This window comes from Acanthochromis polyacanthus, chromosome 18 (genome assembly GCF_021347895.1).
Source record: "Acanthochromis polyacanthus isolate Apoly-LR-REF ecotype Palm Island chromosome 18, KAUST_Apoly_ChrSc, whole genome shotgun sequence".
NCBI lineage: Eukaryota > Metazoa > Chordata > Actinopteri > Pomacentridae > Acanthochromis > Acanthochromis polyacanthus.
In genome coordinates this window covers 18,825,508-18,886,455 of record NC_067130.1, presented here as the reverse complement: position 1 = coordinate 18,886,455, position 60,948 = coordinate 18,825,508, and the positions used below count along the sequence as shown (strand labels likewise).

The following is a 60,948-nucleotide window of genomic DNA, read 5'->3' as shown; positions in this document are numbered from 1 at the left end:
AGAGAACTGTGATTGCAACTGACTCCAGCAGTGCAGCAATAAGTGTTAAAAATTTGAAATCTGAGGCTAGACAAGATATTATATGTGAAATTGGTCAAGTTAGTTATAGGCTAGGGAGACAAGGCAAGCAAGTTATTATTTTGTGGGTTCCGGCACACATAGGAGTGGATGGAAATGAGTTTGCAGACAAATATGCAAAAAGAGGGGCTGCTAAAAGTGTAATTGACTTTCCCATGAAGTATAGTAGATCTGAAGTTAAAACAATAGTTAAAGAACAAATGAAGAAGAAATGGCAAAGACAATGGGATACCTGCTTGAAAGGTCGCTTTTATTACTCCATTCAAAGAAGTGTAGAGAGGAATTTAGTAGAACAGGGCTGTTTAGGCCGGAAAGAGGAGGATGTCTTGTCACGATTAAGACTCGGGCACACAGGGCTGAATAGCACTCTGAGAATTATTGGTAAGCATAATACAGGGGAATGTGAATGCTGTAGAGTGGAGGAGAATGTTGAACATGTATTGATTTATTGCCCCAAGTTTCAGCAGCAGAGAAGAGTATTCAAGAGGAAAGTCTGTGATAGTAAAATTAAATTCGAGGTCAGGGAAATTTTGAGTAATTTATCTTTGAAACATGTTGCTAGAGCATTGCTTTTATTTATGGAAAGAACAGGTTTAAGAGAGAGGGTTTAAGGGCTGCTGGGGCCTTCCTGCCCCACACTCCATTCCAGAAGGTGGCGGTAATGCACCTAAAGTTGCGTGCCAACTGCCATTAAACAAAAAGAAGAAGAAGAAGAAGACAAGTCAGATATCGATGCCTCGAACGGAAGTACCGTAACCGCGAAGGACCACACGGAAATCTGCAGCAATGGCGGCGTCTGAAAACAATGTGGATCTGAAGCGCAAAGCTGATGATAGACAGGATGGAGACGGAGATGAAGAAGAGGCAGAATGGGTCGGACCCATGCCGAGCGAAGCCACAAAGACCAAGAAAAGAAAAGGTGGGTTTTCTTGCTGTGAATTCGCCAAACTGTCGGTCATCTACAACTACTGCTAATACATGCTAATAGGCGCCAACCGCAGTCTTGCCAACTTCTGTGTGTTTATGATGTGTTTTTCTTCAGTACTCGAGTACGAGCGTGTTTATCTGGACAACCTCCCATCGGCTGCAATGTATGAACGGAGCTACATGCACAGAGACGTTATCACACATTTAGTCTGTTCCAAGTAAGTGTTGAGGCGCAACACACTTGACTTGCACACGTTATGGTAGCCTCCTGCTGGGTAATAGGGATCTAACTTATGTGTCATGTTCAGGTACAGTTAAAACGGCGTAAATATGTTATCAGCCTTCTGTAGCCTTCTTGATCTGTACGAGAAAATATATAAACATCTAGATTGAAGACAGAGGCATACTGTAGTCTTACTTTCTGTGCAATATTTTGTGTGATACACAATTAAATGCAATGTGCAGACAGGTGAGGAAATAAAGAAAAAACTTGAAACTTCCACCCTATGTGAGAAAATCAAATCCACAGCCAGATGGTGTCATACTCTTTACCACACAAATTCATTGGAATCAATCATTAATTAACTAACCACATGCTGTGATTAAAATAAACAGCAGGGTCTCAGTGAAGTCTGCTATTCCTCCGCCTGCACTACAAATGCTTCATGTAAAGCCCATGTCTAACTATTTGTAGACTAATTCAAATCTGCGGTCAATTGTCAAAACTTTCTCACAGTAGCACACTTAAAGATAGGAAAAAAAGTTGAGTCACTGCTATTCATTTAACACAAAACATCCCTCTGTTTCAGGACAGACTTCATAATCACAGCCAGCCAGGATGGTCATGTCAAGTTTTGGAAGAAGAAGGAGGAGGAGGGAATAGAGTTTGTGAAACACTTTCGAAGTCATCTCGGTATGAACCACGTTTATCACAAATTCTTTTCAGTCACCTCCATGACAGCGGGTCAGGAGGAAAATGCCGGAAACTCTGTTTTGTTTTAATGCACAATGCCTTATTTACTGATTATAACTTGTATTTTGGGGGATGAGTGAGGACTATAAATGTTGTCGTTGTGTTTTTGTCCAGGTGTGGTAGAAAGCATTGCGGTCAGTGCTGAAGGAGCCCTTTTCTGTTCCGTTGGTGATGATCAGGCCATGAAAGTCTTTGATGTGGTCAACTTTGACATGATTAATATGCTCAAGTTGGGGTGAGTCTATATTCTTAGATAGATATAAAATTTTTATTTATTTACAAACGAGAAGTGACTTTTCGCTTTTGATGTAATCTATTGTATTTTTTGTGCTTGGGTTTGTCTCTCTGCAGCTTTCATCCAGGCCAGTGTGAATGGATCTATAATCCAGGTGATGCCATTTCCACAGTGGCCTGTTCAGAGAAGTCTACAGGGAAGATCTTTGTCTACGATGGAAGGGGAAGCAACGAACCCTTCCATGTCTTTGACAAGATGCACACCTCGCCGCTGTCCCAAATCCGCTTGAATCCCAAATTTAGAGTCATTGTGTCTGCAGACAAAGCAGGAATGCTGGAGTACTGGACAGGCCTTCCAAATGAATTCAAATTCCCCAAACATGTGGAATGGGAATACAAAACGGACACGGACTTGTATGAATTTGCCAAACACAAAACCTACCCCACCAGCCTCGCCTTTTCCCCCGACGGGAAGAAGATGGCAACCATTGCTTCTGACCGGAAAGTCAGGATCTTCCGTTTCCTCACAGGAAAACTGATGAGAGTGTTTGATGAATCACTAACGGTAATCTGTCACACATCTTTCAGGTTGGATCTTAACTGATGTTTTAAAGTCATATTGACTATCACACCTGCTTCACGTGTTAGATGTTCACAGAGCTTCAGCAAATGAGGCAGCAGCTGCCCGACATGGAGTTTGGGAGGAGAATGGCTGTGGAGAGAGAACTGGAGAAGGTGGATGGTATTCGACTGACCAATATCATCTTTGATGAGACTGGCCACTTTGTTCTGTATGGGACCATGCTGGGCATCAAGGTCATCAATGTGGAAACCAACAGGTAGGTTCAAATCAGCATAGAGAAAGTGATTTCACCAGGAAGTTGTTTAAAGGAGGTGGTGAGCCACTGTGTCCGAAATCGCATACTAACGTACTACTCATACTAAATGTGACTTCAAAATAAGTATGTAGTGCGTTCACATTAGATAGTATGAAAAGATTGAGTACGCGAGAAATACCCGGATGTATACTATTTCCGGAAAATTTTTAAGTATGCGCGGTGACCACACTAGTCATACTCAACCGCCCCATAATGCTTTGCGAGCTATCCACCGAAATGCAAGCCTACGCGGGATATGTGGCTGGACCGGGGCGATTTTTATTTTATTTTATGTGGTTAAGTAGTCATCCTAATCACCCCACAGATTTGAGAAATAGGTGTTTTCTGACCAACGTTTTAAATTTGTCAGACGCCTCACAACGTGCTACTGAATGCTAGCAGCTAGTTGCAGCAGCTTGCTTTGCATACAGAACAAGTAGCAGCTACCTCCAGTAGCCTGCAGCTACAATTGAAACGATTCGCATAATCTGGCTAATAACTGCATGAGGAGTGCCGGCTTGAAATTGCCACATTAATTATGCGACTGTTTGTTAGCGTAAAATCGACCTGAAGCCGGCATTCAGCCGAGATATTTGATAGCCGTACTTCCGATTTTTGTTGTTGGAGGTTTGAAATGCATTATGGGAAACGTAGTAGTATACTACAGTGTGAGCGGTTGGCATTCTAATCATACTTATAGTAGGTAGTATACAGTATATACTCATTGAGAATGTAGTATGTAGTACGTTAGTATGCCATTTCGGACACAGCCTCGGACACATCTTGGCTAGTGATCAGTTTAGTGAGGAAATGTTGCGATTATTTTTGCTAAATTTTGTGAGTTACAATTTCAGTGCAAAAGGTCATTATCTTTTTATTTAAAAAAACAGTTTGTTTGTTTTTCTGTGGTCTGCACCAAACAAACAAGTGTCCATTAATTACTCTGCCAAGAAATGCAGCGGAGTTATGCCATGATTGCTGTTGGTCTGTCTGTGTGTGTCTGCAACATTCAAAGACGGACAAACAGATTTGGATGAAATTTTCAAGGAAGGTCAGAAATGACACAAGGACCAACTGATTAGATTTTGGCAGCGATGCCACAGATTTGTTAAAGATTTCTGTATTATTGCGAGGTAGTGGCACGGCATCACTGTAGCTATGACAAGTGAACACATGTCAGCTACCCTTCTAACGATCACGATTGTGATCCTTCTACAAATCGACCACTGCGGACTTATCAGGACTTTCTCGTCGGAAATGATACAAGGAACAACTGATTAAATTGTGGGGGTGTTTCTGAGTCCAATCAATTCCCGCTGCTTCATATTTAGGTGATATGATTCGCTGTCTGTACATAACATACACGTGCATAACACATGCCAGTGCTCAGCGCTAGATCATTTTGTTGGGTTGTCATTTTGTTGGCTGCATTCTATATTACTGTGATTTCTGATCATCAATAAATAACAAACAAATGCTGCATTTGTGACAGTGCAATATGAGGGAATGAACAGCTTTGGCGGAGTGCTGCGCTCTCTGCGTGCTCTTCTAGTTCTGGACAATATGATTTGTAGACAGGGTTGTCTCTGCAGCACCACAGTGCTTCATTATGGTGGGATGTTTTGACACATTAAATATTTACATTATATTTAGAAAAATTACAGCTACTAGGATTTGGATGTTGCACTCGACAATGTTGTGATTTTGATCATCTTTTAATTGTTCAGTCCCAGCCTAAAAGTCCAGATCTCCGTCTGTATCTGTATCAAACAGTAGGTCAGTCAGAACACAGCCCAGATCTCATGTTAGAAATACGATGCTTTATAAAGTGTTACGTTTTCTATTTTGAGACAGATTTTCTATTAATCCGTAAATTGTTGAATATATACTGTAGTTTCAGTGATCTTGTCATCAGATGAAAGTGTTTTTAATGTGGCTTACATCTCTGTCTTTGACATTATTGGGAGGATGTTGACTGGTCAAGAGAGTGCTTTGTGCTGTTGCTTCCGAGTGCAAAGTGATAAGTTCTAGTTTCTAAAATGAAGGTAAAATATTGAACGTTTTGTTGTGGGTGTTCTTCACCAGATGTGTGCGGATCCTCGGGAAGCTTGAGAACATCCGTGTGGTCCAGCTGAGCCTATTCCAGGGGGTGGCCAAGGCCATGCATGTGGCGCCCACCGTGGAGATGAAAGCGTCCGAGAACCCGGCCTTGGAGAACGTAGAGCCTGACCCGACCATCTTCTGCACCGCATTTAAGAAGAACCGCTTCTACATGGTGAGATTACGTGACAGTTATTTCAAGGAGACACGGTTGCGTTTCGTTTTTTTCATCTTCATGCAATTTTTTTTTTTCTTTTGTCAGTTCTCAAAGAGAGAACCAGAGGACACAAAGAGTGCAGATTCAGACAGAGACATCTTCAATGAGAAGCCCTCGAAGGAGGAGGTGATGGCCGCCACGCAGGCCGAGGGCCCCAAGAGAGTGTCTGACAGTGCCATCATCCACACCACCATGGGAGACATCCACATTAAGCTTTTCCCCGTGGAGTAAGTGTCTAGCATGCACGCTGTGGCTACGTTCAGTAGCCTCTTCACATCTTCTTCACAGAACTTTGCTCTTTTTGCTTTTAGATGCCCAAAAACTGTGGAGAACTTCTGCGTGCACAGCAGGAACGGCTACTACAACGGTCACATATTCCACAGAGTGATTAAGGTAAGTTTTCTTTTCTGTTAGTGAAGAAACAAACAGTTATGTGAGTCTGTAATCTTTAATCTCGGTGTCTCTGGTGTGCAGGGTTTTATGATTCAGACAGGCGACCCCACAGGCACAGGCATGGGAGGAGAGAGCATCTGGGGAGGGGAGTTTGAGGACGAGTTTCACGCCACACTGAGACACGACCGCCCGTACACACTCAGCATGGCCAACGCAGGCGCCGGCACCAACGGCTCGCAGTTTTTCGTAACTGTTGTGCCCACTGTAAGTTGCGTTTTTGTTTAAACCCTCGCCCTCTTTTCTATGAAATTCATTGCAGCTTCATCAAAGCTAATTACATTTCTGTAACATTTCAAACATGGTTCAATAATGAATTAGTTGCAATCACTTTAATATACAGTAAAGGTTACAGCAACACAGAGTTGAAGCTGCTGTAATCAGTGTTTTTAATATGTGAAGACGGGCTCTAGCAATGTAGAAGAGGCTCCTCATAGGCCTCTTTCAGATCTGCACTCCTTTCCATAAATCAGACGGCATCTGAACGTGTCAGCCTCACGTCTAGATGAGAACTGTGCTCACTTCTCTGTGAGAGCTGTGATGTTAATCTTACCAGATCAGACCTGCTAACATTGTAATTTCAACTTGGATTTAAGTCTGTACTCCATACAGTCACATTAACAGAGAAGCATCAGTATGACGCGATTTGGGGAAGAATTTTTCTGCGTTTTAGCACCAGTACTGCTCCAGAAACATCACAGAGAGCAAAAGACACAGTTTCACTGTTAGTTCACAAAATACCTCATTTTCTGTGATGTACAATTTCACTTCTATAACAAGCTAAAATGTTCAGAAACATCAAACTTTACAACAGGAGCAGAAATTTATTTTCTTGTTGCTTCCAGCTGTTTGTAGGAGTGTTTGGTTTGAGTTTATTAAATACCTGCAGCATCAGCATCATTAACAGACCTTCAAATCATATGGAACTGTCATTGGTTTTGGGTGAAATGAAGCAAAATTCTTTCTGTCGATTCGGCCATCCATTTTTGCAAAGTTTCATGCTTTGATGAAGCAGTGGACGTATCTCCTCAAATCTGGCTCAAATCACCTGGACTGTAATGTGTGATTTTCATTGCTTCGTGCGTTTCTGTTTTCCTGCAGCCTTGGCTCGATAACAAGCACACTGTGTTTGGACGATGTACAAAAGGGATGGAGGCAGTGCAGAGGATCTCCAATGTCAAAGTGAACCCCAAGACTGACAAACCGTACGAAGACATCAGCATTATCAACATCACTATAAAGTGATTGGATGTCTCCATCACATCCTGTACAGTGCTTTTTTTTAAACTGAGTTATTAAATAATACTGAGTGTTAATCTAAGAATGTTAATTGTAGCCAAAAGAAGAAGCTTACAGCCAGAGAAATGAGGTCAATTAGTTTATTTTACAGCATCACATTACGTATAATTTACAAAAGCCATTATCAAGTCCACTGGTAACAAAGGTTTCAATGCGCATTGTGCTTCTACGTTTCAAAAAACAAATGGAAATGTCCTCACAAACTATGTGGAAAGGCTGTTAACACGTGCATTTTTTAAATTTGTATTTTTATACATAGATACAAATAGTAAACATTACATAGCAATGAATAAAGATCAACGCAAATGATGGTTCCTCGATAACAAGACGGGTGTCAGCGTTAGGTTTCATGTTTCACTACGTTTCACATTACATTATTACTGAAGGCTGTTTAAAGGTGTACCATCTCGTAAGCACTTCAAACAGGACTCGTGTGAGAAGTTTATATAGGAATATTTTCACAAGACATGTTCTGCAGTGAGGTTAATACACAGAGTCTACTAAGAAACAGCAGATAGTTCATTTGCGTCCAAATGAAAACTGGTAGTGAGGCAGCAGACGAGTGCATTCTGCGTGCAAGACACTCCACAAAACGGAGGCAGAATCGGTGCATAAAAACTCTGATTTTTTTCTCCCGACGGCCTCGTATCAAAGTAACGCTCCCGCTCATAAATAAATTCAGTAAACATTTCTGTAACAGAAAACACGACATTCAAACCAAAACTCAACTGGTGCACCATTCCAAGACCAGCTGCAGTATTAAATACACTTTTTAAAAAAAACTTGCGCACATAACTTAAAGTCCCAACAAAACATCAGCTGCTATTGCTTACATTAGATGGCAAGGCAAAGTCTGAACGTTTGGCCATCAGTGTGAAGCCGCTGGGTCCGTTAGATCAATGTTTCTGTCCCATCTCACTTCCCTGCAAATGCACTGGATTGTAGTGACGTCTCAGGATTATCTGAAGCTTACTGAAACAACTAAAAAGGTACATAAAAGATACTATCATTACAACATGGACCACTGCGTTTAGTTGAGATTACTGTCACATATGGAGCTGGTTATGATGAGTAAGATGAGAGAAACTACAGATACAGGCCACTCTGTCAGGGTACAAGGAGCGTTTCTAACATTTAACTGGACCTAAGTCTACTAGTTATAGATGCCAGATAAACGGCTCGTCTCCTCGGAGGGTTAGAATAAAAAGTGGAGTAAGCATTGTGTTAGACTGTAAGCTGCCTTAGACATGAAGCAGGGTGAGCGTTTGTAGTCTTAACTCTGGTTTTAGGACCAGTGAGTTTATTAGAAGTTGGAAGGGACAGACCTAGAAGATGTTTTCCGGTGCAGCGTGTAGCTGGAGAATGCATTTACATCTTTGTTTCCTTTGTCCACAATGGTGCACAAAGAAGGAAAGATGAGGTCAGGCTTAGAGCCGCAGCCTTGTCATGAAGTTGTTCAGAAGTGATGAACCGGGCTCAGAGGCTGGGATATGGGTTCATTTTATTGGGGGGAGAGTCAGTATGTGAGGGGACATTTAGGCGACGTCCAGGACCCCGGCGGCCACCAGCTGTCTGGAGAGCCAGTCCAGCCCCTCGTGGAGGCCCATCCCGCTGCGGGCGTCGCAGCCCTGAATGTGCCAGCTCCTCCCGCAGCACAGCTTGTGTAGGCTCAGCAGCTCCGTCATCTCCTCCACAGACACGGCACCGGGAACGTCCTGCAGAACCAGCAGCAAACTTACAATCAGCTGGGTTCCGTTTTGTAGAAACTCACAGTGAGACCAGACGGTGTGTTTACAGTACCTGCTTGTTCGCAAAGATGAGCAGCAAGGCGTCTCGCAGCTCCTTCTCCGTCAGTAGTTTGGCCAGCTCGCTGTGGGCCTCCATGAGCCGGTCCCTGTGGCAGCTGTCGATCACAAACACCACGGCTGCACACACACACACAAGAGTCCGGGAGGATTAACTGGAGTTAAATGGAACTTGGGCTGAGCGATTTGGAGAAAACATCTAACTGCGATCTCTCCAACAGATAAGCAACTAGAGTCGAGCTTAAGTTCAATATTCCCTGTGTAATGATTCAAAACAACATAACACTACAACGTGTTATTCATTCATTACTATGTGGAATATCATCAAGAGCATGACTGTGACACAAGGACGACAACATTTTTAATTCAGTGATTTTTTTCCTTTTTAGGGTTGACTTATAAAATATTAGAAAATGGCAAAAGAAAAGTCGCAAGATTCGGTCGTTTTGAGCAGCCTTGGTGGAGTATTGCACTCTAAGTGCTTTTCTTGTTCCTAAATGATTTCTTTCCAGACAGGCAACTGGGAAACAACTAATTATTTTGAAACTAAAAGATGAAATAAAATATTCTTGAACCTTAAGATTTTTAAATTAACCATCTGAACCCCAAAACCTACTGGTGGGTTTGAAAGTTGTGTTGAATTAATGGAAAAAAAAATAATCACATAAATTTGATCATTTCTCAGAGCAAGAAACGGTAAAAACAGAAGGAATCGTCTTTGAACAAGTCGTGTGACTTGCAGTTCTGTTGGAAAAATCAACCAAATCTAAGCTTAAAATCATGATATTTAAAAAAAAAAAAAACACTAAAGTGTACATGACTCACTTAAAAATGACAAAGAGAAACAAACAAAAAATATTGTAGCATATCTTGTGACCAAAAATAACAAAATAAGAGTGAAAAGTATGAAACTAATTCTTTGGGTCTAGTTCAAGTCACATATTGCAGTTTCATGCACAGTCATCTTTTTTCCATGTCTGCTACGGCTACATCTTGCTAATTCAGCCTCCTTGGGACCGAGTGACTCTAGTGTTCGTCCACCACATCTTCAGTATCTGACATTCAATGTGACAGCTGTATCTTCAGCTATATCACAGGCTGTTATGTCTGTACATGAACATTTGTAGTACTCACTCAGTGTCATTTCTATACTGCAGACAAATATTACCTCTGGGTGCAAACTCAAGAATTATATCGTGTGTCGATCAATAAGTTTCCTTGTTAGCTTGCATCATGCGGTGTGGTCTCACAGCTCCATTCATAACAGTAAATCAGCCTGTTCCTCCCCACTGGAGGAACCACGCCTAAACACACACTCCATTTGCAACTTTTCCTCATTAGAACCTTTGGATTATTTGTGGTTTGATCGGCTACTTCAGCTGCGACCCTCCCAGAGAGGCCACTGTCAGCCGTTCCCCTTCTTTCAGATTTTAATTGTTCCCAGAGGATGAAACCAAGTGACTTTGGTGAGCCTGTGACTTTTCCTCTGACACCACAAACAGGTTGACATTTATGGTTCAGAGTGAGCCATAAATGTCAACTATCTGATGGATTGCTGTGACATTTGCTCGACATATTTAAGGTCTGTGGAGGATTCACTCTACATAACAATACCGCTGATTCCATCAGTTTGCCAAACGCTTTCATTTCTAAGTAGATACCCGCAAAAGTGGTGACACGAGAACACATCTTCCAGCAGGATCTTAAAGCGTGTACACAGTGATAGAGGTGATTTAATGTACTTAAAGCTGCAACAATTCAGTAACATGACACAGATGATATTTACCTGGTCTGCTTCAAGTCTTTTCTTGTCATTTCAGTATAAAATAACCCAATTCAAATACTTTAACAGGCTGCAAATACTAGCTTTTTATGTTGTTTTGGAATTTATCTACACTCAGTGCACTGTGGAACATTTACTACAGATAACAAACCAAGCCCTAGTGATTCATCAATTGAATGGACAAAAGAAAATCTTTTTTGTTCACTACAGTCTAAAGCCTAATTCAAGCAAAGTATTATTCAACTATACTTTTCAACAACATGCCATGCACAGTGAGCTGACCATGTCATTCTAACATGCAGACAAATAAAGAACAAGACATTCAAAGCGTGTAAAGCACAGATCATACCTTGAGTGTTCAGATAATAGTGTTTCCAGAGAGGCCTGAGCTTATGCTTCCCTCCCACGTCCCAGATAGTGAATTTCAGGTTCTTGTATTCAACCGTTTCCACATTGAAACCTTGAAGAAAAGATTAAAAACAAGAATTAATCAAGAGACTTGAAATGTTGACATGAAGAGCCTATAGTATGCTTTTTGCCATTCCTTTAGTGTGACAGCTGCTTTTTTGTGCAACTTTGCAAAGTCCACGCCAAAGGCACATATTTTCTCTTACAAAGCAGTAAGTGTTACTTCATTTTCATCAGGACAGCTGACCAATCAGAGCAGAGTAGTGTAAAATAGTGTGTTGAGGATAAAAGGTGCTGCAGCAATAAGAAAAAAAAGAGTAGTGAACACTAAAGCATGCTGTAGTAGACACCCAAAATACAAATCTGAGCATGTAAATGTGCAGAATATTGGCTCTTTAAAAGTCCCGCAGCATTTCTAGATTGGTGAGCTGATTTTCATCATACTCCAAATGCCGTTACCAATGGTTGGGATGGGCTGCATGAACTCATCCTGTTTCAGCTTGAAGAGGATGGTGGTTTTTCCAGCTCCATCGAGCCCAAGAGTCACAACACGGATCTCCATTTTTGGACCAATGTGGACCCGGTTGTCCTGAAAACATATTTTCAACATCATTGTTACACATTGGAGGACGCCACTACCCTGAACATTTTATGACAGATTTCATCAACACTGGAGATGTCCTGATCAGGGTCTTTTTCCTATCCGAATCATTTAATACTTAGCATCTGCCTGTACTAATTCACAACCCAACACCATTTCCTGAGATAATACAGATGTCAAGTACACTAAAGGCATTACAATCAATACAGTGTATATGTTTGACAACTGAACAACTCTGCAATGCATTTAGAAGAAAAAAAAAAGGATTTCTGCATCAAAGCTGTTTGTTAATATCCTGTAGGTAGTCTTGAACCTTCATGTAAAGCTTTGGTAGGACACTGTCTGAAATGTAGTGTGGAGATGGTAGAGTATACTGTGACTCCACAAGCTCCAAAAACACAGAGAACCTGTATTCTCTAAATGCATGTCAGAACATGTATTGTTGATAAGCTGTAGTACCTCTCTGTTCCACCAGGTGGAGCCTATAACTGGTAAATAATGCAGGCATTCAGGCTACAGAACGCTCAGTGGTAACAGGACAAAGCATTGTTCAAGACTTCTGTGACGTTTCATATCCTCCAGCCAGAGCTCATGATTAAACAAGCCGGCACTGACTAGGACACAACCACAAAGCATGCGCTTAATTTGTGATATCAATTATTGTGTTATTGATTGATAATGCTGCTGATTGTTGATTATGAAATGATTCAAAATTTGCATCCCTATAATCATGTCACAAACTGTGCTCTCCTTTTACAACACCTACGTGACAGCCGATACTGACTTGCAAAAACCGATCTTTGAGATCAGAAAAGGACGTCCCTTGTTGACGTGCAGATTTCCAGGACTGACTATGAACAGTGTACCTTAGTGAAGGTGACAGGGATGCCAGCATCTAGCTGAATGTGATCTGCCAGCTCAGTGAACTGATGCTGCTGCTTCTGAAGGGTCTCCAGCAAACAGTTGATCTCCTGCTTTGCCAGCACAACTCTGCAGTCATCCTACAGCAGGACAGAAGCAACACGCACTCAGTACTGGAAAAGCACTCAGAGAAGGCAGTACTCCGCCAAAGCTGTTCATTCCCCCATATGGCATTTTCTGAAATGCAGCATTTTTTATTCTTTTGTTTTTTAGAAATGCTGCATTTATTTAATAGTTATTTATGATAAGAAATCATAGCAACCTTAGCATAGCACAGAATGTGGCCATTTAATACAAATGTACGCTCAAACGAAACGACCTTGCGCTGAGCACGGACATGTGTTATGCATGTGTATGTGATGTACGGATACCTAATTGTGTGATCTAAACATGTAGTGGGTGGCGGAAATTTATGGGACTTGGAAACACCCTCACAATTTAATCAGTTCCTTGTACCATTTCTAGGGCTGGACTCGAATATCCGAATATGCGATCGTCGTGTTGGTATCCGAATATTAATTTTGAGATCCGAATATTCGCCAGCCCTCCCTCTCCCCTCATATCACGCTGACCTACCAACATTGATGTCATACTGTACTTCGTCCGTTTTAGTAAACAGAAGACAAAAGCCGAAGACGGAGATATGCATGCTAATGCTATGCGAAGCGCATTTTCGAGACGAGCTGAATATTCGGATATTCGTCATTAATTGGGCCTGAATATCCGAAGCCCAGAAATTGCTATTTGGATCAGCCTAATCATTGCCAAAATCTAATCAGATGGTCTCTGTGTCATTTCTGACTTTCCCTGAAAATTTCATCCAAATCTGTTTGTCCGTTTTTGAGTAATGTTGCTAACAGACAGACAAACCAATGCTGATCGTCACATAACTCCGCCGCGTTCCTTGGTGGAGCAATAACACAATATCACTATCACCTGATGCTGTGGCTTTAATCCTTATTTGGAAAAAACGGCCTTTAAATGCAGCCGTTTATTCATTGAGCTCAGCGTTTTCAGGTCTCCTACCTGCTGCAGTGTTTTCTCGCAGTGCAGGCAGGCGGTGGAGACCTGAGACAGCAGGATGGTCATGTCCTCCTGCTGCTGCCTCAGCCAGATAAGCCTCTCCCTGACGTGAGCATCCACCACGCTCAGCGCCATCTCCTCCTGCCGACACAGGGTTTCGTGGAGGTCTGCAAAGTAAGCTCGGACGCAGGAGCGAGCGCTCTCTGCTGTTCCGGGAACCTGACGAATACGTAGACGGACGTTAATACCAGAGTACAGGCACGATTGTTTGTGTTTTACAAAGAAGTCCCATGTTGGATCTTACATGTTCAGTGTGTGCCATGCCGACTCCATCCTCCACTATCTGCTCGCCGCCTTCTATTTGCTGCACGATGCCCACCAGCTTCCTCGAGTACTCGGACACCTCGTCTGTGAAGGTGCGGATGCAGTGGGCCATGTCCAGGATGGACGCACGAATCTGATTCGCTTCAGTCTCAAGAACAGCGTGCTAGAAAAGAAGTTCAATAATGCATTGTTATGTATAGATGTTTTGTGTCTCTTTGCATGACCGTGTATGGATGTTGTCTCTTTGTGTCTGCTTTCTGTCCGTTTGTGGTCACTTTGTGTCTCTTTGACATTGCTCTCGTCTCTCTGTGGTCATTTTTGTCAGTTTGTGTTTTTTGTGACTCGTGGCATGGCCATGCATATGGGGTCACTTGTCTGTTCGGTTGTGTTGTGTCTATTTGTGATCTGTTGTCTATTTGTGGTCATTTTCTGTCTGTACTGGTTCTTTTTGTCCAATTGTGGTTGTTTTTTTAATCAGTGGTAATTTTTGTTTCTAATTATTTTGATTGCTATTTTCCAGCCCCTTGATATATTTTGGTAGTAACATTAAGGAATAGTGGAGTCACATTCTAAAACACATCTTTGATATTACTGCTGCTAATATTCTGGTGTGAAATGGAAAAATCTTCCTACCAGAAAACTTGATATGACAAAAAAAAAAAAAAATCAGATTTCAGCAAACAAATCAGATTTCTACAGTAAAACATCCTCTAGCTGTGATGGGAGTTTAGGACTCAGGACTGATTTACTTGGAGCTCAGTTTGGAGACACCTATGTGGATCCTGCTGCTGTTTGAGGCTGGAGGTGTTACATAAACTTAGAGGAAAGATGCCTACAAACAGACGGAAGCAACACATTAAACTTCAGTTTGTGTTAATAGCGAGGTGTGGGAACCTTCATCAACTATAGATTACAGTCACCGTATGATGCTTTCACTTGCACCTGGACACTGCAGTGACATTCCCACTTTGACATTGGATTGTCAGTGAATGAACACTTGAGTTGGCCACATGGGTGACCGATAAGAGCACGTTATTGGACAGGCAGAGCAGCCCACTTTCCCTGCAGTGTTTCTGCAGAAATTTTAAAAGTGCATATATTAGAGCCAAAGAAGAGCTGCCCTTTTCTAACTTAAAGTCCCAAATCCTTCTAATGAAGATCAAAATAAATGTACAAAGCATTCATCTTTGTGGTAATTTTTGTCTCTTTGTGTTAATATGGTGAACCTTTCCAGCCATTTTCTGTCTCTTTATTATGGCTGTGTGCTAGCTTAGCCGCGCTAGACAACCCACGGCAACGAATTTAATTCTCTGCCAGGGTGGGTCAAGTTACCCTCCATAAGGCTCGAGGCTGGATTCTCCTAAAACTGGCCGGACCAATCACCATGAAGAGTCAGAAGGCGGGCATAACTAAGTGATGATAGAGGCGTGACGATTCTGACAGAAACAACCGGAAACAACTAGCCTAGCCGTGCTAGACAACCCACGGCAATGAATTTAATTCTCTGCCAGGGTCGACAACAAAAACGACAACAATCGTTGAGCTCCATTAGCACCAACTCTGAATAATCTTTCTGTTAACATGTCTGCAATATACTTGCGCTTCACCCATTGACTGTATAAATAAGGCTTCACCGAACTACCGTATCCTCTGATTTCCGGCGCTCTAGGAGCCTATACGTTGCACTGATTAGTTGTATACCTACCATAATTGCTGCAGAGGGATTTGATAGACAACCTTTTAGCCCGCCTCCCTCCCTGTCGAGCGTGTCTAGACCCTTGTGCCTTCAGAACATGGGTCTAGCATGGCTAGGCTAGCTGTGTGCTTCTTTAAAGTAATTTTTGTACATCTGTGGTCATTTTAGTCTCTTGGTGGTTGTTTTTGTGTTCCCCTGTGCTTTTTGTTTTCACCTACCTTATGTCCCTGGTGCTTGCCGTACTCCTTGCACACACAGCACATGAGAGGCCCAGACTGACAGGCCTCCTCCAGACAGACGAACTCGATGGCGTGGACCTGATGCTGCGGGCAGAGCGTCTTCTCATGGGGCTTATCGGCCAGCGGCACCCGACGGTGTTTGGCCAGCGTGCGAGTGGAGTGGGTGAGCTGAGAGCACTCGGCACACAGGTGGGTGGCACACACGGTGCAGTACATGGAGGCCGTGTGGCTCTCGTCCTCGTCACACCGAATTATACACTAGTTGAAAAGAACAATTGCGTGAAGGGCGAAGCAGGTGTGAAAGTGGTGTATGTTACACAGCGGTTGCACAACAGGAAAATGATCGCTGCCTTACTTCTCCCATCCCTTTCAGGGCGTCTTCCGCCATCCCTGACTGGTTGGTCGCTCCATTCTGGAGTCGCTCCAAGAGTTCAAGCAGAGCAAAGTTCTTCTTTAGACCCCAAACGCCAGAGTCCCCTGAGGAGGTGTGAAGAAACAGAAAATACTTTAAAGCAAACTGACAAAGGTGATGAGTTTCACCCTCAGTACAGAGAATATCCTAGACAGAAGAGGGCGACAATCACATCTACAGTCAGCTGGTCACAGTTTTCTGTAACAAGTTTACAATGTTGCAGCTGTCTTCTGAACAAAAAAAAACAACAACTTTCCAGTATGATGCAATCTAACACAAACTATAACATCAGAATAAAGCCTCTGACACAGTCTCACCAAACCAATAATCATAAGCCTCAGCGTTGTTGGGATTACTTGAGATTTCCTTCTGCAGTCCTCTTGTTTAGCAGTCTGGGTTTATGGTCATTTTGTGTCCTCTTTGAACAATTAATCGATTTTAAATCAAAAGCACAATCTGAAACAGTGCAATCAGCAAATCACAAAGGCTACACTGTATGCTGTACACCCCCTGTCAAAAGTTTTGAGACACGTTCTCATTCAAATAAATTAGAACCCGTCTCAAAACTTTTGACAGGGGGTGTACATTTTACGCTGTGTCTGACCCAAGGCGTATTTTGTTTTTTTACTGTTATTACTTCATTTAACTTTCCGAATGTGCTACACTAACACAAAACTGCACCTTTCAGAGTGGCCTTTTATTGTGGGCAGTCTAAGACACACCTGTGCACTAATCATGGTGTCTAATCAGCATCTTGATATGGCACACCTGTGAGGAGGGGTGGATTATCTCAGCAAAGGAGAAGTGTTCACTATCACAGATTTAGACAGATTTGTGAACAATATTTGCGAGAAATGGTGATATTGTGTATGTGGAAAAAGTTTTACATCTTTGAGTTCATCTCATAAAAAATGGGAGCAAAAACAAAAGTGTCGCGTTTATATTTTTCTTGAGTGTATTTAACAAACCATTCGTATTTCCTTGTTACAATATGTCAAGTCTCATTCACCCTGTATATCTCTGTACATTTTGTAAATCTTGCACTTGCTGCATTCTGCACTTCTGTTTTGATGCCAAACTGCATTTCATCACCTGTACTGGTACATGTGCAATGACAATAACATTGAATCTAATCTAATATTTTTATTCAATATTTTGTGTCACAATGATCCATCATATATTATAAATGCATTACACAATAAACACTGAACTGGAGCTTTAAAAAATTAATTGTAAATTGCATCTGTTCAGGATTATTAAGCAGAATGCGAACGCTGTATGTGCTTCTGTTCCTTCACTTTGGAAGTCAAATGAAGTGAAACTTGCAGATACCGGGATGTTGTTTTAAGGTTTTCCATTGGTTCCAGCTTGTTTGTGCCCTGGTTTCAGGTAGGATGGTCAGTCATAGCAAGAAGCAAATCATTCACTATACATGCAAACAAAACCTGCTTTACACTGTCCCAGTCTTAAGTGTATGAACCTCTGGAATTGTCACACTCAACACCCACCACAACATAGAAAATCCCAACCTGATAGAAACACTGATATGATTAAATGGCCCACGGCATACATTCCAGCTGTTGCAAAGAGTGCGGTCAAAGCATGGCTACTTTTACTATACCAGCATCTATGTTACAAATTGAAACACTAAAAAGCACAATGTCTCCAGAAACTCATCCTCTGCTGTGACGCATGTTTTACCAGTAGGGGGCGCCTCCAGAGATGTTTGTGTCTATGATGATATTATTGTATGGCGACTAGTTGAAAACTAGGTCAGTGTAAGACCACATAAATCACATACTGACATACTTTGGTTTCATATTGCACAGAAAATGATCCTGATTATCTGATGTGCACAACACTGTAACACTGTGGTTATTACAGTGATCTCTATTCAAAACAGTCCAGAAGAAGAAATGGTGCAAGGTATTTCTGCTCATGTGTGTGATGAAAACTTATCAAAACACAATCAATTATGGTACAATACATTTGTTTTGATTGCTCCTTGGCAATCCCTTTCCATACTTTGGTAGTTACTTTAAGAATTAAAGGGGTCACATTCTAAAATATGGAATAAGATTACTGTCAAAAGTATTCATCCACGATTCTAACCATTCGTATTCGTAATGTTAAACGTTTGTATGTTAATAAAAAATTTGTACACAAAATTCTGCTGTCATATGCATGAGTTTGATAAATTAAGGGTTAGGATTGTTTTTACGAGTATGAACCTAAAAGTTGTGAGTGCAACTCTAATTTCTACGACTACGAAGTCTTCTCTGTGAGGACGAATTCAAGTTTATGGGTACGAGTAGAAAAATACTGGAATGACGTCACATAGGTCACAGGGGAAGGTAATCGAACACCGATTGCTCCAAACGCGCATGCGCCATTTATAAAGAGTAGATGCCGGGTGGACCCGGTGGACCCATAGATATATACAAACACTAGATGTCTCAAGACGGAGTCGGCGGCGTCGTCACTTGGCGGCCATCTTAGGACAGGGGACTGCTCTGGCGCGCTGTACTGTAGTCAATGGTAAGGTGGATGATTTCCTCACTTAAACACTCATAACTCGCTCAATTCTTGATTGATTTACAAACGGTTTAGTTTATTACAAGCCTTATTAACGTGGCTATGATTCAGGCTCAATTCCGAAATCGCAGCTTTTCGTTTTGAAAAATGCGGCATAGTTGTGTGTCTTTTCTGCCTGGCTACTCACATTGAAGATGGTGTTACTCACAATCTGATTTTCAATTATTAGGTTTTCCTGAGACCAACGTTTTTTGAGAACCTAATCTTTAGGTGAAATTACATTCTTTGTGGTTGTGGTTGTATTTATTTGCGTGTTAAGAGACTTTGATTGAGACCTTAGACTTATTGTTTGTATACATCTATGCCTGGATTAGTTAGCCTGCAGCCGAAATGCATTGTGGGTAATGTAGGCACCAGGTTCATGAAAAGAAAAGACAACATCTCTGTTTGTTGTGCATTGATTTTGGTTGAGCTTTGTTTTTATCTGTGCATTAGAAAGCTGATAGTAATAAAGAAGTGCAATGCTAAATAATAAAATTACATTTACATCCATTTATGCTGAAAAAAGATGATATCTGTGTTCATTATTATATGAATTCAATGGTTTTAATTATTCTTATGTAAGCAGTAAAAGAATTACATCTCTGACGTTTATAACAAACCAAGCTGTTCTAAAATCGGTTGAAAATTGAGCAATCTACAGTGATTTTAAAATCCATGCTCCATTGACTTTAATGTTATGAGTGATCGAGCAGCCCTGTCCCAAGATGGCCGCCATGTGGCGACGTCGCTCCCCATAGGCTGACAGCGCTCATGAGCCATCTAGTGTTTGTATATATCTATGGGTGGACCTACCGGGGCAGGTGACGCCTCACAGGTCAAGTAAATAACACATCCAACTTCTTGTAATTTATTTATTTCATGAAACTGTACTGTTTTAATTGATATACAGTTTATGGACGAAAGACGGTACTGCTTAGCTTGCACGCTAACGAGCCGGGCCGGTGACAGCGAAAAGAGACACTACACATTTATTCAATAACTTTACTCTTGTACCCTGTAGAGCCACTAAAATCACTGGAGCCATGAATCGGCTGCGGCTGGTCATACTACAACTCTTTGTTTGGTGCTAAATGAAAAATTGAATTTTAAGGATTTTTTATGATTATTTTATGAGTATTAAAATTCAGTAACTTCACTCTTACACACTGTACAGTCACCAAAATCACTGGAGCCATCAATTGTCTCCTGCTGGTCATACTACAACTCTTGCTTTGGCGCTAAATGAAAAATCTGAATTTTAAGGAATTTGTATTTTTTATAATTATCATTTTATTAGTAATAAAATTCAATAACTTCACTCTTACTCACTGTACAATCACCAAAATCACTGGAGCCATCAATTGTCTTCTGCTGGTCATACTACAACTCTTTGTTTGGTGCTAAATTAAAAATCTGAATTTTAAGGAATTTTTATGTTTTGTATAATTATTTTATGAGAATTAAAATGGCACTTTTCTTGATGTATGTGGTATATTTTATATAACACACAGGAAAAATGGCATAAGGGCATAATGTACTTGTTTGTCCAAACACATAATTCTGTATAGTAATGGAATTTACAATCCTTACCAAAGAGAGTATCAGATAACACCAATATACCAAACAAACTGTTTAGACTGTCACTTCAAGTACTGATGATTGAGAAGAAAGACGATAAGACACTTTATTGCAAAGTTTCAGTGTCAGTTGATTCATTTATACCATAATGTTAAACTGAGAGTAATATTTTTCTAGTTAAGGACTGTACAGACAATACTTGGAGGTAATAAACCTGACGGTCTGACCAGCACAGGTCACAGCAAGTACACTATGCCCTTATGCCATTTTCCTTGTGTGTTATATAAAATATACCACATACATGAAGAAAAGTGCCATTTTAATACTCATAAAATAATCATACAAAACATAAAAATTCCTTAAAATTCAGATTTTTGATTTAGCGCCAAAGCAAGAGTTGAAGTTTGACCAGCAAGAGCCCATTCATGGTTCCAGTGATTTTGGTGGCTCTACGATGAAGTTATTGAATATATGTGTAGTGTCTCTTTTCGCTGTTGCAGCGGTTTTGCTATTTGCAGACGGTCCCTGTTCACTCGTTGCACCGCCGGCTGCTCATAGACGCCAATGTTATTTCTGTAGCTTGAAATACAGCGACTTTTGATAAAATTGGCCTTGTAGCACATTGTCTACCTTACAACGATTTGAAAGAGGCATCGTTCATGTTTTGACAACATATATCTCATGAGTTATTGATGCCGGAAGTCCGAATCTGTGAATATCTTTCCAACTTTACCGAACTCCGCCAGATTCATTGTAAACTAAACTAATGCACGTGTCTGAGTTTGCAAAGAACTAAAACTGGACTTAATTTACAGCAATTTAGGCTGTACAATGGGCTGATTCATACGCCAATTGCCACGATTCATAATCTCAAATTATGTTTGTTTTGTTGTTAAGCCTCCTTAGCCTCCTCATTAGCCTCCTTGCATTAGAAGGCTAATGTGTCACCGGCCCGGCTCGTTAGCGTGCAAGCTAAGCAGTACCGTCTTTCGTCCATAAACTGTATATCAATTAAAACAGTACAGTTTCATGAAATAAATAAATTACAAGAAGTTGGATGTGTTATTTACTTGACCTGTGAGGCGTCACCTGCCCCGGTAGGTCCACCGGGTCCACCCGGCGTCTACTCTTTATAAATGGCGCATGCGCGTTTGGAGCAATCGGTGTTCGATTACCTTCCCCTGTGACCTATGTGACGTCATTCCAGTATTTTTCTACTCGTACCCTTAAACTTGAATTCGTCCTCACAGGGAAGACTTCGTAGTCGTAGAAATTAGAGTTGCACTCACAACTTTTAGGTTCATACTCGTAAAAACAATCCTAACCCTTAATTTATCAAACTCATGCATATGACAGCAGAATTTTGTGTACAAGTTTTTTATTAACATACAAATGTTTAACATTACGAATACGAATGGTTAGAATTGTGGATGAATACGTTTGACAGTAATCTTATTCCATACTAAAACACGTCTTTAATAATATTGCTGCTAATATTCTGGTGTGAAATGGAAAAATCTCCTTGCTAGAAAACTTGATCTGACAAAAAATATTCTGATTTTATTAAATAAATCAGATTTTTAAAATATCATCTAGCTGTGATGGAGTTTAGGACTCAAGACTGATTTACTTGATTCAAGAATACATAAATGAGATATTAATGCAATATAAAGCCAGTAGAGGCTGCACAGTGGAGTAGTGGTTAGCAGTTTAGCCTTGCAGCAAGAAGGTCCCTGGTTCAAATCCCAGCTCGGGCCTGGGATCTTTCTGCATGGAGTTTGCATGTTCTCCCTGTGCATGCGTGGGTTTTCTCCAGGTACTCCGGCTTCCTCCCACAGTCCAAAAGTATGCTGAGGTTAACTGATTATTCTAAATTGCCCGTAGGTGTGAATGATTGTTTGTCTGTGCATGTAGCCCTGCGACAGACTGGTGACCTGTCCAGGGTGTCCCCTGCCTTCGCCCGAGTCAGCTGGGATAGGCTCCAGCACCCCCGTGACCCTAGTGAGGATAAAGCGGTGTACAGAGAATGGATGGATGGAACGCCAGTAGAGTTTTGAGATCTATGGACTCAGGTCAGATAATAGAGCCCAGATTTCAAACCAAACATGATGAAGCAGCATTTAGGTGTTATGCTGCACACAAATGGAACAAACTACCAAAGTCAGCACCAAACGTTCATATTTTGAAATCCAGGTTAAAAAATGTCCTTTTTTCATGGGTTCATGAGTGACTTTTTTTTTTTAAATCACTGACATTTTAATATTTTTTCTGCTAATCATTTAATGCAAATTATTGTTTTTGCTAAATTCATATTTTCTACGTGCAAATCGACCGCTGCAGACTTATCCATTGGAAACCATACAACAACTGAGCAGCCTTGCCAGAGTGCTGCGCTCTTTGAATGCTTTTCTTGTTAACAAAAAGTGTTAAAGAAAATTAGCTATCTTTATGGAAACTGACTAAGAAAGTAATTTAAGTGTTATTGTGGCAAGAAACATCAATTACACCGATGTGCCTGCAACACCGTATCACTGGAAAACCCAATGAAGTCTGAGTAGTCATTTTCCAGATGAAAGAGGTGCAACAACGACAAATAAATCTGAGTATTTTATGTCTTCCGTGTCAGTGTGTCATCATCGAAACTGTCACTCACCCAGCTCAGTGACCTGTCTGTCAAAAGGGCAGCGGACCGCTCTGCCATGGAGGGGCAACCGGGTGAGACAATCATGGCACACAGTGTGACCACAGAGCAACAGACGAGGGACTTTATCCCCTTGGAGAGAGAAGACGTCCTCACACACTCCACACTCCAGCACCTGTAAACACAAGCACAACTTGATAAACTGCCAAACCACCACTGTGTGTCAGAATCCTGCTGTCAGGGGGAAGAAACATCCCACAGCTGGGAGTGATGTTCACACATTTTGTGACTGAATGCAGAGAGATGCCCTACAGAGAAGAGTCAGTAAACATGTGAGTGTGAGGTGCAGTCATCTAGACGTGCAACTGGTCAGCCTTCCTGATTTCTGTTTCTACATGTGATCTTTAAACAAATGCGATGCAAGCACTAGTTTAAAAGATTATAAGTAAGCAGCGATTTTTAAATCATGTTACTGAGCAGAGCCACCACACAGAGGAGCTGCACAGAAACACAGCTAGGGTAGACAGCTAGCGATGGTTGATCCTCCAGCTTTGTTAGCATGCTGCAGGAACAAATACCAAACATGCGAATGTGCATTGACCCAGCTAAGTTATTTATAACATCAGTAAACAGCACCTTTTATGATTTAATGTTTACACGTATCGAATCTAGCTTAGTGTTTGCCGTCTACTGCCTTCAACGCCAACGCAGCGGCAGCAGCGTTCGCCCAAAATCAGAAGCCACGAAGGCAGAGAGCCTACTGTCGGCGCTTCGTGCAAACTATCCGAACAACACAACCAACACGGAAACAATGTAGATTGAGGAATTCGTGACAAGATTTCAACCTTCACTGTGCTTCCATTAGCTCCCCTCCCGTGTCGGATACAGGGCTCCATCGTCGCTACGGCGCCCTGCTTGTTTATTCCTGCTGCAGCAGCGGCCATTCTTGACGACAGCGCGGAGCACTGCGCAGGCGCAAGAGGTCTATCCCCCAAGCACTTCCGCTTTCGCCCATCAGGTCCTACGAGCGGACGTGTCTGTCGTCTTGTTACTGTCATAAATGTTAATATCATGATGTGAAACCATTATTGCAACATAAATCTGACATCCTCGCTTTTGAACTAACATTTTTACAAACATACATTTTGAAATATTGCTATTTGATCTACTTCCTTCTTTGAAGCGCATGTGCAGTACAACAGAGCTGGTATTTAACTTCATTTTTTCACTCAAAATAGATTTCTAATTTAAAAGGTTTATTCAAGGAGTGTTCCACCCAAAGTACTACTTTATATCCAAGTACCTGGAACATTATTAACATTGTTAATAAAGTATTCCCCCAGACATCATCGCTGCTTAACGTGTAGACAATGGTCTAATAATAATAATATTTAACCACCCTCAACAGTTTGTTGTTGTTCTGATTAAATTCAATGAGGACGGAGGAGTAAACTTTTTTAGAGATCAGTATTTACATCTGCTTGCCAGGTTGGATAGTTCAGTAGACAACACTACCCACCTGGGTGCAGGAGTGGTTTGAATCTCTGTCAGTCCCAGCAACAAAGATCCAAAGGCAAAGGGGAACCAGGATGGCCGGAAAAAATTGCAGGGAGAGATTTTTGTTTGTTTGTTTGCTTGTTTAACAAATTCTAAATTGGGAAATTATTTCACTCATTTTGATTTGATGTGACTGATTAAAACTCTTGGAAGTCTGTGTTCTATTTCTGTATTGCAATCAATGGATTTCTGAGTGGGTTCAGCAGATCCCAGAAAAATAGCAAAAGAGACAAGCAAAAAAAAACCTCATTTGGCTAAATGAGTGCTCGGCCTCAGGTGCTATGCAGGAAAACACAAAGGTCACTGGTATCTAGCAGAACACCGGCAGTCCTTCCTTGGCATCTGTTGGACGTCTGTTGGATGTCCAGTGGGAGTCTAATAGGCGTCTAGTAGGCGTAGGTACAACACACCAGCGGTCCTCCATGGACATCCAGATACACAACATTTTTTGTAAAAAAGGAGCCGTTTGGAAGTTTACCACAATTGGGTCACACCCTGAGATATGGCTATATTCAAACATAATGGTGGCAGAAATGTCCGGATTGGTCTTTTCAAAAAGTATGAGTGGTACTCCAACGGGTACTGCAATTTACTGTATTTATTTTACAAAAGCGAATATTTTCCAGATGTCAGGAAAACTTTACAAAAGAATGATCTGCTGTTAAAAAAAATAAAAATAAATAAATCAGTCACTGAAAGGTAACATATCAGTGTCTTATTTTTAAAGACAGAAATCATAAATGCATGATTTTGAGTTTAATCATACAAAAAAAGTCTAAAGCATAAACAAATTAAATAATTCAAAGAAATTTACAATGAAGGTGTGAATATTAAATTCGCACTTAATGATTCTGTAAGAAGGAGGTCCACATTTGTGAAAATAGTTTTCAAGCAACGCTACCGTAATATCTCTTTAATGCTCATTAAGCTTTTATTTTCTTTTTAAGACCTCTTATTATTAGTATTTTTATGTATGTTTATTAATATTGACATATTGCATTTTACATTTTTGAATCTGTATTTTGGCTTCGGGGTCTCCTTATGGACTGCATCCTGCTTTGCTTTGTCTGCTAAAACACATTATTATTATTATTATTATTATCATTATTATTATTATTATTATTTAGAAGCTGTTCATTTTGTTCTTGTCTGGCATAATAAAGTGTGCGTACCATATTTGAGTTTTTCTCAGTGACTACAAGTCCCATAATACAGTGTGGCACGTCCTATAATTGTGACGTAATTTTGGCGCGTCTCGCCGAGTTGGAGCAGAAGAAACTGTTGTGGTTTACGCTCCTCTGGACGTTCATCGCTGGTCCTTAAACGGTACGCATTTCTTATTTTAGTAATAACAGCTGTTTGGTGTGTTTATTAGTTTAGTGTTCCTCTGTGTGGTAATATTTAAAGAGGAGGTCGAATTACACCATGTTTTGTTTCTGGGCGGGTACCACTCATTTCTTCAGAGGGATCGATTTCGTGTTTTTTTCAAATGTACCTTTTTCGCTGTCATATTTTAACCACTCAGGTGAACGGCAGGGATGTCTCAACAACAACAACAAACTGTCCCCACCGCCCCAGATTCACCTGCGCTGGTGGTCACAACCAACGTGCAGAAATATGCCATAAAGAAGAAGAAGGTCCTCAGTGCTGAAGAGATGGAGTTGTTTGAACTCACTCAGGCTGCAGGCATCACCGTGGATCAGGAGGTCTTTAAGTAAGTGTACCTAATCAGGAGACCGTAGGGTTCATTAAGGGATATGCTGAAGACTTCACTTTTCTCCTCTTCTTGCTCCCAAGGATCATAGTGGACCTGCTGAAGATGAATGTGGCCCCTCAGGCAGTGTTCCAGACTCTGAAGGCCATGTGTGCAGGCCAGAGAGTGGCTGAAAGCTGCGGTGCCGAGTCTTCTACGGTCTCCCACACTACGAGCATGACCACAGCACCTACAGAGGCCAGAGGTTAGTACCTGAACACTGAAAGGTAGCATGAACAATATCCAAAACTCTGTAGGATCGTGACTGGGAACTAACCTCAAACATAAAGGGTCTGCACACACATGGAGGTCTTTGCAATTCCTGTTGCCAATTTGACCATTGTGTAGGTTTAGGTTTGGTGAACCTATGCTGAGAATTGTATTGTCCTGATCCAGGACACACACCGGTCAGCCACAACATTATGACCACTGATGGGTGAAGTAAATCACATCTATCATCTTGTTATAATGCAGTGTTCTGCTGGGAAACCTTGAGTCCTGATGTCCATGTGGATGTTTGACATGTACCACCCACCTAAACATTGCATGTCAAGCAAAACCACAGTCCCCCATGACCACAGCAGTCCTTGATGCCAGTTGCCACCCTTAGCAGGACATTGCACCCCAATACACCACAAAAGCTGCTCAGGAGTGACCCAGGGAACACAACAGAGCTAAACTGTTCACCCAGGTTCCACACTTTCCAGATCCAAATTTTATTGAGCATCTGTGGGATGTACCAGGATAAGCCTGATGCAAGTAGGTCCCACCGTGCAACCTACAAAATGGACTGCCACCATCCCAGTGCCACAGGACGTCCCCAGAGGTCCTCCATGCCCCACTGGGTCAGAGGAGCTTTAGCAGCATAAAGGAGAACAGCAATACATTAGGCAGGTGGTTTTAATGTTATACCTGATCAGTGTGTACACATATCACAGTACTACTTAAAGACCTCTCAAACTTTGGACAAGTCATTCACAGATCTGTTCATTAAAGGGGCTGATTGTTAAAAAAAAAAGCAAACTGCCTGGATTGTGGAAAAATTGTGAAAGAACTACACTACTGTTCAAAACTTTGGGGTCACCCAGACAGTTTCATGTTTTCCATGAAAACTGACACTTTTATTCATGTGCTAACATAACTGCACAAGTGTTTTCTAATCATCAATTAGCTTTTCAACAGCATGAGCTAACCCATTGTACCATTAGAACACAGGAGTGATGGTTGCTGTTGATATTCCATTAAAAATCAGCCTTTTCCAGTTAGAATAGTCATTTACCACACTAACAGTGTCTAGACTGAATTTCTGATTAATTTAATGTTACTTCATTGGGGAAAAAAATGATTTTCTTTCAAAGTAAGAACATTTGTAGGTGACCCCAAACTTTTAAACGGTAGTGTATGTCATACGCAAGACCATTTTCCTAATGATAAAAGAAATTCTGAATGAAAGAATGGATGAATGAATATCACCCATACTTGTAGTGTTGTGGTGTGTCGACACATCTTGCTGAAACATTGTTTTATTTACCATGCAGTGCACTGCATGTATTATCTGGGAATTTATTTCAGTTCAGTTGTGTGTGACTTATTTATAGGCTATATTTAGTGCCTTGATATAGTCCTCTCTCACAATGGAGCAAAAAATTAGCTGTGGTGCTAATCCACACTAGGGCCTGAACATATTGGGGAAAATATGTAAGTGCCAATACCTGGCAAATATTGCATTATAATTTTCCATACAATTTGTCAAAGTTAAACTTTAATATTCAATTTCAGTTTACTTTGTAATGCATTTAAACATGATGGCGCATCACCTTGGGAGTCACCATCAAAAGCGTGACAGTCACACAAGAATGACAGTAATGAATTTGTAAAACCTTTTGACACAACAGTTTAAACTACAGGGTCAGATAAAAAAAATAAAAAAGAATTAGGTTTATGTCAGTGGAACAACAGCATAAATGCATCAACCACAAGGTACACATTAATCATAATCTTTAATCAATGGGCATAAACAACCCCTGAAAATTTCAGTCTGCTCGCATGAAATAAAATAGAATTACAGCATTAATATCATTATTTAATAGCTACATCGCATATATTCGACATTGCAGCATTTGTAATTTGCTAATTGCATTGTTTAAAATTGCAATTTTGATTTGAAATCAATTAAAGGTTTAGCCATAATCCACACTACAAACTAATTCTAAGCAGGCTGATTTTCTGACTCTATAGCAGTGTTGGACAAGTTACTTGAAAATTGTAATCCATCCATCTGTTATCTATACACCGCTTAATCCTCATCAGGGTCGCGGGGGGACTGGAGTCTATCCCAGCTTAGTGTGAAGAGAGGGGACACCCTGGACAGGTTACCAATCTGTCACAGGGCTACATATACAGACAAACAATCACATTCACATCTATGCACAATTTAGAATTGTCAGTTAACTTCAGCATGTTTTTGGCCTTTGGGAGGAAGCCGGAATACCCAAAGAAAAAACACACCTGTACAGGGAGAACATGCAAACTTCACGCAGAAAGATCCTGGGAAGGCGGGGGAATTTCAAGCTGCACGATGGAAGTGCTAACTATCAAGCACTGTGCAGCCTTGAAACTGTAATCAAGTTCCATTTTCATCCTTGAAAATATGCTTTCCTTACAGATTGCAAAATGTTCATTTACAGAAAAATGTTTTACGATTTGGCTCTGTCACAGGTGCTTTTTAAAAACTCCAAATCCCACATGCACATATGCTGCACCTTGTTACTCATTTACTTATTTTAAAGCTTATCATTTCTGGCATTTTGCCTTTATTAAATAGCATCAGTGCGGATCCAAGTTCATGTTTCATTTGCTCTGGTGGAATGCATCTGACTCCTCTCCGGTTCATATCTTCTCCTGGCGTTGCTTCTGCTGCGTCCATTGTTGGAAGTCAACCATTATAAAAACATGGAAAATATTTTGAAGTTTAAAAGGTGTACATTTGGGCGCCTATGTAGCTCATCGGGTTAAGTGGGCGACCCATGTACAGGGGCTGGTCTTCGACGCAGCGGCCCGGGTTCGATTCCTGCCTGCGGCCCTTTGCTGCATGTCTTCCCCCTACTCTTCTCCCGGTTTCCTGTCACTCTTCACTGCTACTGTCAAAATAAAGGCAAAAAGAAAATATTTAAAAAGTGTACATTTAATGATATAGACATAATATAAAGCAAATTGGTTAAATAAGTCTAATTTCTGTTGGGTTTTATGAAGAAGAAAATTCCAATTATTAATGGGTAGTAGGTTTTTGTCTCCCCCTTTTACTTTTTACCCCTTTGGTTGCTTTGATTAATGCGTTAGGAGGCATTTTTGTCTGCTCCTTGAAAATCGACTGTGAACTGAGAAGCTCATCTTCATCATTAATCATCTTTTAAATGGACATTTTACAGTTCAAACATCAATATCACCCTCTGATTCATCGTTCCAGATGAAGCCTAAAATCTAATTAGCATTCGTAGTGCATGGCAGGCTGGAACAACAAAGAAAAACTAAACTGTCAGTAATTTTCTAATGTCACACTTGAACTCATATCACTTTTATCTGTTTGTTTAAAACAGATAAGAGCATTCACTTCTTGTATGATAAGAGTTAAAACATTGTATTGTGCAGATCACTATACTACCTGCTGTATAGAGTTGGTTCGTATGGATGCTGGAGAGAGCGTGCGTTTGTTTTTTTACATCCTTTTCTATAGAGTGAAAGCGTAGATAGCTGCACATATGTTCTGTGAAGCACAGACTCCAAGTGTAAAGAAGGTATTGATTTGTAAATGTATTTTTCTGACTGTCTTTACCTTTCAGCTTGCTCTTGTTCTTCTTTTGCTGCACACTTCTCTTTTCAAGCATGTCAAATATTCACATTCCTGCACTTAAGTTCTGTATATAGCATATAGTATAGTAGAGGTTCTGGTCCTGTGCTGCCTAATCCCTTCACTAACTACATTCCCTCTTCACGTCACCCCACAGTGAGCTTTTCCACTTAAATGGAGGTAAACTGAAGACTAAGGATAGTCACTTTAAAATAAATAAATAAATAAATAAATAAAAACCCGAAGCTGATCTTCGCTGTGTGCACGTCACGGTGGTTTTAATTTCTTTTCTATCCCCCATGAATTCCTTCTTTTTTTCCTGTGCCTCTTGTTTCCTGAAGAAGAGGACTCTTTGGTCTCTGGAAAGAGCCCTAAGCCTCCTGCAGCTCCCCCATCAGCTTCGGGCCCCAGAGCCACAAGGGTCAACACTAAGATTGTGGTCTACGGCCCCCAAGACGCTAGCTCTCCTCACTCTCAAGGTCCCCTCTGCTGCACTGTGTCCTCCACCTCCATCTGTCCACTTGCTTGCCTTTCTTATTAATATAAGTATGTGTTATGATATGGACCAAGGTGCTGTGCTTTGCTCATTTCACGAGTGAAATCTGTGTATATGCATGTATGTGTGTGTAAATGCATGTGTGTGTGTGTGTGGACTAGACAGGTAGAGTTTGCCCTTGGGTGTTTTTTTTATATTCAAGTGGACATGCTCACTGCACAATTGATTTTTTTGGTATGCTGTTGAGTGGCCAAGAAAGAAATTCTAAAGTACTCGGTGATGTTTGGAAATAGATTCTCTTTAGAAAGTGCAAGAAGTAGGAATCTGAACCCATTCAAAAATTCAAAAAGTTGTCCCTTTTGTGTCAGTGTTATGACTTTCCCTCGTCGCACAAGGTGTGGCAACACAACACAGAAAAGTATCTCGACAGAGCTCACACAATACACACAGTCTGGAGAATACTTTCAAGATCTTACAGTGGTGCACTGTTTGCTAAGTTTTAAGGACATTAGTCCATTACACTACCATTCAAAAGTTTGGAGTCACTTAGAAATGTCTGTATTGTTACAAGAAAAGCATTTTTAATGATGATAACATTAAATGAATTAGAAGTACAGTCTAGACATTGCTAATGGGGTAAACGACTGTTCTCACTGGAAACGGCTGATTTTTAATGGAATATCTCCTTCGGGGTACAGAGGAACATTTCCAGCAACCAGCACTCCTGTGTTCTAATGCTACATTGTGTTAGCTCATGGTGTTGAAAAGCTAACTGATGATTAGAAAACCCTTATGCAGTTATGTTAGCACATGAATAAAAGTGTGAGTTTTCATAGAAAACATGAAATTGTCTGGGTGACCTCAAACTTTTGAACGGTAGTGTATATTATTAGGCCTATTTCAAATCTGCTTAAACAAACCTAACTGGCAGTTATGGTAACTGGTCAAAGTTACAGGTTAAAGTCAGTGTTGACTAAAAAATCAAGGAAAAATGGGAGACCACCAATTTTTTTTATTTTGTTTTTTTGTTTTTAACTGAAAGTTACCGACAAAATATTTAAAAAAAGATTTGACTACATTTGACTTGCTGTGACTGCACATTAGGGTTATAACTTTTTGAACTTTTTTTCCAAAATCAAAGTCCTGCATCATGATTGGATGAACTTTTTGGTATAATGAAGAAACCAAACTCCATTTTTAACACTCTTTTAAAAAAGTCCCCCCGAAACAAAAAAGTATTAAATACACATTGTGTTGCCTCTCAGGCATATTTTATGTTTCTGTGTTATATTGCTTTAAAATGAATGGATAAACGTGTGATTTAGTTCTCAATGGAGGTAAAAACATAAAAATGTTGACTTAGAGGATTTAATTTTGAAAGTCGCGCTGTTAACGACATCACTTTCTGTTAGATCGTCGGGTCTTTTCCTGTTTTACGTGAGCGCTGTTTGCTCAGAGAATACGGCAGAGACGCTATGCATACGCTAATGAATTAGCCATCTCCTATGACACATTGTCCAGGCAACGCCGTAAGCTCATATGGAATGATTAAGTTGTTAAAAAGCATAAATAGTAAGATTTAGTTTAAAAATGACATTGTGTTAAAAAAAAAAACACATTAGTGGCATGTAATCTGCGTGTTTAGAAACAGTGTGACAATGATCATTTCTGTTGCTAGTGCCTGTATAGTGACACCAGGTCACAGTTGAAGTTGTCATACGTGTACATATTACTTATATATTTTGTATGTTTTTTGCCACAGTTTTCACCTCGTGTTATTGAAGATTTGGGAGTAAACGGTCAGCGCCACCACGACTCTGTCTTCATTGACCGAAGTTTAGCTTGGTCAGAGTTTTTGCACTTTGCTAAGAACACTACACACATTACAGCCAATAATATGAAATGCGAAACCGTGCTAAGTTATCACAATGGCCATTACAAGTCAATATGACTGATAATGGATCAATGATAAGTTGTACTGCCATCATAATACACTGGAGTATCAGTTTCCATTCTTGCTTTCACTTTATAAGCCATGTCATTGGCTGTAATGTGTATTTATTACTTTTTTGTTTCGGGGGGACTTTTTTAAAAGAGTGTTGAAAATGGAGTTTGGTTTCTTCAATTATACCAAAAAGTTCATCCAATCATGATGCAGGAGTTTGATTTTGGAAAAAAAAGTTATAACCCTACTACACACATTGCTCAATGGTTTTAATATACCAAACCTGCTAGACGACTCCTAATAAATGTAGATGGATGGAGACACATCAAGGTGGATTGTGAAATCTATTGCTGCAACTAACAGTTATTTTCCTCGATGATTAATCTATCGGTTAAAACGTTTCTTTTCAGTTGGGTTTTTTAGTCTTTATATTGCCAGGAAATAGTGGACAGTATCGTTCAGTGTTTTCCAGAGTCCATAATGACAAATGTCTGGTTTTGACTACAACCTAAATATATTTAGTTTACTGTCACAGAGAAGAAAAGTAGCCAGAAATGATTACATTTAGAGAAGCTGCTGTCAGAAAATGTGACTTTTTCTTTCTTAAATTATTCTATAAGATGAATTAATTTAAAAAATAGTTTGAAAAAATGGACTAATTGCTGCACAGTTGGTGAAATATAGTTCAAAAACAGTAGAGGGTCTTGCTTTTGCTGAACACTAGCCACAAATGATACAAGGACTTATTGCAAAAAAAAAAAAAAAAGGATAAAACATGGCTCACGCAAGTACAAAAGATCAAATTGGAAAGTGATAGAAAAATGTCAGTATCTCGAAGCACCAAAACCATTAGCAGATGGTAGCTGCTGGTCACATACGACCAAACCCTGAGAGTGTGATCTGTTATTGAAGGCACAGCTACAGTTTAACAGTAGATGCTAAAACATGCAGCGAGAGCGGCACAAGCAGAGAAGTGCCATAAGCCCCTTTCAGACATGCCCTGCCTTCCATTAATCTGATGGCATCTGAATGTGTCAGCTTCCTGTCTGAATGAGCCCCCTGCTCACTCTTCTGTAGAAGTCACATCAGCAATCTCACCAGGTCAGAATAGCAACATCTTACTTTACAAGTGTGAACTACATACAGCCACATTAATGGATAGCCATGCACAAGTGATATGAAGTGGGTGAGTTTTTTTTTTTCCACATATCAGTCCAACAACATCAGACTAAACCTGGGGGTGGGTGGGGGGAATATTCGGATACCAAAATTAATATCCGGATGGTGCCGTAGCGAACGAATATTCGGATATTCGGGATATTCGGGTCCAGCCCTAGTATTAATGTAATCCAGGTGGTGGCAAAACATTTACAGGAGTTGAAGTTTAATGTGTTGCTTCCAGGTGTTAAATAGGTCTTAAATACCTGCAGCATCAATCAGCAGCAGGATTTATATCTGTCTCCAAAGAGAGAGAGAAGCACATATTTACAGCGCCTTGAAAAACTATTTACCCCATTCTTAAATACTTTTTTTTTTGTTGCACATTTTCCCCACTTTAATGTTTAATATTATCAAACAAATGTAAATATCAGACAAAGATAACCCAAGTAAACACAAAATGCAGTTTATGAATAATGATTTTATTTATTAAGTAAAAAAATAAAAAAAATTCAAACAACCTGGCCCTGTGTGAAAAAGTACTTGTCCCCTAAACCTAATAACTGGTTGAACCAGCAACAACAACTGAAATCAAGCATTTTCTATAACTGGCAATGAGTCCTTCACATCTCTGTGGAGACATTTTAGCCCACTCTCTTTGCAGAATTGTTTTAATTCAGCAACACTGGAGGCTTTTCCAGCATGAATGGCCTTTTTAAGGTCATGCCACATTTCAGTCCGATTCAAGTCTGGACTTTGACTTATCCACTCCAAAAACTTCATTTTGTTCTTTTTTGAGTTGTTCAGAAGTCGACTTGCTGGTGTGTTTTGGATTGTTGTCCTGCTGCAGAACCCAGGTTCAACTTTAACATTTTAAAAGATAGGCCTTTTTTGCTTCTTTTATAAGTAAGATAAGGTAATCTTTTATTGGGGATAGTGCAAAGGAACTATCAATAAAAATTAAAAAAAAACACATATGCACTACTGTTAGGAAGTTTGGGGTCACTTAGAAATGTCCTTATTTTGAAAGGAAAGAAGTTTTTTTTTTCCCAATGAAGGCGACATTAATGAATCAAATTTACCACACGTTAATGTGGTAAATGACTATTCTAGCTGGAAACGGATGATTTTTAATGGAATATCTCCATAGGGGTACAGAGGACCATTTCCAGCAACCATCACTCCTGTGTTCTAATGCTACAGTGTGTTAGCTAATGGTGCTGAAAGGCTAACTGACGATTAGAAAACCCTTGTGCACTTTTGAACAGTAGTGTAAGTACTGTTGATATTGTACAGATTCCTTTACATGTACAAAGTCTAGATATTGCCCAGATACCAGTGAAATAATGAGAATGTGGAAAATAGCGATATTGTGCAGTTATTCTTTAGCTAAGAAAACATTGAAATTGCACCCTCTGTCTGTCTGTCCGTCACATTTTCCAATAATATTTGCTAAAAGTATTTTACTGTCATCAACTGTGCAGTGTGTATGTGCCTTGCTGTTAATTATACTTAAAAGAAGGAAAGAAAAGTTACTCTTTCTCATTTGTAACTTTTATTCTGTCTTTGTCATTTCCACCAGTGCCATGCTGCTTGAAACATGTGAAGCGTGAATCACATGACCTTCACCTCCATCCTCTCTTTTAACTGGTTGTGTTTGCTGGGTTTCAGCGGTGCGCAGTAAAGCAGCAGCGAGTCACAGTGAGAAGAGCAGGGAGGCTTCCAGCCAGCGAGTGCAGCGGCAGCCCAGCGCCACCAGAGGGCAGAAAACCAAGAGCTCCGGCAGCAGCAGCTCCTCCTCACAGATAAACTCTACATAAGACTCAGGTCACAGACACCTGTAAATATGTAGGTTTGTTTACATTTAATTTATGTGTGTTTAACTGTGTTTACTGGTTCACCGAAATGACTAATATGTAAATAAATATATATGTTTTGTCTCTTTAAGAAAATTTTGATTTAATTTCCTTGGGTTTGAGATGATTTGTGCCTCTGATAGAAATTTTGTTGACAGCATGAATGGACAAGTCAAAGATTCAGCAGTCTTCCTAGCAATAATGCCTTTGTTGTAGCAGCTGTTTCCAGCTAGAATAGTGATTGACCACATTAACAATGTCTAGACTGTATTTCTGATTAATTTAATGTCTTCATTGACAAAAGAAAAGCAGTTTTTCTTTCAAAAATAAAGACATTTCTAAGTGACCATGTATTGTATGTGGAGCCACCAATTTTTTCCTTAATAAGTCCAGTGGGCACTTTTTAAAAGTCCATCCATCCATTCTCTATACACCGCTTTATCCTCACTAGGGTCGCGGGGGGTGCTGGAGCCTATCCCAGCTGACTCGGGCGAAGGCAGGGGACACCCTGGACAGGTCACCAGTTTGTCGCAGGGCTACATATACAGACAAACAATCACACTCGCATTCACACCTACGGACAATTTAGAATAACCAATTAACCTCAGCATATTTTTGGACTGTGGGAGGAAGCTGGAGTACCCAGAGAAAACCCACACATGCAAATTCCATGCAGAAAGATCCCAAGGCGAAAGTGCTAACCACTACTCCACTGTGCAGCCCCATTTTTAAAAGTGATTTGTAAAAATAGATCATCATAGTCATCAAACTTTTTTCTTTGAAAAAAAAGATTCATAGCATTAGAACTTTTTCTAACTTTGAGCTCTCTCTATTTGTAGCCGTAGTTGTGCTGTTTCTCCAAAAGTGCAGGGGCAAAAAAACAGCAAAAGAAAACAACAAAAAACCCAGAAACTGCCTGGGGTTCAGAGAGTTAAGTGAGAAAATATGTTTAAAGTTTTGCATATCCTAATTTAGATAAACCAATCTGCTAAAGTTCTAACGATGTAAAAAGTACAGTTTCCCTTTATTCTTGTTGTGTTCAGTGTTGTACAGAATGAGTAAAGCCTTTTGTCTGGTTGCCATAAACCATTTAAATTAATACAAAACTAAACAAAAAATGATTTGAATATTTTCTACTGTATAATGAAAATGCCTGCATTAAATGTGCCCTTTTTTTTGTATCATGATGAATCTTTAATAAATCCAGTAACAATAACCTTACCAGGTTAGTCTCTTTATTAGCAGCAGCCCTACTTTTCCCCCCTCTCTTCCCAATCCGACTCCACTACTTTTCCCTGACCAAAAGATCTCCTCGACACATATAGAACTTCAAGACAGATACATTTTGAATAATTACTTGTATCTCATAATTTTTCCAATAAAAAAGAGCACTTTCCGTGTTTGAAACTCTTTAAACTTCTTCATTGAAAGATTCTGTTCTGAGTTTGTGTGGTGGAGGCTTCAAGTTTCCATACTACTGCTTATACACTCAACAAAAATATAAACGCAGCACTTTTGTTTTTGCTCCCATTTTTTATGAGATGAACTCAAAGAGCTAAAACTTTTTCCACATACACAATATCACCATTTCTCTCAAATATTCTTCACAAATCTGTCTAAATCTGTGATAGGGAGCACTTCTCCTACGCTGAGATAATCCATCCCACCTCACAGGTGTGCCATATCAAGATGCTGATTAGACACCATGATTAGTGCACAGGTGTGCCTTAGACTGCCCACAATAAAAGGCCACTCTGAAAGGTGCAGTTTTATCACACAGCACAATGCCACAGATGTGGCAAGATTTGAGGGAGTGTGCAATTGGCATGCTGACAGCAGGAATGTCAACCAGAGCTGTTGCTCGAATATTGAATGTTCATTTCTCTACCATAAGCCGTCTCCAAAGGCGTTTGAGAGAATTTGGCAGTACATCCAACCAGCCTAACAACCGTTAAGTTAAAATTAAATTCTAATCTCCTTTTTTGGGTATTATTTCTTTTATTGATGTCTCTTGTAATTGTGGGGATTTTTTTTAAATCAACATGTTATTTTTAATAATAATTATTATGCATGGAACACGTGTCCCACAACAACCCTGTTAGCATAACCTTTTTAGCTGATAGAAGAAGAAAACAGTGAATCACATGATATGCTGTTTTCTAAAAGAATGGATAGAATGGTTAAAGCAAAGCTATGTCCGCTCTTCTACTTTTCATATTTTTATAACATTGTCAGCCCTAATTGAATGTCTCACTCTACCTCATGCAACCTTGTGATGCATATTATCAGGATAAGACAAATTTGTTTTACTTTTTTCCATCAATAAGGTTGTCCTCTTGGTCAGCAGTAACAGCTAGCTAAATATCTAGCTTCTACTGCTGAGAAAAAGCTAACATTAGCATTGATTAGCAACCCTCTTACTGTGATTAGAGTAGGGTTAGCAAACAACAAGTAAAACATGGAATAAAAATGGTACCACTGATGTGTAAGCTGAGCCAATAAAGTCTTTGATTGTTTATTACATATTACTGATGAATATGTAGCAAAAAATTGTAACATCCATCCATCCTCTATACACCACTTTATCCTCACTAGGGTCACGGGGTGTGTGTGTGTGTGTGTGTGTGCTGGAGCCTATCCCAGCTGACTCGGGCGAAGGCAGGGGACACCCTGGACAGGTCACCAGTCTGTCACAGGGCTACATATATAGACAGACAATCACACTCACATTCACAGCTACGGGCAATTTAGAATAATCAATTAACCTCAGCATATTTTTGGACTGTGGGAGGAAGCCGGAGTGCCCGGATAAAACCCACGCATGCGCAGGGAGAACATGCAAACTCCATGCAGAAAGATCCCAGGCCCATTCCAGGATTTGAACCGGGGATCTTCTTGCTGCAAGGCGAAAGTGCTAACCACTACTCCACTGTGCAGCCCATAAAATTGTAACAGAGAAGGTTTATTTTTCCAAAATTGTAAAACCCAAATGTCCTCCATTTCTGGAATGACCTATCTACTCTCAGATGTACGTCACTTTGGATAAAAGCGTCTGCTAAATGAAATTGTAAATTGTACTTTTTTCTTCTCACAGTGTAGATTGTCATTGGTAAATGGGATGTATGACCTCAGGGCTGTTCACTTGCGATCAGATCAGCATGTCAACATCAGGTGTGAACCGGGCCTGTAGTTGTGGTTCCTCCGCTGTCCAGAGTGTTTTACTTCCATCACACGGGGGCAGTAGAAGCACACTGCAATTAATCCTGTCACCCGGCGCGCTCAAATTGTTGTCTGCCTTTTCATAAATCGTCCTCATGAATGAAAGTGAGCCTGAATGCACGCATGCATTTTGTATTTTTTCCCCCTCCCCTGTATGTATTTGAAACAAACATCCGCTCATTCACAAGCAGAACGATAGCATGGGAGGTGAAGGTGCACAGAGACACACTGAGAGGAGATGCAGTGTGTCTCTGAGGCAGGCTGCAGGGCTTTATGTAGCTGCGGGTCTTTTATGTGGCCGTTTGTCCTGTTTATGTGTCCCTGCCTCTCCTCTCCTCTGCGCTCTGCATTGATGGCAGCGTGCCTGTAATTGATGGCACCATATTGCTGTGGTGTAGCAGGTTTAATGGGGCTTGACAGAGCAAGGGAAAGCAGCATGCAACCAGGGAGGGAACTTAACCCTTTCGCACACACTCCACCCTCCATCCATGCTTCCCCCCCTCCACCCCTCCGCTCCTCCGCCTGCTTTCTGCTCCCTGCACCCTCCCTCTATCCACCCCCCCCCACACCCCCCCCCCCCCCACACCCCTGCACATCAGTGCATGCAAACACAAATGAGAATACAAATAGGCCCTCGGTGATTAGCTTGTTTACGATTCCTACTGTTATCTGTGGTCATGGTAATGGCAGTTTGGTTCATGATCAAGGAAGCTCAGACACCCCTCTGACTCCACTTCCGAAAATAAATACTCGCCAGCTGTTGGTGCTCTCCCCTGTTTTGCTTGGAGGAACCTAAATGTGTTTGACAAAGGTAAACGGCTGGGAATTTATTTCTTCAAACTTGCTGCCAGACTGCGTTTCTGGATGCGGCCTACAGGGGCCAGTGTGGATCCAAGCAGCCGATCCTCAGATTTCCATAGGCATCTGCGCCAGCGTTTTGGATGTGTTTATTTTGTTATGAGGGAATTTCATAGCCAGCACAGAGTCTTCTATTAAACAGGGAGCGTTATCCTTCACTGTGGATTTGTGCACGTGCATCTACACACTATATGCACCATTAATCAATAGAGAGGATGAAATGATGCCATTGTGTGCGAAGGCAAGGCGAACGGCACGTTGAAGAATGAGCCAGTCAAAGCTGTTGGCAAATCATTAATGTAAGGTGTTGGTCTAAACCAAGTTCTCACACTCTCTCTGTGCAAGCTGTTCCCAGGTGACAAAAAACTGGGGAGAGACACTATTTTAAGAGCCGAGATCACACCTCTCTTTCTCTTTTTTGTTGTAACCCCCGTCACTTATATTCCCTCCTGAATCTCTTTCTCTGTGAGAGCATTTGGGTGGAGTGTGGAGGAGTATCATCCTGTCCCCCCCCCCCCCCTTTCTCTCCATCTTTTCTCTCGGGTATTATCCTTTTCCTCTGAACTCTTGGTCTGCATTTCTCTCTAAATTTATAGGCCACTTTCCCTCACTTGTTGTCTCTCTACATTCAGTCCCCTCTCTAACCCCTTCACTCTCCATCATCCCTCACCTCCCTGCCATCACCCTCCTTGCCAGGCTGGCTGCAGATTGGCTATTTCCTGCACGCGCCCAGTAGAGCCCTTATCAGAGGTAGAGTGCTGATTGTTGGTCTGTCTCTCAGGCTGACTGACAGTTCGGGCTGCGCTGCTGAAATGCCTGATTTGGTCAATGTTTGTCTGTGGGGCCTTATCTCCACACCTTATATTAACTGCCTTGACAGTATGTGCAGGCAGTCTCTCTCCATCTTGTTGCCCCCTCCCACCACCGCCACCACCTCCCTCTATCCTCTGTCTCTATCTCCTCCAGCTCTCTATACTCTCTCCTGACTCTATAGTCTTTGGACCGGCAGCTAAACATTTTCCTGCTGATCCTCCTCTTCCATCATCGGTCCTCTTGTAGCCGGATCAGCACTCCGAGACCATAAATGTCACTTTTATTTCTTGTTTGCTATTTCTTCCAACAGCAGTAACAGTGTTCAGGCTGAACGGCCAGCTCACCCAAATTACAAAACAACACATTTTTCCACTCAATCAAGCCATGCAAGTATATTTGGTTCCATCTTATGAGGTTCTTAAATTTCTGCCACAAAAAGAGGTTTATTGAATTAAATTTTTGCTTTTAAAGAACTGCTTTTGGAAAACTCACCAGGTCTATTCAGAAACACTCACCATGTTTCCATATAATTACTAAGCAGATTTGAAGCTAAAAAAAGAAGAAGAAGAAGTTTGTTTCTATTAATTGCATCAATGCAATTAAGCTCGTAATATTATGTTTCTGCAAGCTGCAGTTTCAGGACCACAACTCCGGGACCTTTGTTTTCTACTCAGTTGGATGATCACAAATCTGTGATTTATGGCTTTAGAGGTTTATTTCGTCCAAATGGTACTTTCTGTCTTACAACTTATGGCTTTTAGAGGTTCATCCAATCTAAATACTGCTTTCTAACCTGCAGTTCTATTCGTGTTTATGAGTTCCATGCTGGGAAATGTGTCTAATCCATATTTGGGTCATTATCAGGTAATGTAATCGTTATATGCTATGGTCTTTGTAGTCACTAAGATCTCAAATAGATGTTGGATATTTGAGCTGCGGACGAAGTAAAAAAGTGCTTTCTTGAATGAATCTCGTTTATCTTTCTGGTTTGGGGATTGGAATCTGAATTCCATCAACTTGATATTACACCGAGTTCCATTAGACTGGTGTTCTAGTTTCGTTAATGTGCAGAAATTAGGTTTCCTCCTTTAGAATTGTGTGTCAGACATGGACATTTTTCTGCTCCAACCCAACTGCTGTTTTCTTTAATTACATAGTATAGAGAGAGCCAGAACAGGTGAAGTGTAATGACAAAATCATGTTTTACATTCTATGTCTGACTAAAGCAAATGCCTCACTGAGAAAAACTGGAAACTTCAAGTTGACTTTCCTTAATGTTAAGTTCCAGCAATGCAATGTGTTCATTTGAAAGGCAATAAATGATTTAAGTACATCTAACTGAAACCACTGCTATTAATATGTGCATTACTCACTACTGGTCAAACGTTTATTGGAAATTATGCATGTTAATGTCTCATTGTGCTCTGAAATGGAAGCATTGAAAAAAATATACAAATGAAGCTAAAAAAAAATCAATTTAGAAACCAAAATGTATTTGGTTTCTAAACTTTTGACTCATCAAAGTAGCCACCTTTGGCAAATGTAACAGCTGAACACACTTGTGGCATTCTTTCCATAATGGAAATCAGATATTCTTCAGAAAGTTCTTCCCAACTCTGTTGCAGAAGTTCCCATAAATGTGTGGAACTTGGAGGTTGCTTTGCTTTCACTCTTCTGTCCAGTTCATCCCGAACCAGCTCCATGGGGTTAAAGTCTGGAGACTGTGCTGCCACTCCATGTTTTCAAGCTTACCTTCTTGTTCTTTTTTCCTAAGGTAGTTCAGACACAGCTTGGACTTATGTTGTGGGTCATTATCTTGCTGTAGGATGAACCTCTGACAATCTAGGAACAAACCAGAGGGTACTACATGGTGCTGCAGAATGCTGTGGTAGCTGTTTTGGTTCAGGGTTAATCTCACTCTATACAAGTCATCATCACACTATCTCCATGTTTGACAGTTTTTGTCAGACACTGATGAACCATCCTTTCTCCAACTCGACGACATACAAAAATCCTGTATGATGAACCAAAGATTTCAAATTTTGATTCATCATTCCATAATACCTTCTTGCAGTCTTCAGTAGTCCATTGGTGGTGTTTCATGGTCCAGGCAAGCCTCTTTTTCTTATTCTGACATCTTAGCAATGGCTTTCTTGCTGCAGCTCCAAGTCTTCTCTTCACAGTTGAAACTGAGACTTCTTCCTACGACCACTATTAAGCTGTTCTTGAAGCTGTTGTCCTGTGAGCCGTCTATCACCAAGCTGTTGACTCTCAGAAACTTGTCTTCTGATTCTGTAGTGGCTTTGGGTCTACCAGACCTCTTTCTGTCAGAGATTTACCCAGTTTCTTTCCCAGTGCCTTTTGATGGTGAAGAAAACTGTACTCACTGACACCTTGACTTTCTTTACAATTTCTTTTTAGGAAAGACCTACATTTTTAAGTGTTATGATGGTCTGTCTCTCTTCTATTGTTAATTGACTTTTCCTCATCATTTTTATAGCAACACACTTCTTTCTGCAGTACAATACTGTTCAAATAATGCTCTGGAGGGTTTGGTGCCACGGTGTGTTCCAACACTACTTTTATGCAGACAGAGGGGGCTGTAAGTAATCAAGAGAAGTTGGGACACCAGTAGGATTTGGTAGCACCAACTTTCAAGTCTTGATCAAACTCCATTGCTGCAGAACAGCTTTAAGTTGTTAACCCATTTCTTGTTCCCTGAAAAAAGCCTTTTTGTAGAATTGTAAAATGTACATTATTTTTCAGTTTTGGGTAACCTTGCCTTTTTTTAATCTCTGGTAGTTCACCACTTAACTTTGTATCATTTCAAGCTATTTATTGAACTTGAACTACTCAAATTTCAATAGAAAATGGAAAAATTAGGGCGTTCTAAAACTTTTGACCGGTAGTATATATGTGGTCAAGAAACTGCAGCTCAGTGAACTCAGCTGTGTAGTGTTATCAAAAAGTACCGGCTACATTAGTTGCAGCAAATAGAGTAGAAGGCACTGGAAACAACACTAGTTAAATTGAAGAAGAAATAAACTTATTCTGAAAAGGTGTTTCCATTCCCAATCAAGCACAAGAACTATTCCATTTAAAAAGTCTAAAACAAACATTTTTTGCTTAACTTTATTCCCCTAAAATGACTGTTTTGTAATGTGCATAAAAATAGTCGACGAGTATCTCAGTTACTCCGCAAACCTTGCTCATAACAGATGCATTGTAACTGTAGCTTCCTTGTCACCTGGACAGTTTTGTAGAAATAGATGGTGCTCTTTTCTCTCTTTCTCACCGGTTTTGGCGCGAACTCTCGCACGATTTCGGAACGAGATTTGCTTTCTAGCGTCCTGAGATTTGGATACAGACCACAACAAAGAGCGATCGCCAGGTAATGTGGAGGTTTTCGTTCACTTCTCATCTCTAGTATGTTGTGAAACACTCATTGAGACTATCTGAGCCGGTCAGTGTGGGGCAAAAAGCACATTAGGGCGGACTTTGACGCGGGGGGGCCAGCTGCCCCATACTTTTCGCTAGCCGAGCTGCTAGCTGAGCTGCTAAGCTGCCTGCCTGGCTAAATACTGGAGCTATGTCAAAAATTCATTTCTCCATCACTCACATGTATGAAATTACATATGGAAACAGACCCCAGGTTGAAAAAAACTGAAGTTCCCCTTTAAACTACACAATAACCAGCATAAAGAGGAAACAGCTCTGGTTGGTGTATTTGCACTATCTGCCACTGTATCATTTTTGCAATGCTCTGTTCTTTTCTTTGGTTACACGCTGCTACTTGCACATTTTTTTAAAACTATTTTTTGTAAAGATTACTATTTACGTCTTTTACTCCACTTTTTAGTTTTTTCTTACTATATTTTCTTAACTTATGTGTCTTGTTTGTTTAAAAGGGAAAAGACATCTGAAATTTCATCGTACACTATGCATAATGACAATAGAGTTATCTTATCTTATCTTATCTTATCTTGTCTTTTCAACAAAACTGAGGTCTAATTGCTTAAATGTATTCAGTGAAGTAGCTAACCAATACTCTTGGCATTATCTTCTCAGTATTTACAATAATTAGCAGGTTACATACAGTACACACAGCCTGTTCAGGTAACTGTAGAAAATGATTAGGAGATTGCAGACCTGTATTAAGTGTGAGATGCTGAGAAAGATTAAAAAATGAATTATGTCGTGCAGCTGAAAGTTCCACGAAGTAAGAAAATGGACGTTGAGTTGAGATTATTTAGTCACACATACAGTGCTGCAATGGTATGAGGCTGAATGTGGTTTAAAAGTGTTTCATTTATGAAGACAATAGACTTTGGGTTCATTAAAGCCCATGAATTCCCAGAACAGAATTGAAGGATGTCACCTCAGTGTCTCAAACTCCTACTGCAGCTCTGAATGTGAACTCCTCATACAAGATGACCTTTATTGTTTTGGCATGTATAAAGGAATCCCTGAGAAAAATGTCTCAGATATGAAAGTGTCTGCATAGCCACTCACCACAATGTACGCTTTTCAAGAAGCCTCGGAAACCACAATGACATCAACACTGCAAATCTTTTGATTCAACTGGTCCTGCTGAACTTAGGCTGAATGCTTGATTCAAATTTGTCTTATGAGTTTTGAAAATGTAGAACAAACTAAGTAAAGTTGACCTATCTTGAGAAAAGAAGTTCAGTAACCTAAAGATAAGATAACTGACAATTGTTTAGTCACGATGACAACACACAGACGTACTTTCCATTTACTTTTTAAAAAAACTTTGAGGAATAAGTTGTTGATGTGACAGGAGGAACTCAGATCGGCAGCTGTTACTATTGGAGTCTGCACAAACACAGCATGCAAGGCTGCTCCCAGCAACCTTGTTAAACTATAAGTGCATAGGCACTCTATGCAGCTTTCATTCTGGTTTGCATTGTTGACAAACGAACAGAGACAGACAGGATTTATCTTAACATCTTTGAAAGACAAACAAGCTGCTTCCATCAGCTGTGTTCTCTGAAGACTACATAAAGAAAAAGATTCTGGAGAGTTTTAACTGACAAACAATTTGTGCTGGTGGGTCTGCTGCACATCATCTTTCATCAAACTTACAGGTAAAGAATATGATTATAATCCAGCACTCTGCTTGTATAACCTTTCACAATCTACTGACTGAGCAAGAGGGATGGTGAATCCCTTTCTGACTGCAAATATGCAAAATATCAACAATCGTTCTGAATTGCAGACTGCACCTTTAATTTCATGAGTTGAATGAAGTCTCAGCAGACTACACATCTGGCAACAAAACTAGAAAGTGTAAGATAATTTGCCTCAATCTCAAGCTATACAGATTCACTTAAAATTGTTAAAAACATAATTTTTTGCGAAGCTAAACAGAAATTACTAGTCGATTTTGTTGTTTGACAACAGCTAAAAAAAAATACTGAATAGGAAGAAGAAACAGAAAGTTTGTCAATCTACAAAAGACAAGGCCAGGCAAATTTATTTGTTTAGCTCAATTTAGACATAAGTCAATTCAAGGTGCTTTACAATGGCAAAGAAATACATTCAGGAAATTAATTACAAAGACAGTTTAAAAGTAGACATTAAGCTCATACATTAGAACCATAGAAATCAAACAAAGAAGTGCGTTAAAAGTCAAGAAAATAGACTGAGCATCTGAGAGAAAGCTGCAGAAAAGAATATGGCTTCCAGGCCTGATTTGAAAGAGCTGACAGTTTGAGCCGACCTCAAGTGTTCAGGACGTTTGTTCCACAGGTGAGGAGCATAATAAGTGAATGTTGCTTCACTATTTTTGGTTCTGATTCTGGGGACACACAGTAAACCTGCCCCTGATGACCTGAGGGCTCTGGATGCTTCATATGGAGCTAATAAGTCCAGGATGTGTTTTGGTCCAAGACCATTCAGAGAAAGATAAAGGAAAGTCCTCAAGAATTGTTTTAAATGGGTGAAGTTGTAATTATTATTTTACAACTCATATTTCATGCTGTCCAGAGATAAGGACAATTAAATAAACAGCTGAGCAGGTATGTAAGTTAAATGGTCAGTACATGAGAACTTATTCAAAAAAGAAAAGCACTCAGAGAGTGCAGTACTCCACCAAGGCTGCTCAGTTGCTGCATCATTTCCAATGGCTGAAATCACGGCACCATAGAATGTGGCCATTTAATAGAGATGTGCCTACAAATAAAATGACCTTGTGATGAGCACATTACATACCAGCCCGGTCTCACAGTTTCACGAATCCCCGTGAGACCGTGTTGCACGTACGGATACTGAATCGCATTACCTAAATATATAGCGAGTGGCGGGAATTGATGGAACTCGGAAACACGCCCACAATTTAATCAGTTGTTCCTTGTATAATGTTGGACAGATAAGTCCTGATGAGTCCACAGCAGTTGATTTGTAGTAGGGTAGCAATCATGTTATCGTCAGCAGGCAGCTCACTTGTAGTCATAGTTATAGCGATGCAGTGCTGCTATCTCGCAATGATACAGAAATCTTTAACAAGTCCATGGATCCAGACTATAATCCGCATCACTGCCAAAATCTTACCAGTTGGTCCCTGTGACATTTCTGACCTTCCCTGAAAATTTCATCCAAATCTGTTGGTCCGTTTTTGAGTAATGTTGCACACAGACAAACAGACAGACAAACCAACGCCGATCATCACATAACTAATGATAACAATTATAATACATTTTATTAGTATAGCGCTTTTCAAAACAATCAAAGACACTTTACATATAAAATCAACAAACATTAAACAAACATAAAGCATAAAATGAGTTTGTATTATGTGTTACAACCAGTTCTGAACAGGTGGGCTTGCTAATCTATTTTTATACTTTATGTGATTTTTCCTCTTCTAAGTGAAATGCATTATTGTCAGAGGCCATTTTTATTGTGTCATTGCTGCACTTTTTAGTGACAGGAATATGATATAAATATGTTCATACTATAAGTTTAAAATAGTCTTCACCCTCAAGTCATTAAGCTGAGTTGAATGCTGCCTACTTCACTATGCTGTGTAATAGTGAAGCTAGTTAAACTGAAACTTTATATTGAAACTGATAGATTTCTGGTACTCTTTTGGTCTCTCTGATCTCACAGTTGGTTGCTGGTGTTTTACATCAACCATTATCTGACCTACAATCCACCAAACAGTGTCAGAGTGACTGTAATGACCTAGGCAAATGCAGAAACCCCAACAGCAACAACAAACAGTTCATCCAAACACGCACAGAGAATCCTGCTTTTTGTTAAGTAGCACTAATCGACAGAGACTGAGGAGGTAAACAAGGCCTCTTAAGCTTTATTTATTTATTCACTTTATTAGCGAGAGGCTGTTCATTCCGTCTGTTAATGGCAGCTGTGGGAACGAATAGAGTTCACACTCACTTGGACCCCTATTGTGTGGCAGGCTGTCAGGTTACACACACACAGACACACACGTCAACACACACAGAGACACACACACACAATACGAGAGACACTCTGCACAGCTGTTGTGCTCTGGATTAATTGTTTCCTGAAATTGCTGCATTCACTGTAGTTCAGTATTACTGTAGAAAGGTGCCTGTCAGCTGTGTCAACAGTCTGCTCGGGACTTTATAAGGTGTCTCATGCTTGTTAAAAACCAAGTATCAGATTTAGTTTCTTAAATTTGTGTTTCCAGCTTGACTGGATGCAACGTGGAGCTTTTCTTTGTGGAATTGCAGCACAGAATAACACATTCTGATTACATTTGGCTCTTACTCTAGCATTGAACAGCAGCTAAGTTACCGAATATTCTTGCCTCTCTCCTAATGGAGGAGAATGAAATCTTGTTTGAGCTGATCGAAGTACCAAAAAACAAGAAATAGTGCCTGTTATGACTGTCTGCATCAACAATCTTTGTGCTGCCCATACCTTAACTGGAAGCAAAAAAAAAAAAAAAAAAACGATAACATGGTTTCGGGAAATCTGGCAGTTTTGCAAAGAAGAATGGGGTAAAAATACAGTGTCCAGATGTGCAAGGCTGGCTGACACCGATCCACAGCAGTCAATTCTGTTACCGCAGGGAAGGATATATCTACTAAATACTCATTTGAATGAGGTGAATACTTCTGCAAACAGATGTCTTACCTTTTATATTTCTAACTAATAGACATGACTTAGTTTTTTTCTTTTGCTAAATTCTTGTCCAGATTAATTTTATGATGATTCAATTTTGAAAAGGAATAAAAAGGACAACTTTTTAAAGGAGGGTGAATGCTTTTTGTAGGCACTGGTGCTTGATTTGGAAATGTTTTTATACTTTCAGTAAATTTTGCCAGCACTCTTCATTTTATCTTATCTAACCCATTTGATTGGTGTTTTTAAAATGATTCATGAAAGACTCTAAGTGCAGTCATAATTTGCAATGGGCATTTGTCCCTATTTTCTGTCATTTTCACAGATTAGTTGAAAAAGCAGTTTTCATATTACTCATAGCAGTAGATCCACAGTTTTTGTGACTCATGACTGCAGCATTCCTAAAATCCTGGCTGTGGCTCAGGCCTTGGCACACTGTTCAAGAGTTTTCAACACACCTCGTGTCCATTTGAACTGCGTTGTTACTCCTGGAAGAATACATGTGACAGCTATTATAAGACAGAGAAGTAACAATCACTTCGCTGCTAATTATGAGATGCTAATTGTCGACTAAAGAATAAACAAGGAAGACAAGAGGAATTTAATCATTTCTCAATTAAGACACTTCCAAAGGTGTTTTGTGTGCATGTGTTTGTTGCAATGCTCCAAATTCCCTGCAATTAAGGGAGACGCAGAGGTTACTACTCTTTATCTCACTTAGATTTTAATGAATTTTCAATTACGCGTGTTTCAACTGTGACGATTTCAAAAGCCTTTATTTATGCATATTTAATTAACACACCATCAGTTTGCAATTTACAAACTTTTAAACTTGTTGGGTTGGAATTGTTATTTAAGCATCCTTTATTTTGTGGTGCATTTGTTTGCCTGTGTGGTGCGAATCAACAGTAATGGAACTATGTTGTAAACAAAAAAAGTGATAATCTTCAGTATAAATTTACAATGTAGAAAATAATACAAATAGATAAAAAAGCATCGAATGAGAAGATGTGTCTTAACCTCTGACTGTTCAAAATGTTCGAAAGTTTGGGGTCACCCAGGCAATTTCATGTTTTCCATGATAACTTACACTTTTATTCATGCGCTAACATAACTGCACAAGGGTTTTATAATCATCAGTTAGTCTTTCAACACCATTAGCTAACACAATGTAGCACTAGAAGACAAGAGTGATGGTTTCCAGCTAGAATATTCATTTACCACATTAACAATGTCTAGACTGTACTTCTGATTAATTTAATGTTATCTCCATTGGAAAAAAAAAATGCTTTTCTTTGAAAAATAAGGACATTTCTACGTGATGCCAAATTTTTTGAATGGTATATAAATATATATATATATATATATATATATATATATATATATATATATATATATATATACAGCTCAAATGGATATGAGATCCATCCATACATCCATTCTCTATACACCGCTTTATCCTCACTAGGGTCGCGGGGGGTGCTAGAGTCTATCCCAGCTGACTCGGACGAAGGCAGGGGACACCCTGGACAGGTCGCCAGTCTATCGCAGGGCTACATATACAGACAAACAATCACACTCACATTCACACCTACGGACAATTTAGAATAATCAATTAACCTCAGCATATTTTTGGACTGTGGGAGGAAGCCGGAGTGCCCGGAGAAAACCCACGCATGCACAGGGAGAACATGCAAACTCCCTGCAGAAAGATCCCAGGCCCACCCCAGGATTTTTAACCGGGGACCTTCTTGCTGCAAGGCGAAAGTGCTAACCACTACGCCACTATGCAGCCCTGGATATGAGATGTGTTGGAAAAAATTTTTCTATATATTATGTTGTTATATGTTATATATTTTTGTTGTCCTGCAATATACATTTTTGATCTGGAAGAATGCAGGAATTTTCCCCCAAGATGACTTGAATTAGAAAAATTAATCATTCTTGAATCGGGATGATTTAGTAAGGGAGATCTTCTGCAGGGCTGCACAGTGGCCTAGTGACCCTAGTGAGGATAAAGCGGTGTATAGAGAATGGATGGATCTTCTGCATCATAAATTTAAAAACATATCCTTTTTAAAAATCTGGGGAAAAAAAGCGTTTGTAACTTTCCTGAAATGATTTTTTGCTCTTGATGGTTTTCAGATCTGCTTTGCCCTCGTCATTCAGAGCTTGGCGATGCTGATTTAAATGGTCAGACAAATTAGCTGAAATTACAGTGCCAGTTTTTGGTCGACATCATCCTTTTATTTTAGCTGAGTATTTCCGTATGACTGACTTCTCTTTGCAACAAACTATTTCTTTTTCCTGTTTCCTGTTCCTCACTTTTTTTGCTGTAAACATATGGAGCCTGCATGCCAATGAACTCTGTATCTTGTGAAAACTGCGTTACATTATGCAACAACAAAAAAAGCTTCAACATGATGTGTTTCTGGTAATTTGCCAATTGCACATGCTCACATTGCAATATATATATTATTGATACTGTACTGCAGATTCTTTGCTGTATTAACAATTTTGTCAGTTTATTCCCTATAATTAATATTACTGTTGGATCTCCACCTTAAAATGTATTACAGTTAGGTAAGGTGGTATTTCATGTTATTTATGTAGGATTTTAATCACTAATGTGTAAAATATTGAGGTAAAATGACACCATAAATAACTCCACTTTTGTAATGCGAATCATATTTTTGTTTCATACTGACAGCTGTTGTTTTGACAGCTGGTTCGAAATGTGCTGCATAAAAATCATGGACTTCACTTGACTTTTATTGTAAAACACCTTGGTAACTTTGTTTTTAAAAGGTGCTACGTGAATAAAGCGACTGCTGTTGTTATTGCGCTGTGCAGCCCTGTGATGGGGTTCTCTTGCAGTGGTCTGCGATGCATGAATGTGTGTATATGCTTGTCCAGGTGTGTGCATGGCTGCAGATAAAGAATCCAGCGATAGCGCAGGACAGCATCCCCCCAAGGAATCCATTATGTGTCAGTGCTGTTATGTCATGTCATGTCACTGCCCTGACTGGCTCACACAATACAGTAGCAGCACGAACACTTTGCATGTGCAAAGACAGATTATGCACATTTTTTTTTGCAGCCCTATATTGTCCATGCATGCGTTCGTATATGTATGTGTCTGCACTTGAGCGCGGTCGCACTGTGTGTGTGCTGCCTGTGCACCCTCACAGTCTGCTGTGCTGCTTGCTCATTGTGTTGGCTCCTCACACTCTGGCTCGCTGGAAATATGCCAACAACTGCCCCTATTGTACCCAGTGTGAAAGGAATGAAAGGCTTCCCTCTCAGCCACACATGCACATTCACCCGTCTATCAAACTGCAAGGCGAAAGCCATACAATTAGCCTATAACTTGAGGAATATTTACATACATTGCTGATCCTGTTGAGGTTAATCTCATTTTCAGTCAGCTCCTTTTGCGCCTCGGTGGTCTGAACGTGTTCCATATGGTCGCACCTGAATTTAAAAGTTTGCAATTAATGTGAGCCTTGATGGTTGGTTAATGAAGGTTGTGGTGGGCTGGTGTCTCAGTGTGTTGTGAAGCTTTGATTGAAATCATTGTCTGATTTCTCCTGGGCACAAAAAACAAAAAAACGTGTTCAGCCAAATATAAAAAGCATGTTTCTTTACTTACAGACAGATAGATTTATGTGTCCAAAATTGTAGATAGCTGCCTCTTCAATTCCTGAACAAATGCTAATACAATGAAGGTGATTGAATTTGTCTGTGCTGGTCCAAGCAACGTTAAACGAATAAATAGCAGGGAAAATTGCTGATTCTAGACACCAAGTGGGACACGGTTTTGGAATTTTCCACATTGAACATTTTGTTTTTAATGCTTTGAGCACCACAATTATTCACCCCATTGTGTAGGGATTCAGGTAGAAGTCTTGAAAATTAAATAAATGTTGACAACCCAACCCTTTAAGGTGAATACACTTGGTCTGATTGTACTTATGTGTCACTTAGTACACAGCTGTGGTTGACATGCTGGACAGGGCTGTATGATATAAAAAGAAGAAAACATGATGAATCAACATGAGAGGACTGTCTGATACGCCATCACTGGACATTAGAGTTTTTAAAAAGCTTTATTTAAAAAACAGTCTGTTGACATGTAAAATCTTTAGTATGAGTGTATGTGTACATATGTGTACATGTATACATCCCCTGTCAAAAGTTTTCAGACGGGTTCTCATTCATTTGAACCCGTCATTTGACAAGGGGTGTATATGTGCAGATGTGTGTGTGTATATATTAGGGCTGTCAAAATTAATGCATTAAAGCAGATTAATCCATGATCATGATTAATCTGATTAAAAATGTTAATGCAGTTTACCCATCTGCAGCGCTGAATGACTGAAAATCCCTGAAACGTCTCTAGCAACGCATTTTCGGAAGTTTTGTCTAAGTAGACTTAACGTTGCGGTTGCCACCCCAAATGGGCAGTTGATCCGGTAGTGGCACTAAGCAACACCACATGTTAGGTGTTGAACCAGCCCGATCTCACGAGGATTCGTGAAACTGTCACGTAAGTTTTAGTTTCGGTTTCGTGCGCACCAACACGATTTCGTCATGTTTTTCGTGCCGCTCACCACGAAATGCACACCAATGTATTTTAAACGGCGGACTTTTCGTGCCACTCAGAACGTATTTCAAAAGAATGTGTATATTATATTTTTAATGTAAAACCATGGCGAATCCAACGCTATATTTTGCATGACATCGTCCCTAAACATAACCCTAACCATAACCCTAACCATAACCCTAACCATAACCTAACCATAAGCCGGTGGTACACTTACCAATTTGCATAGGAATTTCAAGAATGTCCGGCGGCCGGCGGCCGCAAATGCGATCACACAAGCAGTATACGCCGATGGACAGCTTAGATCGTCATGAATCCGCCGGTATAAACCACTTTCAGATGTGATTACCACAGCGAAAAACATTTCGTGGTGAGCGGCACGAAAAACATGACGAAATCGTGTTGGTGCGCACGAAACCGAAACTAAAACTTACGTGACAGTTTCACGAATCCCCGTGAGACCGGGTTGGTTGAACAGCACTTTGGCTGTCTCAGTGGGGAATGTGAATGCAGTATGTTAAAAATTACTGATATTTAATTGTGACTACTCGAAATTAATATATATACAAAATAAATATTACGGAATATATAGGTAGCAGGAAATTATCAATCAGTAATTTATTGAAAAGGAGTGGGATTAAGTGTTTGTTTACTTCTTCTCACTGCATTTCGAATATGTAGACCTAGTCCAGAATTGTGAAATATTTCTTTTGCTTAATGATTTTGTTTTGTGTGTTTGTGTACGTATCTATAATATTAATTCTTTGTTTTATTGGTACATGTCTTTACATATTCGAAATAAATATCTCAATCAGTCAATCAATCAATCAATCAATCAGTCAATCAATCAGTCAGAATCCACATGTGCATCGCAAAATGAGCAAGGAAAAGGAAAGAAACACAGATGCAAATTTGTTTGAAAAAGGGATTGGTTGTGTCAGAAATATTTCAGCTACAAAAACAACGATGTTGACCAGAAACAGCTTCTTAGTCTTCAGTGTCGTGTAATTGTTTCCACTACAACATAGCTAATTTTTAAAATATTTAAATCAGCACCACAAAGTCAGGTATTAATGTCCTCCAAACACTGTAACAAATGTTCCTGTGAAATTATATTTCTACAGTGTTTCTATTGTAATTTACTTCAACAGATAATGACCATATAATTAATTCTGGTGCTCTACAGTAGAACCTGAGCTTTACTGTTTAATACCGTAACTCAGGTTTCCAATAATATACTGTATTTATTTTGTGTTCCCACTGTAATCAGCATTAACTGTAGTTGCCTGTAAATGATATTTCTTCTTAAAAAATATCTGAACTGAATCGCAGAGGTGTTTCATGAATAATAAAATGTCTTGATTCACTTCACTGCTTAAAGCATTGCTTTGTGAACTGTTGTGTGAATGCTTTTTGTTTTTTTCACCTTAACTTCAGCCTAATGTTTACAGTCATTCTTGATTTTTTTAAATTCAAAGAGGCATTGAATTGTACATATTGAACCATATTTTGGCAAAACAATGAACTACTTTTAGAATTTGCCTGCAAGTTAAGGCAAGGCAAGGCAAATTTATTTGTACAGCACAATTCATACACAAGGCAATTCAAGGTGCTTTCCAATGGCAAAGAAATGCTTTCAGAAAATTAATTACAAAGATGACATACATTACAATCATAGAAATGTAACATAAAAGTGCCCTCAAAGTCAAGATTGAAAGCGCATTAAAAGTCAAGTTAACACAAAATTATCACAGTGAAGCAAAAAAAATAAAGAAATAAATAGAAAGAATAGATCATTTGCTGAAAATTCTGCTATTTTTTCATATCGTATTGTAAAACACAGAAAAATTATATATTGTATTGTCCAGTATTGTGCAGCCCTAATGCATCTGAAATGCTTTTGATGCTTTAGATGCGAGTCAGACGTGACTTTGCACTTGTCACAAAGACATTATTCTACTGATTTAAGAGGTGAAATAAATGAGTTGTGTTGCCTCGTGTAATGTAAGACGCTCCTGACAGAGAACCTCTTTATAGTGGACACAGTCCTTTCTGGAACTGAAATTCTTTCTTTCTTTCCAGTGTTTCTCCCCTGTTCCTCCTTCATTCTGCTGTGCACTTGCTTATCCTGCATATCAAGAAACTCTGGTCACGGTTACATGAAGTTTTTTCATTCGGAATTAATAATTCGGAATTAACTCATTCAGAATTAAAGTTTTGTGCTTCGCATGTACATGGGAATATTAATTCCGAATTAAGGTTTACATGGACTGCACATTTATTCCTCTTCCTTCATTCCGCTGTAACGCTTGGGCGTTGGAAAGGGTTCTGATTGGACAGGGAGTGGACGTGACGTATCCCTGTTTGCTGGAAGAAAACAAACTCCATTTGCCGCGGCATGTCTTTTCCCCAACAACATGGAGGAACAACTAAAAAGCACGTTTTTCGCTTTGCTTCTTATTGTCATTTTGAAACAGCAACTCGACAATGGCGTACTACTTCTGTTGAAGTTGCAAGAATGTGCTTGCGCCAGTCAGGTCACAGAACGTGTACGTTGCTACATCGCTACATGAGGAGCCAAGCGTGCGCAGAATGACCAGAATTAACAAAAGCAGAATTAACTGTATACATGAATAGAACATACACAGGAATGAGTTTATTCGGAATTAACATCGGAATAAACCAGGTACTTTATTCAGAATTAACCCTCAAAACCCGGGACCGAGTATACTCGGTTCACGCTTACTCGTACACACAGCCGAAACCGAACATTCTCGGCTCAACACGTGTGACTTGTTTATGATTGCTAGTTAACATAAAATATGCACACACCGGTATGTTTGGTAAGATATAAACATTGGCCCCAAACTGGCTTATTTCAAATGATAAAGCCGTATGAGCCGTTTTAACGAAGCCGCAATTACGAAGCTCTTATCTCGGCAGCGTACCAGCTGAAATTCAATATGGCGAACGTCTACTACAATGCGACCTCGCAAGACTTGATCGATATTTTATGGATTAGGTGGTTTTAGTATATGTTTTAGTATACGTACTTCTCCAGAAACATGGCCTTGTAAGGGTTAACTTTTTAATTCGGAATTAAGTGTTTACAAGGACATTTTAAAGCGGATTTAACTTTCATTCTGAATTAAAGAGGAATTAAAGGTCTCATGTAAACTGACACACTGTCTGTGTCAGTTTAGCATGTGAAAAAAATCCTGTTTTGTTTGCATTGTTATATATATGTGAGATAAACAAAACATTATGATGAGTTTTGTCCAGTAGCCCCTAATGAGGGATCCTACTGAAGTGTGTGATTCTTTAACAGGTTTGTAATTGCAGAAATAACAGACCACAAATCCAGACTTGCACCATTTCTTGACAAAAATCTCGGACGCCCCTTCCCCTCATTGTCTCCTCCTATTCTCACACTCTTCCCTCTATCTTTAAATTTTCACTCTCTCTTCCTGTCTCCCCTGACTTTCCATTTTTGTAAATCCCCCCCATCCCTCCGTCCCTCCTGTCTCTCTCAGCCCCCTAGCACCCTCACATTCAGTCTGTCTATCTCGGCTTGCACCCCTCCCTCCTGCCTCCATCCTCCCTCTATACACTAACCCCCCCCCCCCCCTTCCTCTCCTCTCCTCTCCTCTCCTCTCCCCTCCTCACCCTCCCACTCCCTCTCTCCCTCTCGCTTTTCCCCTGGCAGGCTAGTGATTGACACTTACAAATTACCCGGCGGCAGTGGCATTGTGTGTGACCCCTCTCTCTCATCTCCAGCCCGCCGCCGTTTTGTCATCTAATTACTGTGAATCCCCGGCCTGCTCCCCACTGCTGCATTTTTAATATGCCTGCCCACCCCCTCCTCACTTTCTCTCTCTCTCACACACACACACAGTCCCCCCTCTCTCCCATTCACCTGCAGCCTACTTTACCTGCTCCTCTGTCCAATACTTGTGAGCGCAAACCATCGTCTCTATATCCTCCCGTGCACCCTCCAAGTGTTTTCTCTCCACCGCCTCCATTATCACACCATCACCTCTGCTGCCTCCTCTCTCCGCTCTCCTCCTCTCCGTGGAGTGTCACTCCATCCCACACACCGGCCCGGTCCGTGTCAATCTCTCTGTTTGCGTTTCAGTTTTCAGCGGTGGCATTAAAGTGTTTGGTAAACATGTTGTTCAGTTCACATGATCAATACGTGCTAATGAAAGCACAGTGGCTCCTGAGCGGTTACAGGATGCCACGTTGGATGATCTTGACATGTTTTGAACCGTTAATTATTATATTTTTCTATTTTTTTTCCCTCCACCATTGCACCAAGTTGCTTCTATATGCTGAATTACACTTCATTAATTATGCGCAATGAAAAACATCTCAAATATTTTTTTCTTTGCTCCTCTGGATGCTTCCTTGTAAATACAACCATCATCAGAATTCACAAACATTGTATATCTTCATAATTAATTTCAGCACAATGAACACTTTCTAATTTGGCAACGCTGACGTCTGTTTGCAATGCTAATTATTTTATCTTCTCTTCATGAAAACATATAATAAATGTGAATCCAGTTACATGAAAAAGAATAGCACTCTTTTAGCTCAAGATGACAAATAAGAATAATAAGGGCCACGTGAAATCGTCTTCATTGAGGAAGGGGAAATGTGAATAACGCACAACAACGCAGGGAATTATATAACATTCAGTGGTGTGATTTATGCAGAGATGAAGATTTCTTCTTTCCTGCAAGCAGAAGGATGAACCTGTGTTGGAAGACGTAAAGTTTGCAGCATGACAAGGTGCAAATGTCCACAGACACCCACAGTTCCGCTCAAACCGAGGCCTTGCTCAGAGTTTTATATGTTTCTTTGTGTGTGTGTGTGTGTGTGTGTGTGTGTGTGTTCATATGTGTGTGTTGTCCATGGCTCAGCTGCCCACAGCCAGACTGAGCTCCCCCGCCGATCCCCATCTTCCAGCTAGAAATCAGCAGAGCATGGCAGACTGCTGCTACAGCACAGCTCCAGAGGAAGGAGGGAAGGGAGTGGGAGCGCGAGCAGGAGGAGATAAAGACAAACAGAAAGAGAGGGTGGTGTTTGAAAAAGGCAGAAATCACTTTGAGTGTATTTTTCCTCTTTGGGTTGCATAGTCGTGCAGATCAGAAAGTTTTATTAAGAGCCCAGGCGATGACAGATGCCTCACGGTGCGGCTGAGAGAGATGTGGAGGCAGCCAAGCCAGCCGGGGGCCCGACCTGCCCCTCCACCTTCTGATGTAGCTCCAGGGCGTGGTAGGATTTAGCATGGCCTCATTACCTTGTCATGAGTTTGGAGAAATATGGGCCTCCTGAGAGAGGCTCAGGGACGTGGACTGATGAAAACAGAAAAGGAAGGGGAGCTGACAGCAGACGCGTGGAGAACGCGAGAAGAAATGGGCGGGAGAGTAAAAGGAGGGAGGAAGAGAGGTGAGAGAAGGAAGGTAATTGAGAGAGAAAGGGAGGAGAGATGTTGGCAGATCTGGAAAAATAGAGAGAAAGGTGGGGAGGGCTGGAATATGGCGGGGAGTGGCGAAACTAATGGTCCTGCCTGGAGAGATAGTAGTCAATCAATCATCTTTAAACAAAAGCAGCGGGCCCAGGAGAATATTTAAGAAGTGCTTATTTAATTAAAAGTCCCTTTGCTCATATTTATGAGCCATCCTTCTTTCAAATATTAACCTTGCAGGTCCTGGGAGGCCTCAGCCGGCTCAGCCCTGCACTGAGAGCAGGCTGGATCGGACAGAACAACAGAGGAAATACAGTACGCTGTTCAAGACACACTCCCAGATTAACACTTTTTTAATGATGACATCAATTATTTATCCCGAAAAAGAGACAAGTGCACGAGCACAGATTAGTGCTGAAAGAAGTAATTAGATCCCAACCTTTAGTACACAGTAATAATAATTGTATTAAAAAAACACATTACTTTTTGTTTGTTTTTCAGTCAACATGTAAATGATGTATAAATATAAATATATAACTTTTCCTTCTAATAATGGCAAATGTTTGTAAAATAATTAGGTAGTAACAAGAGAGCACCATTTTCCACTACTTTGACTCCATTTTGCCAGATTTTCTTTTTTCTTTCTTTATTTTTTACAGTGTATTATTCATTGTTATATTTGCATTCAAATTCTTAATACGGTAAGCGGCTGGATTCTTGTGCAACTTTAAGAAATCAGTGTCTTTAAATATCTACTGACTTCTTTCCCTGATTCATGTTTTTTTTTTCTTCTTTGGATCGATGTTGTGAAAAATACCCATCAAGGACCCGTTTCTTGTTTTGTCTGACAAATACTCCAGAACACCAAGCATCTTTCAGTTGAATTTGTTTTTGTGATTTCCTGCCTTTTTGTAGCTAAAACAACAATTCACAAGTTAGAATTTATAGAAAGTATTTTATTTTGGATTTTACAGCATGTCCACTATAGAACAGATCGAAAAAACAAACAAACAAAAAAACCCCATTTGCAATCAAAATAGGCTGACAGGAAAACAGAGACTGTCCTCCTTGAAAAAATGACCACATAGGTCATCTGTACACGCCCGTATTACGACTGAGTGTTACGTTTTGAAGTTAAGCGACCTCTAGCGGTTGAGTAAATATCGACACTCCGGTGTCTCAGCTGAAACGTCACCATGAACAAACTTTGACCTAACACTAACACTAACCCTAACCATAACCCTAAACCCGTCTTGCGAAAGTGAGGGAAAAGCCGTTTCGCGAATTAAATCCCGTAATGCCTTCCTGTCCCTCGTAGGAACGCTAACCTAAATACGCTCTCATGGGTCGTATTTCAGGGGCACGTACATACGACCTGTGTGGTCATATGAGTTTGAGGGCTTGTTGGGAAAACAAGAATGGCTATCCATTTTCTAATGAAACGTTGACAAACTAAATTGAACTGAACATGAACATAAATCAACAGTGAGGAGGCCTGTGCTTTGCTGTTGTCTCCATTTTGTCTTAGCATGAAAACAAAGTTCCCCTCATTCCACCCAATCACATGCGGTATCCTTTCGAAAGGCCAGGATGTCCTCTACTGAGCATGTCAGAATTTAGTAGGGTAACTCAAATGAGTCAAAAGATACGGATCAGAAACAAATGTCCAGTACAGAGGACATAAGTGAATGGGTCGAGTCTCAGGAGGGTACATAAACAACAGCAACAATGTAAACCACACAAGAATATTATAACAATACAGAAAAAAAAATCATGAATAAGGATAAAATGAATATATGTATAAAAAATATAAATAAAACTCAATAGAGTATATATTGGTGGGCTGTGTCAGTTTGAACTATTCTGATCCATATTGTATCTTATTACTGCTACCAGTGATTGTTTCCTTGGCAAAAACAAGTTACCCCTGGTTGACTTCTAAAAAAATCTATAAATATAACAACGAGCCAGTCTTCTGAACGCCTCATTGAAAGGAACAGCTCCTTAAGATCCGCCTTCCTTCACAGAGCCACAAGTCCCATCTCTAAAGCATAAAGCAACTTAAAGTGT

The 60,948-nt window shown here is 40.2% G+C and overlaps 3 protein-coding genes across 4 annotated transcripts; 2 read left to right on the top strand and 1 right to left on the bottom strand.

Moving 5' to 3' along the window:
• Positions 1-833: 833 nt before the first annotated feature.
• Positions 834-7,173, top strand: ppwd1 (peptidylprolyl isomerase domain and WD repeat containing 1). The gene is made up of 11 exons (XM_022198342.2): positions 834-997; positions 1,121-1,223; positions 1,815-1,918; positions 2,093-2,213; positions 2,330-2,777; positions 2,861-3,051; positions 5,176-5,365; positions 5,453-5,634; positions 5,719-5,800; positions 5,882-6,064; positions 6,959-7,173. Exons 1-11 carry the CDS (start codon positions 865-867, stop codon positions 7,100-7,102), a joined length of 1,881 nt encoding a protein of 626 aa, XP_022054034.1. The 5' UTR covers positions 834-864; the 3' UTR covers positions 7,103-7,173.
• A 49-nt stretch (positions 7,174-7,222) lies between these two features.
• On the bottom strand, positions 7,223-24,152 carry trim23 (tripartite motif containing 23). Its single transcript, XM_022198343.2, has 11 exons — positions 24,010-24,152; positions 23,177-23,339; positions 16,312-16,433; positions 15,936-16,214; positions 14,002-14,184; positions 13,701-13,916; positions 12,620-12,754; positions 11,612-11,741; positions 11,094-11,204; positions 8,957-9,081; positions 7,223-8,871 (listed from the first exon to the last, which is right to left on the bottom strand). The coding sequence occupies exons 1-11, from the start codon at positions 24,106-24,108 to the stop codon at positions 8,692-8,694; spliced, it is 1,743 nt and encodes a 580-aa protein (XP_022054035.1). The 5' UTR covers positions 24,109-24,152; the 3' UTR covers positions 7,223-8,691.
• Positions 24,153-25,915: 1,763 nt separating this feature from the next.
• On the top strand, positions 25,916-36,127 carry mzt2b (mitotic spindle organizing protein 2B). Of its 2 annotated transcripts, XM_022198344.2 has the most exons (5): positions 25,916-26,047; positions 26,247-26,435; positions 26,519-26,679; positions 30,663-30,800; positions 35,592-36,127. In XM_022198344.2, the coding sequence occupies exons 2-5, from the start codon at positions 26,260-26,262 to the stop codon at positions 35,738-35,740; spliced, it is 624 nt and encodes a 207-aa protein (XP_022054036.1). In that variant the 5' UTR covers positions 25,916-26,047; positions 26,247-26,259; the 3' UTR covers positions 35,741-36,127. The 2 variants fall into 2 exon arrangements, with proteins under 2 accessions (XP_022054036.1, XP_022054038.1); XM_022198346.2 differs by lacking the exon at positions 30,663-30,800.
• Positions 36,128-60,948: the final 24,821 nt, after the last annotated feature.

What these genes read in the sequence shown, in the direction of transcription:
- ppwd1 (XM_022198342.2), top strand. Translation starts at nt 865, where the DNA reads ATGGCGGCGTCTGAAAACAATGTGGATCTGAAGCGCAAAGCTGATGAT. An exon ending in AAAGACCAAGAAAAGAAAAG is followed by an intron (nt 998 to 1,120) that starts GTGGGTTTTCTT and finishes GTTTTTCTTCAG; the next exon opens with TACTCGAGTACGAGCGTGTT. An exon ending in TGTTTGATGAATCACTAACG is followed by an intron (nt 2,778 to 2,860) that starts GTAATCTGTCAC and finishes TTCACGTGTTAG; the next exon opens with ATGTTCACAGAGCTTCAGCA.
- trim23 (XM_022198343.2), bottom strand. Translation starts at nt 24,108, where the DNA reads ATGGCCGCTGCTGCAGCAGGAATAAACAAGCAGGGCGCCGTAGCGACG. An exon ending in GCGAGAAAACACTGCAGCAG is followed by an intron (nt 12,755 to 13,700) that starts GTAGGAGACCTG and finishes GTCCTGCTGTAG; the next exon opens with GATGACTGCAGAGTTGTGCT. An exon ending in TCATCTTTGCGAACAAGCAG is followed by an intron (nt 8,872 to 8,956) that starts GTACTGTAAACA and finishes CTGGTTCTGCAG; the next exon opens with GACGTTCCCGGTGCCGTGTC.
- mzt2b (XM_022198344.2), top strand. Translation starts at nt 26,260, where the DNA reads ATGTCTCAACAACAACAACAAACTGTCCCCACCGCCCCAGATTCACCT. An exon ending in AGCACCTACAGAGGCCAGAG is followed by an intron (nt 26,680 to 30,662) that starts GTTAGTACCTGA and finishes TGTTTCCTGAAG; the next exon opens with AAGAGGACTCTTTGGTCTCT. An exon ending in TAGCTCTCCTCACTCTCAAG is followed by an intron (nt 30,801 to 35,591) that starts GTCCCCTCTGCT and finishes GCTGGGTTTCAG; the next exon opens with CGGTGCGCAGTAAAGCAGCA.